This window comes from Convolutriloba macropyga, chromosome 13, assembly GCF_964194025.1.
Source record: "Convolutriloba macropyga chromosome 13, txConMacr16.3, whole genome shotgun sequence".
Classification (NCBI taxonomy): Eukaryota; Metazoa; Xenacoelomorpha; order Acoela; family Convolutidae; genus Convolutriloba; species Convolutriloba macropyga.
Window position 1 is genome coordinate 43,578,100 of NC_134480.1, and position 72,089 is coordinate 43,650,188.

A 72,089-nucleotide genomic window follows, 5' to 3' on the forward strand; every position below is an offset into this window, starting at 1 on the left:
TAATACATTGCGGCGGCTATGCCTAATCTTGATACATTGCGGCGGCTATACCTAATCTTAACACTTTGCGGCGGCTATACCTAATCTTAATAGATTGCGGCGGCTATACATAATCTTAATACATTGCGCTAGTTTTACCAATAAATATGTTGAAATTTACTGCGAAGGGAATTATCCGCTGCCTGTACAATTCCCCGCCTGTAAATTTCCCGTGCGCGCTGCCTGTACAATTCTCCGCCTGCACAATTCCCGTGCGCGCTGCCTTTACAATTCCCCGCCTGTACAATTCCCTGCGCGGAAAGGCTAATGACCGGCTCCGAAAATGGGGCCTGATCTGCTCACACTAAAATACTAATACCCTGTTCCCTATACTTAATCTTAATACGTTGCGGCGGCTATTCCTAATCTTAATACGTTGCGGCGGCTATTCCCTATCCTAATACGTTGCGACGGCTATTCCTAATCTTAATACGTTGCGGCGCTATTCCTGATCTTATTACGTTGCGGCGGCTGTTCCTAATCTAAATACGTTGCGGCGACTATTCCCAATCTTATTACGTTGCGGCGGCTATTGCCAATAATATTACGTTGCAGCGGCTATTCCTAATCTTAATACGTTGCAGTGGCTAATCTTGATACATGGCGGCGGCTATACCTAATCTTAATACGTTGCAGTGGCTATTCCCAATCTTAATACGTTGCGGCGGCCATTCCTAATCTTAATACGTGGCGGGGTCTATTCCCAATATTAATACGTTGCGGCGGCTATTCCTAATCTTAATACGTTGCGGCGGCTAATCTTAAAACGTGGTGGCACCTATTCTTAATACGTGGCGGCCGCTATAACCTATCTTAATACATGTACGCTATACCCTATCTTAATACATTAGAGTAGACGCGCTCTCAAAAATACTCCTATACCTTATCCTAAAACATGGGGTCTACACCCCCCCCGGGAGCCTTGCTCACCCTATTGCTACTGGCTCCCCATTTCTAATCTTTCTCTATTGTGATCACAGACCAATTCTATTTCTTTGTTCACAGCGAGGACAAATGTCGCAACGTTTCTACAAGCGTTCCCTGATATTTCTAGCCGAAAAATTTCCTTAGCAGTTGCTACATTTAATCAACTAAAACAAGAAGGGGAAGCTCTGAGGGAAGACGATTGTGATGATTCTTTCAAAGCTGATGCTGTACAAAATTTCTTCCCTAGAACTTGTTGCGATAAACATAAAAAGCACGATAAGCGTGAACCAGGTCTGTCCAAGGAAGAATTCAATGTACTGAAATCATTTGTCTCTGTAGCAAAACTTATTGTTGCTACGATGCCAAATCGGAGTACAAATTCAGCAGCAAAGGGCTAAACAAACAAACATTGGAAGAGACCGGAGATGGTCCTTTGGAAAAGTATCGGTCAGTGATGGAAGAAATCATCAATTTAACATCTACAAATAGAGGAATTCGAACAATCAACCACTGCGTCGCTATATATGAACAAACAAAGAAAGGACTCTCATATTTTTATCCTAAAGGAAAAGTGTTATCTGATGGAATTCATACTGTACCCCTGAACTTGTAAACTATTTAATTATTTTTCATTTTGTGAGTGCTCTCTGTTGTGTTTGAAAATTATTATAATGTACTTGATTAATACTGTGTCTGTCTTTTTGTACCATCATAATTCATTCTTTTAAAAATTTTTCAATTTTCTCAAATTTTAGCGGTGGCTATACCGAATCTTAAAACATTGCGGCGGCTATACCTAATCTTAATACATTGCGGCAGCTATACGTAATCTTAATACATTGCGGCGGCTATACCTAATCTTAATACATTGCGGCGGTTATACTTATCTTAATACATTGAGGCGGCTATACCTAATCTTATTATATTGCGGCGGCTATACCTAATAATATTACGTTGCGGCGGCTATTCCTAATCTTAATACGTTGCAGTGGCTAATCTTAATACATGGCGGTGGCTATACCTAATCTTAATACGTTGCGGCGGCTATTCCTAATCTTAATACGTTGCGGAGGCTATTCCCAATATTAATACGTTGCGGCGGCTATTCCTAATCTTGATACGCTGCGGCGGCTAATCTTAAAACGCGGCGGCACCTAATCCTAATACGTGGCAGCCGCTATAACCTATCTTAAAACATGTTTGCTATACCCTATCTTAATACATTAGAGTACACCCGCTCTCAAAAATACTCCTATACTTTATCCTAAAACATTACCCCCCCGGGAGCCTTGTTCACCCTATTACTACTGGCTTCTCGTTTCCAATCTTTCTCTATTGTGATCACAGACCAATTCTATTTCTTTGTTCACAGCGAGGACAAATGTCGCAACGTTTCTGCAAGTCTCAAGTTGTAGTAAATAAGTTCCAAAACCTGCAATTTATTCACACTGAAGGGGAAAACTAAGCGTTCCCTGATATTCTTAGCCGAAACATTTCCTTAGCAGATACTGCTTTTTATCAACTAAAACAAAGAGGGGAAGCTCTGAGGGAACACGATTATGATGATTCTTTCAAAGCTGATGCTGTACAAAATTTCTTCCCTAGAACTTGTTGCGATAAACATAAAAAGCACGATAAGCGTGAACCAGGTCTGTCCAAGGAAGAATTCAATGTACTGAAATGATTTGTCTCTGTAGCAAAACTTATTGCTGCTACGATGCCAAATCGGATAAGTACAAATTCAGCAGCAAAGGGCTAAACAAACAAACAAACATTGGAAGAGACCGGAGATGGTCCTTTGGAAAAGTATCGGCGAGTGATGTAGAATCATCAATATAACATCTACAAATAGAGGATTTCGAACAATCAACCACTGCGTCGCTACATATGAACAAACAAAGAAAGGACTTTCATATTTTTATCCTAAAGGAAAAGTGTTATCTGATGATATTCATACTGCACCCTTGAACTTGTAAACTATTTCATTATTTTTCATATTGTGAGCGCTCTCTGTTGTGTTTAAAATTATTATAATATACTTGATTAATACTGTGTCTGTCTTCTTGTACCTTCATAATTCATTCTTTTAAAAAATTTCAATTTTCCCAATTTTTAGCGGTGGCTATGCCTAATCTTAAAACATTGCGGCGGCTATACCTAATCTTAATACATTGCGATGGCTATACCTAATCTTAATACATTGCGTCGGCTCTACCTAATCTTAAGACATTGCGGCGGTTATACTTAATCTTAATACATTGCGGAGGCTATACCTGATCTTACTATATTGCGACGGCTATACCTAATCTTAATACATGGCGGCGGCTATGCCTAATCTTAATACATTGCGGCGGCTATACCTAATCTTAATAGATTGCGGCGGCAATACCCAATCTTAATACATTGCGCTAGTTTTACCAATAAATATGTTGAAATTTACTGCGAAGGGAATTATCCGCTGCCTGTACAATTCCCCGCCTGTACATCTCCCGTGCGCGCTGCCTGTAAAAATCCCCGCCTGCAATATTCCCGTGCGCGCTGCCTTTACAATTCCCCGCCTGTACAATTCCCTGCGCGGAAAGGCTAAAGACCGGCACCGAAAATGGGGCCTGATCTGCTCACACTATACTACTAAAACCCTGGTCCCTATCCTTAATCTTAATACGTTGCGGCGGCTATTCCTAATCTTAATACGTTGCGGCGGCTATTCCCAATCTTAATACGTTGCGACGGCTATTCCTAATCTTAATACGTTGCGGCGCTATTCCTGATCTTAATACGTTGCGGCGGCTGTTCTTAATCTAAATACGTTGCCGCGGCTATTCCCAATCTTATTACGTTGCGGGGACTATTCCCAATAATATTACGTTGCGGCGGCTATTCCTAATCTTAATACGTTGCGGCGGCTAATCTTAAAACGTGGCGCCACCTAATCTTAATACGTGGTGGCCGCTATAACCTATCCTAATACATGTACGCTATGCCCTATCTTAATACATTAGAGTAGACCCGCTCTCAAAAATACTCCTATACTTTATCCTAAAACATTACCCCCCCCCCCCGGGAGCCTTGCTCACCCTATTACTACTGGCTCCCCATTTCCAATCTTTATCTATTGTGATCACAGACCAATTCTATGTCTTTGTTCACAGCGAGGACAGATGTCACAACGTTTCTTCAGGTCTCAAGTTGTAATAACTAAGTTCCAAAACCTGCAATTTATTCACACTGAAGGCGAAAACTTAGCGTTCCCTGATATTCTTAGCCGAAACATTTCCTTAGCAGATGCTACATTTGATGAACTAAAACATGAAGTAATACCTAAAGATATAAAGTTTCATATTACCGGAAAATAAATTAACTACTCTGTATTGAATCAAGACGGTAAGGACGCAACAGCTAACGCCTGTTATCCAATCATTGCTCCAGTCAAAGCTGAAAGAAAGAAACTCATTAATATAAATGATGAAGTTGACTTTACAGTAGATGATGCACCAGACTACATAGATGAGCACTGTAAATTTATACACACTTTTTCTGATTGTTTTCGCAACCGCACACAAATTAATCAAATAAAGAAAATAACTTCAGAACTATCTAGTCAGTATGACAATCACTATTACTCTGAGATTGAAGAAATAGCTGAAATAAGTGATGATTGAGAAGGTTATGATGACCAAAACTGGTTAGACCTAGTAGGAGGTAATATTGAAACTCACTTATTGACCAATTAGAATGTGCTAAAACCGATTATATTAGACGTAAAAAAGTATAAGAAAATTATCGAAACAAAAATTTTTCAAAAAGTCTTAGAAAAAGATGCACACACATGAACATTAGGTTTAATAGCTAAAGTTACAGATTTTGGAAAAAACGGAAATCTTGACACTGATACTAGTCTTGAAGAAGAAGTAAACGACTCCGTGGTAGATAAATTTAAAAATTGGTTAAAAGTAGGCAGAGCTCCATGAGGTACTACATAATTAAGCAATTTAAAGCATTAGAAGCTTATAGAATTAATTCAACTTGTTATTCCTGGAGAATCAATATGATTTATTCTGTTATTCCGAACCTTGTGAAGACGGCTCATTTGATGTCAGGATATGCTCACCACTTTCACTATTTATTAAAACATTCGAGGTTGCACATACGCATGAGCAGAAAACACAACTTATATTGGAATTAAGCGATATTTCTATTGGCCCGGTATGTTTAAATGAAATGAAATGTTAATGTTAGATTGCTTAAGTTGCCAAACTATTAATTCAGCACGCAAAGACTTAAATGAAGCACCCTTAGAACCATGGGGACAATTAGAGGCTATACCCCACATACAATTCATAGTTATCAAAAAGCTCCACTACGACCACTTAGTAAAGGAAATAGATTTTCTCTTGTAATTATAGATGCTTTCTCTTGATTTATAATAGTAGACCCTTGCATGAATGTCAGTGCTCTTGAAACAAAAAATCAACTAGAGAAATAAATGACTACATTTGGTATTATGTAACCGGAACAATTAGTACATGATAACGGCAATGCTTTTATTAGTAATAAGTTCGTTCACTACACAAACGAAATGGGAATCACACAATGCCCCCGAACTGCATATTCACTGTAAGAAACGGCAAAGTAGAAGTACAAAAATGAACATTTGTCTAATTATCTAAGTCGTTTTATTAGTCAAAGTGGATCTAATTGGTCCGAGTACACTAGTAAGTTTGCATTTTGCACAATACCGCAGTAAACTATAATACATGATATACTCCTTTTGAAAGACTATTCGGAACAAAGCCACAAATATGCCTTTTCACTAAAACAAGGTTTACTACGAGATAATCAAAAGAAGTGCACATCAGATTATTGAAGTTATCTACCACCACACTCACATAGTGACAAAACTTGTAATAACAAAGAGATAGAGAAATGATTACAACACAGATTCGCTAACGAAAGGCTAAAGCGAGAGAATGCATTTAAAAGTATATACTCGAATACCTACACTAAATGTAAACAAACTACGAATAAAACCCACTAGTATAGTAATAGATTTAAACTCGGAAAGCTGGAAATCACTCTAAAAGACTATTAATGTCTAAAAAGCTACAAGAGCTACGCTCAGGACCTTATACAGTGCAACGAATGTTAACAACTACTACATATGGAAAGCAACATCTTAAAACAATTAAAAAGAAATAGAAATCATATAGTACCCTGTTACCCGAAAGAAGAAAAAATACAAGAGTTAGTTGAGATCTATGTAGTTCCAGATGATACCGATGATTATTATAACCTTTATAATAAACTTAATATAGCCAAATCTACGCTCAGAGTGGCAAAAAAACACATTGTTATTTCACAGTGGCCTTAGTTGAAACACAGCCTTCTGCTAATCCTAACGCTAAACTAGAGCCAACTTATAATGATGAGGCTACCCCAACAACAAAAGACTCAGGCTTAGGATCGCTACGAACACGAGTAAAAAATAATACACATATACAAGGCACAAGCTCTTCTAATTTTCTACCTCCACGCAAATAAACACCCCACCCTAAACAAAATGTGTATTCACCAACAGCAAGAATCTTATATCCCACAGCTTGAAAATTTTCCTACCCCACCTGATAATGCTAATACCCCCAGCACGCACAAAAATCATAAAATCAAAGTTAAAATATACAAAAATTGAAAAAGCGCAAACCAATAGTACAAGCGCAGAAAATAACAAAAGGAGTATACTATTTAGCGACAAATTAGAATTTTTTCTCTTTTCAATTGCTTATGATGCATTATGACGCTTTTCACTGTTCTGGCCAGCAAGCTCTCTGTCTCAAAGACCAGACACTCTTTGTAATTGAGTTGTATCAATTTCAAATACAACACTTGCAGAGTGGGCAGCCCTGTCTTCGGGTCTCACCACGCATCCCTCAATGTCCACAGTTGGTTCTCCCATTTCTCATGCTTGTTGCACCACTTTGTCATTTCTTCCTCCCCCCTCTTAGCATATAGTTTTTCGCACAACTAAAATAACAATTTTTTCTAACCAAAACAACTCAATCATTTTCTACGGACCCTACTTTTACTCACAATTAGTTTCCTGCAACCTCGATAAAGACCTAAATAAACTGCTAGTTAATTTGAGTAACGTTTACACTCACTTTTCTACAAAGAAGAGTTCGATGACTTCTATCGTGTGTTTAGAAACACACCGAGTGAACCTCGTTTCCCATGGGCTAAAGCTCCCACGTGCCCTCAGCATTTCCCACAATTCGTCATCAGATAACACGAGATAAATATATTTGAAACTACTTGAGGAGAGAAATACAAAATCTACTGGTCCTAAACCAGACGTATCTTCATAGATAAAATGAAGGAACTGAAAACGCCTCATTCGCTCCAGAATTCCCGAAACAGGTTCCAACTCCACTCCATTGGAACTACAGTTTCATCTGGCATTGTCCAGATCCTTTCTATTCTCAGCATCATCTCTAAGATAGTTCTTCGTATCCCAATTCATTATTATCGAGAACGATGGAAGCTAATATAAGAAGAATCAAAAGAATCTAGAAATAAAAAGTGGAAACAGAAATGAAAATTGAGGAAAGTAAAATCAGAAAAATGAAGGAATTAAAGAAAGTCTAAAGATTTGAATTGTTTAAAGATAATTTCAGGCAAAGGACCAACTGAGTTAAAGTAACGTTAAAGGAAAAAAGCAAACAGCCCACTCAACACAAATCATGCTTCAAAGAATGCAATTAATCACCATCGCAAGCTGTTACACACCCATAACTTCTATACATTTTCAACCCCTATACAAATTCAATAATTTCGCAGACCTTTTTTTTACAAAGCATCACTGAAAACACAAGTTATCCAAAGCAAACCTAAGTAGAAACGAGTCCCAAATCAGCAAATACCTTATCTAAATTAAATACCTTAGGTACAGAAATTTGTCGCTTGCAAGCTAATTAACCCACACTAAATCGCAATTCGCCATTAAGCTCACATTAGGCAAATTATGTAGTCAACAAATAGAGCTAACCTTGCAATCATAAGGTTCCACGGAATGTTCAAATTAAACATTGGAGCACTTATGAACAACTAACTAACCGGAATTTCAAATTCTTCTAGAACAAGCTATGTCACCTAAGTGCAGACCTTACACGGCTACCAAAAAGAGCTATAAACTGATGAGCTTATCCGCTCAACAACTCAGACCACGTATTTGCACAATCGCATGCTTGCTCTAAAAGTTCACAATTGTTTACAACACATAAATTAATGATATAACAGAGAAATTCCAAAAAATTTAAAATTTTAGTTTTGTTTGCGTTCCCCCTTTTATCTACAACACCAAGTTTGCTCTAGTTTTCGTATTTGCAAAATCAATATCTAATTGCAAGAGATCTGCATCAAGACATTATTAATTTTAGCTCTAATATGAAAGATATGAACAGATTTATGACGAAGAATCACGTTAAATTACTAAAAATATGTGGAATGTCTAAAAAGGCCCTGTTTATCAGCCATTGCTTCTAGCAAGATAAAAATTATTATATAACACCTGAATCTATTACGCAAAAACATTCTTGAACAAAAGTTTTAACTTTAAGGGAGATATTGTAACTTAAATGGTGCAAGGATAAAGAAAATTGCTATTTTGGTCACTAAAACTTCTAAAGTCCAAGAAATAAATTCACATACAACAAAAACTTGATTGATATATCACTCGTACCTGAATCTCAGTTTTTCAACCGACTTTGAAGGATTTCCCAGATTCACATGACAAGTACAAATTTTTAGACACATAATTTGATCATGGAAAAAATATAAATCACAAATTTCTGAGTTTTTGATTTTGCAAATTTTTCGTATTGTCTCATATGTCCAGTTTATCATTTTGCTATATGGCACTAGTCAAGGCTAGTGATTAGCCAGTTAGATTTGGCACACATATTTTGGTTTATTAACCCTGAGAACCACTATTTAAGAGCCTTAACAAAATTCAAAATCACTTTTCTCAGTTACTTTCTAAAATCAATTACACCTTTCGCTCTCAAACTCAGCGCAAACTTAACCATCCCTCTCTCGCTCTCTCTCGCTCTCTCTCTCTCTCTCTCTCTCTCTCTCTATCTCTCTCTCTCTCTCTCTCTCTCTCTCTCTCTCTTTCTCTCTATCTCCCAATTTCTATCTTTCAAATTCTACCCCTTTCAACTAATAACTTAGAAAACTTAGAAAAGTTTTCAAAACACTCCAAATTGTGACCGACGGCAAGTACTTCTCACAACACATCGTCATAACACAAATACCAGGTATCTCATTTCAAAACAAATTCGCAATCCAGTTAGCAACTATATAGGGAGTATATAACTCTTTAGACTGAACATCGTGCAAAACTGATATTTCGGAATTTATTAAATCAGAACCACCACAAATCATATTAAACACCTTCATCAACAGTTAACGTATTTTACAACACATTTATAACTTCATTCAACCAAAACGGTTTTCTTATTTCTCTTTCTATCAACTCAGATACACTTGTGAAAGTTTCTATGAAGCCAAATCAGATATTTAATTTCAATAGTGAACTGAACACCTTAACCAGTTGTCAAATTTCTAACGAAGCAAGAACTGTTGTATTCTTTGCTACTAATTCTAACGAAGATAATATTGCTATCATCTGGGGAAGGTATAACCCTCAACAACTTAAGTGTTTATTAATTCAAATTCATTCTCCAAGCTTAGTTAACTTAGACATTTTAAATGTCCCTTGTTTGGTGTGATAACCACCAACTGATCAAAGAATATTCCTCTAAATAACAATTGGATCATAGTGTCAAGAACCATTTTCTCAACCTCTTACAGTTCTTATAACATCCCGCATAAAATCCTGAAAAATAAAAACAAGCCAGCCACAATTGATCAATCGTATATTTCGAATAGAGAAAACATTGTTATTTTCCTCGTCAAAGACCAATTTGTTAAATTAGAAATAATTGTTTGTTGAACCCCTAATATAACCAAACATATTTAACGCTTTCATTTTCAACTGAACAATAGAGAGGAAAAAACCTCGATATCATCAGAGCTCCCTTTACTCTAGACCCTTGATCTATGTTACCACTTTCTCTCGAAACAAAGTTCTTACTGCTCTTGCATACGACCCGCTATCTTAAATTAGAATATTCCTTCTACAGAAAGTACTGAGAGTAGTAAATAGAACTTTAACACTTGACAAGTATTTTGACTCTAATCAACAGAAACTAGTTGCATTCTTTGTAACATCATAAAACAACGCGAAGTTTGTGATATTTTGGGTACCCTATAATACTGCTCACAAATTGCCGAGCTAAAATATTAGATTACATTCACTGATAATACTGATTTGAATTTGTTAGACGAACCTTATACTGTATTCTTTTTGTAAATAACTCAAAAAGTTACCAGCAATGGATAAAAACAGTAAGTTACAAAATGTTTCTTTCCATATTACTATGTTTAACCATGTTCTCACCTGTTATATCTGATATTCGTTTTGCAATTACTCAACGTATTGCAAAATTAGAGTTGTTTTTTGAATATAACGATTATCATCCACACTTCATAGATTGTGCCAAAAAACAACTGTTCACCTGAAGAAATTCCGTACCTCAAGTTACCACAGCCTCCTTAGAAGCTATCAATTTTGGAAAATATGAAGAAAAATCAACGATCATTCACAACTATTACTGAATATAGACCAGTTCTTCAAAGAAAAACTTACTGATAAGAAAACTCTTCCTTCAAAAGTAGAATACTTTTTGACCTACATAGGAAACCAGTTTCGTTCTGCTCAGTTTCTTAATTTTTTTTTGCTATAATACCTTTTGTTCTTCTCTCTGTTATAATTACTTGCTATGCAAAACATTTGACCTTTTTATATTTCTTGCAATACTATTCTTAACGTTTCTCACTGACGCCAGACCAATTGAAAAGATGAGTATCTTTGAAAATAAAGCTCCCAAACTTCATGTTAACCTCTTCGACTGCTCAAAAATGATCTCAAACCAGATGTATTCTCTCAACAAAGTAGCACCCTGCAAATTTTGACCTGATAAAATTAGCACTAATCAAGCGCGAGTCAGTCTCTACCAAAGAAATTGTATGGTTAAGTTAGAAGCAACTATGTGTAAAGCAACCCAACAACAGTTACGTTGGTTTTGCGGTTCTTTTGACTTCAGTGGCATAGATGCCAGACATAATATTGTTACTACTTCAGTTACGTTTGATGCTCAAAGATGCAAACATGCAAAGGAAAGAAAAGAAATAAAGCTCTCCCCTTTTTGCGATTCAGTAGAATTCGATTTTGACACATCTTTGTTCTCAAGTTTTAACTCAGGTGATTTTGGAATTGGCAGCAATGAATGTTACTCCCAAGTTTGGATTATACACTACCTCTATGAAACTTATATGCAAAATATTAGCCTAAATGTAAACTTTAGAGATGGCACAGTTAACAACTGGCAAAATATACCTCTACCTTGACCTTTATCAGCCGAGGCTACGTTTCTGCATCTACTGATCCAATCGCACACACTTGGGATGAACTCAATAATTGTCTTTTCACTACAATTCATACCTTTGACGCTCAAATAATTAAATCTAATGACAATTTTTATATGGTAAAGGATCCTAAACTTAACTCAGCTCTGTCAGATTTTGAATTACAAAACTTTATGTTCCAAATTTATAGTAAACCACAGTCTTTATGTAGTCACCCTAAAAAACTCAATCATCGCGACCAAGCGTTCTTAATTATCAACATTACACAACTAGTCCCCTGCAACACCGCCTACAAAAACAGAATCAAGCTGAGATACACGCTAAAACCCCAGCTTTTAGTGGACACCCGAACTACAACTCGAATTTGATCAACCAGTTACAGCCCAACATCAATAGATTCAAACTCTTTGGTTACTTGTAGCACAAGAAACCATATTTACTAACTAATCACACTCTCCTGCAGGGGCAAACCATACAAGTCTCGTTTGACAGTATTACGGCCAATCTCACTCCTCAGCTTGATACCTTTACTGATCAGGCACAGCTAAACTTTCTGACAGAAAGCCAACGATCTCAACAGCTCAATCAATGTATTACTGCGCTCCAACGGGAGATCGCAAATCTGAAGCATCAACTCCAAATCCTGCGCTCTTCACGTTGAGAACTCACGGAATAGAATAGATAATTTTGTTGTTGTTGATGTTCAGTACTTCCTTCATTACTTCTTCTTTCTCCGACGGTGAGGAATATTATTCGTTAAACACATTCGTTTTTACGCCTAATTATTAGATTCATTTGGATTATTTCTTTGGTTCTATTACTTACATCAATTAAACTACAAAAATAAGTCCGCATTTTTATCTTCATTGAAAAAATATAGTTATTGTTTTACCGTTAAATTTATCGCAATTTATAGTGAACTAGGAGTCCGTTCTGATATTTAAATTGCGGATTTTGTTCGTTTTCCCTTCTCTAATAAAGATAATATAATTATTCTTTTATCTTCACCGATTTACCTTGCTTATAACTTTTAGTTAACACAATTTTTTCATTATTAAATTTCTCCACCAATTTCTTTAACCTATTTAATGTCTTACAATCTTTCAGTAGACGTTAAGTATTTCAAAGCAATTTATAATCTCGCTGAATTTGTTCAATCGCAAGTTAATAAAATTTCGAAAACATTCTTAGTTGAAAATAAACTCTATATGCCGATTTCAGTTCATTGGACATTTGAGTTACAACAAATTATCTTATTTTTGCAAGATAATAATTCCATTGAAATTGTAGTTTTGATTTTACCAGATTCCTGAGTATGATCTAATCGAAAAACTAAATCTTATTCATACAGAAGAATTTTTTAATATCAACAGTTCAGATTGTCGACCGCTCACTTATTTCATCAAATCTTATTAGGCAAATTTTCTAGATGTAAGCTAATTACCTTTGTAGACTCTAATAAACTTTTCACCGATCTATACTTCTCTTTACAAGAAATCGAAATAATTATAGTCGCTAGAGATGATCAAAATGACGAAATTCTGATTCCGATTAACCTCCTAACTATTACTGATGTTAATATACTTTTCCAATATTTTGGCAATGACCAAATTATGAATCTAGAATACTTTCCATATGCTGTTTGAACATTTCCTTAACAGAATTTCTTCATCTCCAGCCATTATAAATATATATATATATATATATATATATATATATATATATATAAATATATATACACACATATATATATATATATATGTATGTATAAATATATTTATATATATATATATATATATATATATACATACATATATATATATATATATATATATATATATATATATATATATTTATATGGTAATGTTTTAATTCTCATATAGCTTTCTTCAAGAATTAATTTGTCTTCATTCTCCCCATTGCTATTGACACAAAAGTTGATTTAACCTTCTTATTCACATTGAACACTTATTTTGAAGGAGGCTTTAATATGGAATGGTTTAGAGATTATCGCCATTTTTCTGAACGTGTTGGATCTCCATGGATAAACTTATGTAAACAAAATATTTTCGACAATAAAGTTTACAAAACCTCTGACTTATTTTACTCCGAATTCCAATGCGAAGTTGTTCTATTCCTTGAAGACTTAGAACGAAAAGATATTGTTCTTTTTTTCGATTTAATGACAAAAAGCAAAATTAATCACATCATGAAGATAATTCAAAACGATCAACAAAGCCTAAACCTAAATTCTTTGAACTATAGTTTTACAGCTAACTTCGATCAAACAATTTTTAGCAGCACTCAGTTAAGTATGAATTACGAAACCGAAATTTTTTTTCGGGGAATTATTTCCATAACACTAACACTTACGGTGATGTGCGCCTTCATTTTAATTCCATTAGCTATTTACCTTGTTTGTCACTATAGACAATAAAAAATTACAAGAGTATAATTCTTCTCACATTATATCATTATCGAACTTCAGATGTATTAACAGCACAACTTTTATAGAAAATCTACAAACAGTCTACTACGACGGCCACCAAATAAATTGGACATAATATTTTGTACAGCTAAGTATCTCAGGTCATCGTCAACCCTTCTTCAAAAGAAAAGCTCATACAGAAGATGCTACGATTAATTTTAACCAAGTAATCAACCTCTAAAGCATTTAATGCTTAACTATTATAAAGTTAAGCTAAATTAATTAATCTTTTATGTAAAATTTGATGTTTTGAATTAATATCTAATGAACGGGATGGAATGTACTGAAGTGTGCTACACTCAGTAACACTGTTTGATAATCTTAGTGCTATTTTGAGAATTTATGTTATAGTGCGTGAAGCACCAACTTGAATTGGACAAAGTCCATATTAACATGTGAACAAATTGCTAAATAGTTTTGAATAAAATTCTATTTTAAGATCACCAACTCCAACTGAGACATCCATGACGTGATGTTGTCACACCACTTTGAGAACACCAACTTAACCTTGGTAACTCTGTCGACACAGTTATCTTTATCGAATAGGATACTAGAGAGCCACGTGTCCACAAGTATAAAAGGAGGTTGTACGCTCAACCACCAGCACAATTTGGTTCCCGATAACTTCTGATTTACATCATTCTACCGTGCTGCTCCCTTGCTTAAATCTTAGCTTACTTGAGATAGTTTTCAACTTAGATTTTTTAAAACGAGTTCTTAACTAAAATTTCTCTAGGTCAGAAAATTTTAATTTACCACAATTTTGGGAAATCAGGTGAGTACAGCTTAACTTCTATAAGTTAAAAAATTAAGATCTCTTAAAATTCTATCTAGGTTACAAGTTTAACATAGAAAATTTCAACCTGTGCTATGTAATGCAATCTCAGTCATAATAACTATTCTATCCCTTCATGCTCGTTTCATTTTTGATGCTGTTTAACATAACTTATTCGTTGTTATTTGACTTAGCCTTATTTAATACTTAACTTTATGCCAAGAGTAGAACTAGGGGTTAAACTCTCAAGTGAAACATGTGGTCCCGCGATTAACATCGCCGTTTAAGTATCTAATGTACGGACCAGAAGTATACTATATTAACCTATGCAAAAACAGAAATTTTTAAATTTTGAATTTAAAAAAGTTACATTTTTCTGGCTATTGCTGCTTGCCGGTAAAAACAAAAAGTTTTTACTTCAGAAATGAGTCAAAGAGCTAACTTTACAACAAAAATTAAAATTGTCAAATTAGCAAAACAAAATTAAGAACCTGAGATCATTATGGAGTAATATTAGAGAAAAATTGAGGTACCATCATAAAGCATTGATTTGTTCTACTGGTAGCTATTGGACTAAAATAGGCTCTTGATTTATAATAAGCAGTGATAAGGCTGCAAAAATAAGAAGAAACAATGACAATAAACGAGAAATTGTTTGAAGTTAACAAGAAACTTCCTTTTTCTGAGCCATAAAAATCAAGTCTAAGTCTGAAAACATAGTATATACTCAATAAATTTCATTTTAACGCAGTAGAATCTCTCCTTGAATGAAAATTTAATTGAGACGGTGGGGATGAGAACAAAAACAAATCGTTTTTCATATTTTCAGAAAAAAAACCGAATACTTTTTTCACTGCAAAAACCAAAAATGAGACAAAGTTTGTCCTTACTATATCGGTTAGGGCTGTTAAAAAGTTAGTTTTTTGCATATTAGATTTCTTGGCTTAGGAATAGCTGAAGAAACTATGCATTTTTAATAAGAATTGGTCAATTGATTTCGAAAGGCCGTCAAATGCTTTGTTCCAGAACAATTTTGTGAGAACCGGAGGCAAAAATAACCCTCATATGAAAAACCGGATCCGCATTAAAAACATTGGGTCAGCGATTTTTTGTCTGCACTACCTGTCAGTTTTGGCAAAAAGGCTAAGGAAGCCCATTTGGTGCCATTTAAAAACTGAGAAAAAAACTGATTTCGTAAAAGTTTAACCAAAATTTCACCAAAAATATGTTACTTCAAATAACTCGTAAAACGAATAAAGTTATCGTTAACAGTTTTTTTATACTTTGAGCAAATTCAAACAAATGCGAACAAAACGATGGAAGTTAGGCTAACGTTCACAAATTTTAAACTTCCTCATCACCTCAAAAAAAAACGAAAATCAATTTACCTTATTAATTCGTTGTTTCACTTTTGACAAGCCTTCCTTTACTTTCATAAAAATCCAGCTAAGATTTTCAATCATACATTAAGAGAACCAAAAATTTCCAAATCACAAATAGATGACAATAAATAAATATCACCTTTAAAAATATTGTTTATATATCTTTAAAAATGTTTTGATGTTTTTATTACCTGATTTGAGTGCCAAATAACAGAACCGAAAAATTAAATAGAAAAGTTTAGGAAGAGTCTCTATGTCTTGTTGGGTTAATGAAAATTCTGAAACTGCAAGAAAAGCCCTGAAATTTGATGATTATTCAAGCAAACCATAAATCGCAAATAATCTTAATTAATGTTGCATTGAAACTGAGATGCGTTGAAGCGTTGTAGGAAATCCACTGAAATCAGTTAAGTTTTCAAGTTTTTGTTGACAAAGTCTACGCCAGATCTTTTGTGTTATAGTGCTATCATTGAATCAATCATTGGTTCTTTCAATTCTTCCCAATTAATTTCAATTTAAATTAATATTAATAATTTTGCGAGAGAGGAGGTAAATTTTCAGTGCATGACCTATACAAAACAAAATGCTATTATTACACAATCAAAATCAATCGCAAGAAATTCAAAGATAAGTGCTAAAGCGCACAAAAATTCTGTGAATAGCAATGAAAATTGAGACCGTTTCGAGTATTGTCATATGGCGTTTTTGAAGTAAACAAATTGAGAAGAATTAAGAAAAAAATAAATCGAAAAGAATCGATTGCGCTAAATTGGGAAGAACTAATTGATTTGCTATAAGGTTGAGATACTTCGAAACTGTTGCTTATGATGAAGTCAGACTGATAAGATTATCAGAAAACAGGATGGATTACATAAGTGAGACGGGTAATAATTGAGTTATTTGATATTTGGGTTAAATGTTCCCAAGGGAAATTTCTGTATTGCTGATATCTAGTGCAGTACTCCTTTCGGACATTTATCATCCGAACATTGTCTCACGGCCAATCAGCTGGTTCTGATAGTCCACCTAAAACAAAATAGAACGATTAAGTGAACAGGTTCTTCAAGTTTCACCACTAGCCACCTTGTTATGTTCAAACTAAGTCCATAAATATGTCTATTAATTTCTTTAAATCATTATCTCTTAAACATTTTCCCACAGCGCAAATTTTGCAGCAGCCATTTGAGTCGTGCTGCTCTTTTAATGGTCAAAGCATCAACACGCTGGCCAAACAAACATTGGTATAATTCGGATTAAAAAGAAAATAGGAACCACAATTTTTTTTTCAATTATTACCCGTACCTTACATTCAGTCGGCATCAGAACTGAATCAGAACATTTTCAGAATAATGTTGCCATTCAGTACTGATTCAGAACGTTTTCAGGACAGTTTCTGTATTGATTCTGATACCTCTCTGAATCAGAGCAAAATTAAGAATCTATGTACTCTGAATTTGTCTGAATCAGAGGAAAATTCAGAATGCAATTCTGAATTAGCTCTGAATCAGAATGAAAATCAGAAACTTTTCACAACATGGCAGAAAAGCACAAAAAAATTCTCATCGGTTATTTAACCGTTCTTTTCTCTGATTTCTCTCTTTTTTATCTATTTTTTTTAAAAAATCAGACACAATACACTTATTTACACAAAAACTCATTTAATTACTCGAGACTTTTATTAACCACAGGACGCCTTTTTTCCCACGAAATTATATATAGTTAACTGCAAATTGATTTTGCTTAGCTGCGCAAGAAAACTTAGTTGCTATCAGTTGGATAAAAACCATAAGGAGAACACTTTGTGGTTTTTCGTGTGAAGTTCAGCAATTATCACCATTTTGACAAAACAATTTTTGTTTGATAATCAAACCAAAATCTTACGGATACCCGCAAAATTGTGCCATATGTCTCATAGAATTGTTTGCTTATACCTTAAAAAATTTTATTTGTTAAAACGGTTTGACGTGTAAACGTGCTTGTGTAATTTCATGTGTTCGTTTATGCAGAAGAAATAGTGTTAACGTACACGATTTGCTGCGTGATTTGCCAAAATTTTCAAGGGAAGTCGCATAAAAGTTTTTCGTTTGGCATCGCAGAAAAGTTTCTCGCTTGGCAACAAACATATGTCTCAGTTCAGTTCAGAGAGAAAAAGTGTTTGGTGTTTGGGAATACCTTTTGAAATCATTTCGAGTTGCCCCAAATCAGAAGTAGATTTCTGATGCACAAATTTTTTCGCTATTTTTGAACTAATTTTGGTAAAAGCCTACAAAATGTTGTGGAAGTTGTAAGTGCTGTGCAAAAAAATTGGAAACGTTTTTTTTTCTATTAAAAAAAGTGACGCTGTTTTTGAATCGCTAATAACACTTATATAGGCACCAAAAACTATTTTAGAACTCTGTTTTAAACCCTAAATATGTACGAACCGCATTTTCACGCAATTCACTCAAATTTGTTTTTTTTTTCAGACGGTTTATACTTTCGTAAGCTATTTCTGAAAAAACTGTAATGTTCAGTTTAAGCAAAAGCTTTTGTGGTGGCTTCCCCAAGCTTCAAATATGAAATTTTTTTCTAGTCAAAAACTCCAGGTGATCTTACGAGTGCTTCGATAATTCTGAAATCCTTATTTGGGTAAATTGAACCCAAATGTTTCTTTAAGTAAGTTCAAATAGACAGGCTCTGTTAAAATTTATGTCAAAATTTTAATTTTTGTATGTCAGAGATTTTTATGTATCACCTGATTTTACTTGAATTTTTACATAAAATTTGTTAATGATAATTCGAATTCTATAGAGTATTTTCTGTTTTTTTTTCAGTACTTGTCATATTTTTAACCCAATCTGTACCCATCAGGACATCTTTACCAACTTCTTCTATTTTTTCTCATATTTTTAAAAATTTGCTATTTTTTTATGTCACGAGCAATAAAATAACAAAATTCTAAAATCCTATAATATTTTTAAGTTTGATTTGCAATAATTGTACTCTTCAGATCTTCGAAATGGTTTTATGACTTGCCACGTGCATAAAACTATTTAAAAAAATCATGCATAAATTTATATTTTAACCTACAGCTCCTGATCATCTGATATATCATTCATTAAATCTGAAGTACTCCTTCGACACAACTTTAACACAAATGTGAAACATTTTAATTTTAAGTAAAAAGTTTTTGTGAAAATTTTTCTGTCAATTGAGAGAGATTCTCATTCATCAGTTCATATTTCTTAATTTTTTAATAATCTTTCTCTAATTTTTTTCCCTTTTTACTTTTTCTTCTTTTATAAAAAAAGATTTTGATTTTTTTTCTTTCAGTTCCAATGACTATTTTCTTTATGTGAAATAATTGCGCAGTCCTTTTGGAAACTGCTGTTTTTTTGCAGTCTGAGGGAACAGAAAACCGGAAAAAAATTCTTCGATAAATATCAGACATTGTAAAATATGAGATAACAATTTTAAGCTTATGGATTGTTCCATTATTGCTGTAAAATTTTATCCTTGCAACAAGCCACAAAAAGGATTGCAAGAACATGCTGGTGTAGTTTTTGTGTAAATTTTTTCAAGCAAGCCTTCAAATGAAAAGAATTCAATGATAAACAGAAAAACGTATTTTTCAGGCTGGTACTGAGAAAAAATGAGAAGGAACTTTTGTAGTTTGGAATTAACTGGGTTTACATTTATCTTTTTCCAATTTTGAGAATTTATTCCCCAAAAGACAATCGAATTTTGTCTTCTTTTGTTTGGGTTGTATACGAGAGCTCTGATACAGTGTGATACAGTGCTAGAGACTAAAGAAATATTTTCGCCATCAATCCAAATATCATGACCATTGGCGGTGGCCGTACACCAAGTCGAGGTCTCCGGCGCACTCAAGTATTCCCAGACCGGAGTTGATCGCTTCACCTGGAACGGATCTTGACACAGACACTTTCCTTCTAGGATGGTCTGTTCATACTCAATTTCGATATGGGAACTTTCGGGGTCATATTGGTATAAAACAATAAAAACGAGACAAAACTGTAATAATAGATAAAGAAAGTGCTAATTCATCTTAAATGTTTTTAAAATTATTTTATGGTTGTCTAATTCCAATTTTGAAGAAATATAATCCTATGAGGAAAGAGAGAATAACTATCATACTGGTTCTCTGCGAAAAAAAATGATCGACACAGATTTAAGCCCTCAATTTAAGAGCCAGTTTTTAATCCAATTTAATCAACACTAATTGCCATGAGAACAGTTGAATAAATGTTCGATGAAATTAATTTTTGGTTGCCCCAATAATACATAGAAAATATGAGATTTGCGAAACTTGATATTACTATCTTAAATGATGCAATAGTTCGAAACTGTTAGGAAAACCTCAGCCATCATTTGACAAATGGTGCATTGGTAGCAGAACAAGACAGTGAAGAACTCTTGAGAGCATCCATCCCACGGGATGTTGTACTGGTTCTTGATTCGTTTCCTCAACAGCACCATCAAAGCCAACCTGGTCACAACCGCCACGAATAAAATAACGATGAACACACCGAACATGATTCTCACTTCGTATTCGCTTAGGTTGCTGTACATCCCATACCTGATAATACAAAAAAAGTTTTCATCAGACCTTTTCATAATAATTATATGAGTACCTCGGTCGAGAAAATATCGCAAAAATATGTAAGATAAGCGGTGAAAAGTTAGTATTTTCACCGCAAATTTCGTACATAATTTTGCGGTGAAATGCGGTGAATGCGGTGAAATTATGTAAGCTCACCGCTAGAATAAGTGGTGATGTTACAAAAATGCACCTCAATTCACCGCTAAAACATTTAATTTCACCGCCATTACAATGTTTCGAACCCCTTACCTCCCGCATGGCATCCACTTCTTCTTCCACTGCACCATCTCTCACTAACTTCTAGTATTTTGTACTGAATATAAATCAAATTCAATCTACTTTCTGTAAAATATGCGCGGTGAATTTTCGTAAGATTTGCGATTTTTAGCGGTGAAATTAAATATTTTAGCGGTGAAATGTGGTGACTTTTTGAAAGTTCACCGCTTACTCTAGTGGTGAAATTACAAAAATTCATCGCTTAGGAAAAAAATTGTCGAAAAGATGTCAGATTAAGGGGTAGTTTTAGTGGGAAGGTAAATCTAACAATTCCTCCCTTACTCGCCATTAATTTCACCGCATTATTTGCTGATCTCACACAATTTTAACAATTTTTTCTAATCGGTGAATTTATGTAAGGTCACCACTAAGTTGAGCGGTGAATTTTTGTAATTTCACCGCATTCAACGCTTATCTTATATCATTTGGACACTTTTTTTCGAAGCGGTAAATATATATAATTTCACCGCTAATTTCGGCGGTGAATTTATCTAATTTCACCGCTACCAAGCGATAAAAGTTTTTTCACCGCATTCACCGCCTGATTTATGTAATTTCACCGCATTCACCGCTTATCTTACAAAAATTTTCGCATTCACCGCTCATCATACATAATTTTGCGTTGAATGGCGGTGACACCTCGACCCGGGTACCAATTAGAACCATTAAACTATAATATCAGTAATTGAAAAGAATACATTTTAGAGATGGTGTGTAAAACCTATATGCATAATTATGGAGATAGGTCTGGATATCAACGCACAAAAATCTGGTTATACCCAGTTTTACATGCAAAATTAACGTAAAAACATCGTTTAAGCACGAAAATCTGGGCATCGATTCCTTTGAAGTCACGATTAAAGCACAAAAATTTTTCAATTTTGATTTTGAATGGTTCGGTCCTGAAAACATTTTCGGATATTTTTTGTGAAGTTCTGCGTACACAACTTTAACTGAAATTGACAAAAAAGGAAACCCGATTTTCTCTCTTGCCTTGCTTAGTTTTCGCAAAGGTAAATACGAACTATCAATGTTTACTCAAGAAAATCGCAGAAATTTTGGGCAAAATAAAAAACTACATTTGAAATTCTATCGGTCGATGAAAACAGTCATCTTATAAGCAGGGTGGATGAATGGAGAGTTGAAGACAGCTTTTCATTAAGAAGAAATTTTTCAAAGGTTTCCATGTGACTGAGAACCTTGACAATTTCAAAAATTTTTAATGCGTTCTTTTTAGCTACATGATCCACACGAGATTCGAACTCAAATAAGTTAGAAAATGTACAAAACTGAGCTATCTGATATGATTAGTCTTTTAAAAAAACATCTTTGCAGCAAAGAAATTCAATTAATGGATCACAAGCATTCGCTGAGAATCTTTGAAAAATGCTTTCAAAGAAAGAAAGGCTCCTACTTAGAGATCAATTTAAAATGTAGTTTTTGGAGACAAATTCAATAATTCAATATACGCTCATTGTCTTTGTGCGCTGTGTACATGCTTTCAAAAAACGTGTTTTACACTTTCGTCAAACAACGTTATTACTTGAAATTATTGAAATACTAAAGTGCTTGAATGTCTTGTTCACGTTTACCAACAAATATCATTTAATTGGAAAAAGTAGACTCACTGATCGGTTAGTACTCTATCAAGATCTGAATTTTTAGATCTGGATAACACCGATAGTACTTGAAAAATTGTTGACGAATCTTAACTTTTTGCTGAATATTATGACTCAATTCTGTAATAGATTGCTTCCATGTTCATAGAACTTAAAGGCAGCCATCTCATTGTTTGTTATATGCTCGATTGTCTTGCAAAGTTCGCGTTTCTTGATATTCATGCTGAAGCCTTATAATATCTCTCCAAACGTAATGGCCCTTTTTTGGTTTCATTATTTTTCTATTCAGGGATATGAAGTGTCGTTTCATTGGTAGCAAAACTAAACAACAGCTTTAGAAGTGACCGATATTAGCGAAAACAAAGTCACTATTGGAGCCAAAGTTTTCTGCGATAGAAATCGTATAAATTAAAGGAAAAATTTGAGATAATTTAAGTAAAACACATATGATTCTAAGAGTTGGACGTACCTAATCTCAGGCTTTAGTGCTTCGATTGAATACATTTTACAAATTTCTAACAGTTGATCTTCCCAAAAGCTAGTGTTTGTTAGCGTTGATTTCATTTAATTTTAGCGTGAATATTAAAAAATTGCACCTCCTGGAGGTTGGTGGCAGAGCAAATCAGCGCTGAATCAGTTTAAAGCCATATTATTTTTTAGGATGGCCAGTACTCGGTTCATGTCACTATTTACACTGGCCAGTCTGATTTTTGAGTAAAACTTACTTCATATAAAACAATGTGTTCAGTTTAACTCCCGCCAACAAGGTTTGCTTAATATGCGATTCCTGTATACAACTATAGTATTTACTACTTATAAGCTACAAAAGTATGACATTGCTCTGCTCAGACTTAATTTTGGGGTATGGGTCATTTTCAGACTATACAGGTTAAGTTTAGCCTGGGCGAACTCTATGACCTCAATTTATTCATAATGAAGAAATACTGCACATAAAGAAACTTAAAATATTCTGGAGATACAATGCTTCTGAACTGAATTAAATGTTTACTCTTGAAATGTGCTGGTTCAGCGTTGAAAAGCTCTGCGACTCAAATCCAGGCTTTCACAAGCGTAGAACTTTTATAAATGTATTTCTTCCGAGCTCAGATTTTACATAAATGTATTGTTTCTAAGATCAAACATCTTGCAGAAAAAGAAACGCTGGAAATGAAGCGATGTCATTACAAAAATTTGCGTCGAGCGTTGGTCTTACGTAGTCTCATTTAATGAATTCAGCACTACTCTTAGGAAAAAATTCGTTTTATAGTAACCTAACATTTCGGGTCGCATTTAGCAAGGTACTGGTTGGCGTAGTACATTGTTCTGTTGTATTAGCTGAGAGTTAGAAGAAAATAGCATTACAAGAAAATTGCATTCTTTTCCTGATTTTTTTTTGGTTTTTGAATAGTTAAAATGTGTGAAAACCACTTTGCATCGGGGTTTCTAAATGGCATTTTTTTACAGCAATGCCTAATTTTAGTCATTGATTTTCCTTACCTTGTTTTTCAAGGCTGGTCCAATTTGGCTAACATTATTTTGGCCTCAGTCTTACATATATATGCAATTCACATTGTTGATTTTTATCGCGTAAATGGCTTATACTAGCACGTACAGAAGCGCTTAGTTTAACATATATTAGCGTATATTATATACGCTTTTGCACAAAAAATGCACCTCCAGGGTTGGTGGATGAGTTGATGGTTTCATTGTAGGTGCAGATGTACCCGAGAATTTTATCGGCTAGGGTATCAGCAGGCGCAATCAAATTTTCACCACCTATTAGTCATTTGAAAACCATTAAAGTCGAACTATGGCCTTTTCATTGGTCCACCATTAGTCTTTTCAGAGTTCAAAAACTTATTGTTCTTTTTGCCTCTGTACATACAGAGACAGAACCATAGCAAGACTAAAAACCTTTCAACCAGAGCATTCCAACTTCCGAAACAGTTGGAAAATTGCCAAAATATGCAATTCTGAACGTGCAATATTGCATATACGTGCAATTTTGCATTTAACGTTGTGTTAAGATACACCTAGTCTTAAGATTACTCTTTACTTAAGGGTTGCAATTCTTAAGATGAAGAGTTATGGCTGCTTGGGTATATTACCACATTGTCTGATTCAACGAAATCAGCTAGCTTAAGTGTGTTGGTCCTAGTCCCATTTGCAATGACAATATTTCGGTGTTATTTAGTTTCTTTTCCCGTCCAAAATTATGAGCTATCTTATTTAAAGAAATAATGCAGGTTTCTTAGGGAATTGTGGTTCTTCTGAAAAGTAAGAGATGAAGGAGCGTACATGCTGACTACGTTATATAATATTGCGAGTAAAATTTTAATGGCAAAAAAGTAGACTCATGAAAAGACCAATGATGGACCCATCAAAAGACTTTGTAACTCGACTTTGTTTGCCAACAATGTGACGAGTTTAAGTCCAGCCAAAATTTTGGGTCGAGCCAAAGTCTTTTGTTAAACTTTGGGTCCAGATAAAGTCTTTTGCGAAAAATCTGAGTCCAGCTAAAGTCCACAATGTCTTAAAGTCCAGCTTAAATCTTTTCATAGCTCAATTGAGTCGAGTATGGTCTTTTCATAGTACATTTTGGTCGATCATTGTCTTTTGAATGGTCTGTACCTAGACCTGGGCAATGGTAGTACATCACTCACGCGAAGACAGGAGCCACCATCGGGGCAATTGAGCCATATATGAGCAGGGTAGTCACCAAAATCGCAGCCAAGGTTTTCCTTTGATTTCCATAGCACCCAATGCCAGAGAGGGTGATCTCTTCACAACAATAAGTCGTACAACAAATACCCCCATTACCACAGAAATTACACACGTGTTGGTGCCAGTCTCTCATCTCACCTGTCTGAATTCAGAAATTTGGTTTTGCAATCAAGTTATTTAAAGTATTTAAAACTTTTACTTCTGACAGAGCGCTCTCAATGATAGTTTTATTGCGTCTGAAATCTGAGTCGGTTTCTTATGTCACATAGATATGGTTGAATGCCGGGCTGCAGTGACACTATACTGACTATGATTTCCTACATGTTACGAAGGAGATATCTACCCGTACCTAACTCTCAGCCGAATTCAGTACGGAGTCAGACTCTAATTCAGGTAACACTTTGCAATAGATGATTCCGATGATTTTCTCTGATTCAGAAAAATTCATAAATCACTTCACAGTTGCTTCGGAAATCCATCTGAATCAGTACTAAAACTTGAAAATTTTCTGAAGTTGTTCGGAATCAGTACTGATTGTCACCGAACTTTAGGTACGGATAGCAAGATGTCTGTTTCAACTCCTCAGTTATTTATAGCTTTCAGTTTTCTCTCGTCATTTGATGTGCTCAAGAACTATAACAAAAAGACAATAGAGAATTGATTTTCCTAATCTTTTACCCAGTATTACATCTCCTATTGATGTCTCAACTATACCTATCAACGTTTCTCTGTTGTTCTAGTGGAGCGATTATTTGTACTAATAATAATGAAAAGTTGTTAATTTTAGTCCAAAAAATTGTTAATTTGAATTAAAAAGTTTCATAATTTCATTTGAGGAGCGCATAGTTGATATAATGGTGCCTAGTAGAGGTACAAATAAAGACGAATACGATAAAGACCAGTGACGACTCTTGAATGCCGGATCATTTCTGTCAACGTGAGCATCAAGTTACTTTAGAACAATTAGTTTCCTGTCGGAAGACAAGAACAATGAAAAATGCGGTATCCAGCCATTTTGCCCAATTCCTTTTTATCCAATTCAAATAACCCAATCTGCCATCTTACCCACTGTCATTTAAACCAATGTAATAAAAAAGTCTTAGCTTTTCAGAGGTTCACTTTATTCTTAATATTGGAAGGGAGATTCCTTGATAAGTTTTGCCTCCCAGCAAAAAAGGCTGTTTTCCTATTGACATTAAGATGTTCATGTACCTCACGTTGCTAAAAAGACTATAACTATATGGATTTGTGGAATTGTGGAACCCCTGGTCTCCATCTTCAATGGATCTTCATTCCCAACAAGATATTTTTTTTCATCTGGACATATGCAAATTTGAACGCACGAAAGTCTGAACATAGGCCATTTTGAACGCAAAATAGTCTGATCATGAACGCACGGAATTTTTTTCGTGCGTTCATGATCAGACTATCTTGCGTTCAAAACGGCCTTTGTACAGGCTTTCGTGCGTTCAAAATTGCCTATGATCAGACTATCGTGCCTTCAAAATTGCTTATGTCCAGACTATCGTGCGTTCAAAATTGCTTATGTCCAGACTATCGTGCGTTCAAAACTGCTTATGTCCAGACTATCGTGCGTTCAAAGTTGCATATGTCCAGACTATCGTGCGTTAAAAATTGGATTTGTCCACATTATCGTGCGTTCATTTTTGTTCCAGGCCGTGTAATTTTGAACGCACGACGTCACCTGGTGCGTTTATTTCGGTCTGGACATATCGACTTTTGGTCTGGCACCTCAACCTGGGAATGCAATTAACCCAATCTTTCATTTTACACAGTGTCAATTTGCACAATGCAATTAACCCAATCTGCCATTTTCCTAGTGTCATTTTAACCAATGTCAACTACAATTTACCCAATCGTTAAAATTACTGGATCCACCCTTTATCAGACTGTATAATTAAATAGCTTATGGGACTTGATATGAAACTATTACAATAAAAAAACAGATGATTGCATGAAAAGATCGAAGGGCATTTGGTAAGTTGGCATCATGTAAATTGTCATTTAACGAATAATGCGAATCTGATAAGATATAGTTTAAAAAGCTACCCGGGTTTGGTTCCATTGAATCTCTAGTAAAAACGTAGTATTAACATAGTTAAAACGAACACGAGATATACGCATCGGGCATATCTTCCCGTGACGATTTGTGTATACATCTGCGGCGTAATCCTCGTCGATAGTTCAAAGAATATCCTGGTACCAATTAACGCTGGTCAAAGAATATTCATAGAAACATTTTAAATTTAATTATAATCTTTCTGTGTCAAAGAAATTTTACTTTTACTGTGAATTCCTATGATTCATCGATGGAACTGCAGGTTTTATGGTTTTTCCCCTTTAACGGGGTCCCAGTTTCAAAGAAATAAAGCTGAACCATCGATGAGAAGCTATGGGAACCTATCCGGATACTGGTTGGAACTTTCACTCACTTTAACAAATTTGAAAATTCTTGTTCCGGACCATATCACGTTGCAATATACTGCGGGTTTATTTAAGCAAAACTATTTTTATAGACTGACGTTTCCAGAAAAAGACAAAACTGTTTCAGCAGTAATACAGCCAAATCGCATATTAGGTTGCTGGGTCAAGTTTTGGTTGGCTGTCCGAGAAAAGAAAAGCTGATTTTTTTGTATCCTCAATGAAATCATTATCACTTGTGTTTCTGTCAGGATTGACTCTCAATGCATTGAAAGTCTTAACAAATGCGATCAAACCCATCCGAAGCCTCGACTTATGAAAAGACCTATAAAGTCTGAGGGGGGGGGGATTACATGTTCGAGGACCCAGTTCAAGTGGAGCTAAATTCTTTTCTTGGTGCCAGCCTAATTCTTTTTGACAAAAGTTAGTGCTTGTATCGGGTGAACTTGAGAGCTGTTTTTTTAGCTATACCTGAAAGAACGAGAACTTATGAGAATGTTATCCGAGCAACTGACTCAAACTTGAAAGAAAGAGAATTCTAACCGAGTCTACCTGGTACTCAAATATGATCTGCTGGGGCTCTTTAATTCAAGGAGAAATTCAACAGCCACTACGGAGAATTAGGAACATTACTAACCTGTTGACTGTTCACGCCACCTAAAACAAAATCCATACATGTCTCAGATAAGCAGCAACGTTATTTGCTGGTTCATCATATCCCCACCCGGGTCGAGGTTTTTGGGTAAATTTTTGTAAGAAATGCGGTGAATGCGGTGGATTTTTGTAAGAAATGCGGTGATTGCGGTGAATGCGGTGAAAAAAATTTTTTCACCCTATTTCAACGCATTTCTTACAAAAATTCACCGCAAAATTCACCGCATTTCTTACAAAAATTCACGGCATCGACTTTTGTGGCAAATTAATCTAAGAAAAGCGGTGAAAGCGGTGAATGCGGTGAAAAAAAATAATTCACCACATTTCACCGCATTTCTTTCAAAAATTCACCGCGAAATTCACCGCATTTCTTACAAAAATTCACCGCATATGATTTCCAAAGTTTACTCAGTCTGATTTGAATTCACAAGAAATTTAAAAGCTCAAAGTGGCAGTTGGCGCAGTTGACTAAGCAGTTGCAGGCATGCAGGAGGTCAAGGTTCAAACCCGTGTTGTGGCGATTCCTTTTTGTAAGAATACTGAGAACGCGGTGAAAAGAAATAATTCACCGCGATTCACCGCATTCACCGCAAAAAGATGTAAGAAATACGCGGTGAAAATTTTTTTTCACCGCATTTCTTACGAAAATTCACCGCCAAACCTCGACCCGGGAAGACATCTGAGAATTTTTATCGTGTAAGATCTTACAAATAACTTGCAATATTAGAAGTACTTAGAAGTACTTGAATTATTATGCGCCGCCTGAGTAAGACTTTGAAAGACAATTTATCAGATCTTACACGATAAAAGTTCACTTTTGTCAGATCCTACACAATAAAAATTCTGACTTATCAGAGCTAACAAGATAAAAATTCTGCCCAACAAAAAATTTTTATCGTGTAAGATCTTATGAGAATTTTATAAGATCTTGTATGTTAAACATTCGGAAAGCTATGACTCATCTTTTTGATCAGATTGTTGTCAGATCTTATACGAAAAATTTTTTTAAGTATGGCATGGTCTTCAAAATGAAGACATTTCAGATTTGCTTTCAAGCACTAGCCGAAAAGCTACAGCATACAACCATTAAGTGTCAGAGCAACAACAAGAAAAATATCTTATTTAGTTTTTGACTAATAATATAAGATCTGAAGCGTTGATTTTTTAATATAGGTTGAAAACTTTTTTGAGACCAAAACAAATTTAGACTGCTAAGTTGAGCCATAGTACCTAGTTGAGACTCGGAATAAAATTGTCGCTAAAGAGACTCCAAAACATTGTCCGAGTTGTCCGATTTTTTTTCCTTCATAGGGAATTAATTACGTTATGCGTATCAATTGCCCATATATTCTTTTTTAGTTTTTTTGCATTGACTGCTGGATAAAAATTGGCGCATCTGGGGTGATTTGGTCCAGAGAGGATGGCACAGAACAGTCCCAGTTCGAATTTTTGGCGAAAAAAACAATGTACGAATTACAGAGAATATAGGTGAAAAAATGAAAAACTTTTTTACAGCAAAGTGCCTTTTAGCGATGAATGCGTGAAAGCGGTAACTTTTATAAAGATTATTGAAAAAAATAGCAGTGAATTTTTTCTTCAGCACCCTTTAGTGGTTAAAAAATCTCACCACTACCAAGAGAATGACGTGAAAGAAAAAAATCACCGCTAAAAATTGCGGGGTTTACAAAAAATATTTCGCAAAATCTACAGAGATCTTACCAAAAGTCACCGCTTTCATCGCATTCATCTCTAATGATACCAACGCTTTCAGTTGAAATTTTCTTTTCAAATCTATTTGCCAAAATTCCGCCAACCGAAGATCAACTTCCAGTCAGCTGCCATATCAAAGAATTCGTTTTAACGCAGCTTTAGGCAAATTTTTTAAAACGTTTTTTTTTTTCACACGAACTTACTCTTTTTTACTTTTTTTTACTCTTTTTTTACTCCTTTTTTACATCTCATACCTTAACCAGCACTGGCGAAAACCGGCTGGTTTTCGCCAACGCTGATCTAGACTTCAGAGATGTTCCTCCTTCGCTATCTTATAATGAACCGCCAGTTTTCCAACAACAGAAAAATGGTTTTTTATCCTATTATAGACCCCATTTCACTGGTCATGTAACCTATAGCCCCACCCATCCAAAAACATGGTGAGGGATAAAGTTTCTTGGGGAGCTGTAATGAGAAAAAGACCAAAAAAGTGAACTTTAAAACAAAACTTTCCATTTTTTGCCGAAAAAGAGTATCGAAAGAGTTTTGTTAACCTCAACAATTAGATTTAAAAATGTTTTCTAAAAACGTCTTTGGTTCGATTAGAGGCTTCAATTTTTTCAAAAATATACGCTTTAATGCAACAAAAAACAGATGAAACTTTGACTTTGACGGTCTTCCTAAGCAAGCTCTTTCAATTGTTCGTAGTGTTTTAGACTTTTAACACACAGGGACACACTAGAAATGAGATTGCTTGCTTCTAAAAGTTTCTTGGTTTAATTAAAAGGCTTTTCTCAAAACATAATTTCTCTTACCTGAATATAATTTAAATTTTCAATTTTTTTCGAGAACAGCTACGTTAAAAAGACTTGGTGCTTTCTCTAATCCTACACATGATCAAAACACACCACCGTATAGATATCGAAATTGATGAATTCAATACACTCCTCATTTGAATTGTTCTATGAACCAGTTGGAAGTCACTGTTTTTGAAAAATTTTGCTAATTTTTGGGCAATAAAAGATTCAAAACTATAAAAACACTACGACACAATACTAAAAACCTATTTGAGTTCTAATATCATTTGACGCATCAGCTGTTATGAAATGCATTTTGGGGAATTAAAGAAGTTCTTTTCTACCAGTTTTCTATAACAAATAGAAGTCTTCCTTTTGTCTGGTGTTTGCTAATAATTTTACTGAAAAGAAAACTTAAGAAATTCAGCGCCTTCAATTTAAATCTTACATAGTCTCTTCAAAAAGTTGAATTGATAGGAAATTGTGCTGCCCTGGAAACATTGTACGTTTTGTAGTTTTTAGCGGTGATTTTTGTCAATGCTTCTAACGCAATCACAGCTCTTCCTACTTCTTTGTCGAAAGTTGATCTGCGGTGATGATATTTGATAACTTTAGAGGTGAATTTTTTCGGCAGCGAAGATCTGCGATTTTTAGTAGCGATTTTTTTTTTCGTTGCATTGAACGCATTCAACGCTTTAGATCCTTGCATTCACCGCATTCCTACTTTTTTTCTTTGCACTCACCGCAATTCTTACATTTTAAGCAATTTTTAGCTTTCGCACCTCGACCCCGGGTTGCGCGAGGGATAAAACTACTTCCCCAGAAATCAACGCTGCCTGGAGTTTGCCTATTTCTTGCGCTTTTTCGAATAAACGAACATGGAATACGATAAAGAGGTGACAAAGAAGTAGATCAAAAAGACGCTATAAATTTTTTATTAAACAGCAACATCTTTCATTAAACAGCCACCTTTTTGCATAAAATCCCAACCTTATCAATTTGCCTATCAATTAGCAAATTTGAGTTTGTTTTTACTCTAAAAAAATTCTCCTGCTCAAGTAGCAAACATTAATTCCAGAAATTGTTTGGTTGGCAGTTTTTCTAAAGTTTCTATAAATTGCTAAGGTTTTGAAAAAAGAGAAATGCTTAGCATTTCCACGCGAAAATTTGACGGCCCGGACGTGAGCCTCAGAGCGTTTCAGCGTTGATCTAGAACATTTCAAGAATAACATTGCATCTCACGAATATTTTAAGTTTCTTTATGTGCGGTGTTGATGTTCCATTATATTGAGTTCACAGAGTTCGCCCAGGCTAAACTTATCCAGTATAGTCTGAAAAGTACTCATAACCCAAAATTGAGTCTGAGCAGAATAATTTCATACATATGTAACTTTTAACTGGTAATTACTATAGTAGTATACACACTATTTACTTATAAGCTAGTTTGTAGGCAATTATCAGAAAGCCCCTTTAGCTCAGTGGTTACGTCATGCTACGCAAAATAAATGTTACAAGTACGCGCTCGCGAGTTCAAGACGCACATAAAACAAACCTTGTTGGCGGGAGTCAAGCTGAGAAATTTTTTTTCATGTAGGAAAGTTGACTCAAAAATCAAGAGTGGCCATTGTAAATTGGGACATGAACAGATTAGTGTCCATCCTAAAATACAGAATGTCTCTAGACTGATTCAGCGCTGATTTGCTCTGCCACCAACCTCCTGGTGTTTAATGTAAAAATTGCCGTTTAATTTATCATTTACCTATTTCAATTATCTATGGGCTATGACTATAACTAGACTATAACCACAATCGATAGTTTTTGGGCGATGACAGCCAACTCAGAGAACATTAATTTACTTCTGCTAACATATATGCTAACATATAGCCTTTTCAGACGTCTTTCCTGTAAAAGAAAGAAGAAAGACTTTTACCTCGTTGAATTGACTGCAAGTTTGTCGGTTGACTCACTACCACTTGTCTTGGATATCGGTAAACACGAACTCTCTCATCCTGCTGAAAACACGAGTGGGCTAAATTTAAACCGATTGAACTCTATTTTTGTGTTAACCCGTGTTTAGATCTCTATTTAAAAAAATACTCAAAAATTCCAGCAGGAGACCTTTACTGACTAAAATTACACAGTTCATAAAAGGTCTTTTTATGGGTCAACAAATAACATACCAAAAGACCAGAATAGGTCAAATTATCATTCAACCATGGTCGAGCAAAAATTTTATCATAAGTCTGGTTTCCCATTTCATGTTTTTTCAACAGTTTTTGTTGCATTCTGTTTTATTGCCGCCTCGAACAAATGCGTCAGTCTAGTCCAATATACATACTGACCAAAGTTGATTAATTGCCGCAAGATTTAAGAACTCTCTTGCATTCGTAAAAAAATTCTTTGTTTCACCAGCACTAAATTGTCAAATAATTGATTAAAAGAAAATAGGTAGAATAACTATAATGGTCTTCATCTCATTAGCAAAAAATGGAAGTATTTCCCGTTCTCCTTCCAAAAATCTTCAGAATAAATTCTGCGGAAAAACTTAGATTTGTTTGATTAGTCGTTCTTCGGATTAGCATGAGCTGAAGAAGTATGTTTGTTGATTACGTTATATCCATAAATTAGAAAAATTTTTGCAAGGAAACTTTACGAGTCGAAAAAAAAAGATTCGTGAAATGAATTTTCCTCGCTTCAATTTTTGGGACAGAGTAAAATCGAGCATGTTTTTTTGTCGAATTATAGTCAAGCATTAAACTTGGCTGAACTAGAGTTCAGCGGAAAAAAATGGGTCAAGATAAAAAACAGCAGGCCAAGTCCAGATGACCATAGTGTCGAGCTAATTTCATTCTCATTCATGATCCTTTGATACCGTTTTCATGCCCACGGTGTTTTCATAAGTTGCGGACTCATTGAGAGAAACGACGTATTTCAAAAACTTTATGAAGAAGAAAAATTTGGCATAATCAAAAATAAATATTAGATAGAACGCAATGTGATAAAATGGTACGTTACTTTGGAATTACTACAAATTGCTACTGTGGCCAAGTCCGACAAGAGCAGGAACGTCCTAGGCAGTTTTTTTCTGTGAATCCAAAGAAAAATCCTTTCCTCAATTACAATTGATCTAAAATGTTCAATTCACAAAACAATACCAAAAATTTTGGGCTAATTTTTTATTGCCTTTATCGAAACTCTAAGCACGTTTAAATTCATAATTAAAAATGGCGTCCATTTTAGACGAAGTAAGAGAAAAATTTAAATAGAATATACATTTAAAACGAGCTTTTCGATTGGTATCTATTAAGTGCCACCTCAACGATCTTTATTGTCTCGGTTGTCTCCCTGTGGTGGCTCCAGCTTGATAAAATTTGAATGGGAAGAGGGATGGTCATAGACAATTTTTATAGAGGCAGTCCAAAAAATTGTTATCTCAGTTGGCAGGCATTGATTATGCTCTTAGAAGCGTTTCGAGATTAAAAGCTTAGAAGTCGATGTTCAAAATTATCAAAAAAATGATGAGCCTGATTCTTCATAACAGTATTCCGTTTTCTGGAGATTGATACTGTTGCCAAGTCCGGCAAGTGCAGGAATGTCCTAGGCAAATTTTTTCCGCGAATCCAAAGAAAAATTCTTGCTTCAATTACAATTGATCTATAATGTTCAATTTACAAAAACAAAACAAAAAAAAATTGGGTTAATTTTCTATTGCTGTTATCAAAATTCTAAGTACATTTCATTTCATAACTAAAAATGGCGTCTATAAGAGACGAAATATGGAAAAAATTTAAAAAAACATTTAAAACGTGCTCCTCGATTAGCAACACTTAAGTGCCACCCCATCGATCTTTATTGTCTCGGTTGTCTCCTTGTAATGGCTCAAGATTGATAAAATATGAGCGGGAAGAGGGATGGTCATAGACAATTTTTATAGAAGCAGCCCAAAAAATTGTTATCTTGGTTCGCAGGCAATGATCATGCTCTTAGTACCGTTTCGAGATATTAAGGTTAGAAATCTATGTTCATAATTATTTTTAAAAAATGATGAGCCTGATTCTTCATAACATTATACCACGCCACCAAGTGTGGCATGAGCGTTTTAATGTAATTTTCTTCAATTAAATACTTTGATATTTTCCCATTGAATTAATTTATAGGAAACTGCTAACGCTGTTTTATCTGAACTTTCAATAAATCACAAGAAAATAGTTATATGTTATAACAAATTAAAGGAAAAAAATGAGCAAGCTTAAGCTTTAGGAACGAAAAAATTATGCCCGAAAACTGAAAAGCAATGGAAAATGGATCTCTCTGAATGTTTCTCTGGAACGACTTTAGGTGACTTTCTACAACCCATGTTCACCAAAAGCAGGTTAAAGAGCAAAACGAAAGAGACTATTTGACAAGCAATAGAAGCACTGACTGAGAACTGGAGAAGCTAGAGTCGAACACAAAAAAGTTCACAAGTAAATGGGAAGTAGAGAATCAAGTGGCAGACGAAAGAACAAGACGTAGGAGAGAGATGATGAGCACGAGCTTTAGCTTGGGGACTATAAAAGACGTCTTTGAGCTTTTTCATTAGACTAACAGCTCGTCCGAAAAGCTTCTGGCGTGTGACTTGTTAGCCTTCTTGCTTTCTCTCAAATGAGCTGACTTATTCTAATGAGGATTAGAAATTGTTAACCTAAGGGATGCAACCAGAGGTACTGATAAAACATTTACACTTATTGATCACTGTTTTGTTTCAAAAGATCAGATAATTGCCTACAATGTCACAACAACCCCTTTTAACTCCGACCATTTTCTTGTTATCTTCGAATCAAACCTCCCATTGAAATCTCAGAGTGACAACATAATAACGATGAGAAGTTTTCGATTTTTCTCACGCTCTAAATTTAACAGAGATCTTGCCCTCGCCGAATGGTTTCGAATGTACCAATGTGAGAATGGCAACGATATGTTTGATTCATTCATCGATATTTTTGAGAAAATTGTTGAAAAACACGCTCCAATTCAGAGTGTTAAAAAAAGGGGAGAAATTTCTAAGAATTCTAAGCCCTGGTTAACACAAGAATTGAAACATTTGATTGCCCAAAAACATTTTTTGTTCAATAAATGGAAAAGAAGTCCTGACAGTGAGACGTACAGTGAATTTAAGCGCATAAGAAACTTAGTTAATAGGAGACTAAGGGAGGCGCACAACAATTTTTGCATCAATTTCTTCCAAAAACTACCAACAAGTAAGGAACAATGGAAATTCATTAAACAAAAGGCCAGTCCGAGTGAAAGAGTTGTCAAGGTTGATGAAATCAGATTAGACAGTGGTGAAATTTCAAGGGAACCAAAAAACATTGTCAATTGTCTAAATAGAGCATTTGCTAATCTAGGAGTTTTCAAAGGTTCGAATATTGCTTGTAAATACCCTGATAAACTTAATATACCTGAATTCACATTCAGAACTGTGACTAAAAAAGAACTTTATTCAGTCATTGACTCGCTTGACGATAACAAAGCGGCAGGACCAGGTGAATTCTCAATTCGACTCATAAAGTCTGGCAAATTAGCTATAGGCGCACATCTACAGTTCGCCTTGAATCAGTGCATTAAGGAGAATGTTTTCCCAACAAAAATGAAACTAGCCTATGTAACACCAATTTTTAAAAAAGGTGATAAGCTAGATAGCACAAATTATCGACCAATTTCTGTAACTCCGAGTTTTGCAAAAATTTTTGAGCGCCTCCTCCTGACTCAGATAATGGAGTTCATTGATAAGCATAAAAATATAAACAAAGAGCAATTCGGATTTCAGAAAAAAAAAGTCTGCAACAGATGCAGTTCTAGAACTGGTTGAAACAGTTTCGGCTAATCTAGATAAAAGCAAAGAAACTGTGGCTATTTTTCTAGACCTTGCAAAAGCGTTTAATTCCATTTCTCATAACATTTTCCTGTTCCCAGGAAGCGAAAGAGTTATTGTTTTCATTTCTTGCCAACCGTAGACAAAAGGTAAAACTTAATGGCGTATTCTCTGATTGTGAAATTTTGAATCACGGTGTGCCACAAGGAACTGTTTTAGGACCACTCATTTTTCTTTTATATGTGAACGATTTCTCATCTAATATAAGCACAACGGAAAAGGTAATTCAATTCGCAGATGACACAAGTATTGTCTGTTGTGGACAGAAAGGTAGCTTTCATGGAAAAGTTACGGAAATTTTACAAAAAACAGAAGAATATGTAGAGATGAACAAACTAACTTTGAATACAAACAAAACCGAATTAATCTTTTTCTCGCGCGATAATTCTGATTTCGGATCTATTTTTTACAAAAACGAAGTTCTCACAACACAAAAAAGTTGCAAATATCTTGGTATTCAAATTGACAGGAATCTTAGTTTTGAGGAGCAGCTGAATAAAACCTTGAAAAAGATGGCTCATGCTATAAGATCAATTTACCTTATAAGACATCAAGTTCCCCTGAACGCGCGCATTCTTCTTCTAAAATCACTTGTGCTTTAGCACTTATCATTTTCGGCAATCTTTTTTCAAAATTTATCTGCAAAAAACCTAAAACGCCCTAACCGACAGATTAACTGGGGTATAAAGGTGTGTTTTCTACGCAAAAAGTATGACAAAGCGAGAGATCTGCTAATCCAGACAAAAACCCTACCAGCTGAGCTGATAATAGCGAAAACGTCGCTAATTAAATTTTATTATGATATCGCTAGGCCAGAAAATCCTGAAAATTTTCACGGGTATCTGAGTCTTCATCAAAATACTCGAACAAAACAATTCAAAGTTAGACAAAATGCCGAAACAAGCTTTGGAATGAATTCGATTGTTCGTCAATGCGTACAAAAATGGAATAAGTTACCACATTGGCTTCGATTGGCAAAAAATGGAAAAGTTTTTAAGAAAACGTTGAATGATTTCTTGCTCTCACAACATGAAAAAATTCCTTTGAATAGTAACGTAGGAGCTTTTAAAAGTTATTTTTATTTTTAGGAAGAAAACAATCGAAAGAAAATTTTAAAATGTGATTCTTTAAGAAGATTGTTGATGTTTATTATATTATTTTGTTTGAATGATTTGAATTATTTTTTGTTTCAGGTATATTTAACCGTATGGTTATAATTTTAATTTACTTGTTGCAAAAAAAAAAAAATATTCAACCAATTGACGACTGCGGATAAGTGCACCATAGCTTGAATAAGCTACGCAGAAGCTAGAATAGCTTGAAAAAAATTTGTCTTTCAAAAATAGGATAAAAGATTTTTAAAATTTTGTGCAATACTCGTTTTTGCAGCTTGAAAAACAAAATAAGCGCCGTTGCACTTTTTGACTTTGATCAGATAAGCGTGTTAGGGATTTGTTCATGCCAATTTTAATAAATAAAGCAAAGTCTAAGTCATTAAATAGCATTTGGAGTTGAAATCCATACTCTGCTGATAATCCCATTTTAGTTAAGCATAATCAGACTCCCGGGGCGCCAGTTAATCCGAACAATATGTTCAAAATTGTTTTTCTAAATCAGTTAGCACAATTTATCTAAAATGAAGCCCCCTCCCCTCCCCCCCCCCCCCCCCCCCCCTCATACATGCATAATTTTCTAGCTCAAGTGCGCGCACAGCCGCAGACAAGCTCCCCACATGCCCCAAGCGACACTTTCAAGCGGACCCTAGCTGACTAGAGCATAGAGTTTCAAGCAAACAATAACCCGTATAATTCAACCAAAAATGGTACCACGTTCAGAAAAAGAAAAAAATCGGGCTCCTGACGCAGGCGAAAAAGCCAATGCTACTATTAAACTCTACTAATTAAAAGCAAAGCTACTACCAAATAAATTGGGCTTTCTTTTTCGTTCTCCTTCAAGAATATATAATTTTCATTTTTTCGGAAAGGTTTCACAGATCTGTTTGATAGGTGGTTCTGGGGAATAGCAGGAGCTGAAAAAGCATGATCGATGACTACGTTTTAATCGAAAAAGTGTTTGCATTTAACATTTACGAGTCGAAAAACAATCTCCTATAAACTCCTCAAAAATTCCCCTTCTCCTTGTTTTGGACAAAGAAAAAATCGATCATTTTTCGAGTTATAGAAAAAATTGAGTTATAAACATGCAATGAACTTGTAGATAAGTTATCGACAAGCCGAATTACATTTAGCAGAAACAAAAATGGATCAAATTAAAATTGAGCTGCAAAAATTGGATTGAGGTAAAGTTCAGATGACGATAAGGACCAGCCAGTTTCTTTTCATTGGCTCTCGTGGTCCTCATATATCCATTTCATGGCCAAGGTGTTTTCATAAGTCGCAGGATCCGCCTGTGAGGAAAGAGACATCTCAAAAAATTTATGCAGGTAAAAATTCTGACAATTAAAAACAGATCCATGTGAGAAGGATAAAATTGTACGTTAACCTGGAAGCAATAAAAAGAAAATGCAACTAAAACACATCCTAAAGAGTTTCTCAGGTGATAGAAATGGGATGTTATGTCAAACAAGAGTAGGATTGTTCTAGGCAGTTTTTCTGAGAATCAAAAGACAAAATCTTGCTTCAATTTCAATTGATCTAAGACGTTCAGCTCATTAAACAAAACAAAAAATAGGGCTAAATTTTAATCGCTCTTATCAAAACCCTAATTGCACTTTATTTTATAAATGAAAAAGTTGGGTCTATATTAGACGAAGGATGAGAAGAAGCGAAAAAAAGTTAACATGTTCTGTGAAACTTGCTTTCCTATTAACATCATTTACGTACCGCCTTTACAATTTTTATTGTCTCCATCATGGCGAATTCTGATTGGGAACAGGGATGGCCATAGACAATTGTCAAAAAATCGGTGTCATTAAATTTCTACATAGTGTCCTAAAATTGTTATCTTAGTGCGCAGTAAATGATGTTAATCTTATTATCGACATTTTAAGGATCAGAATCTATGTACATAATTATCAAAAGAAAATGATAAGACCGATATTTTACAACAGTGCTCCCTGTCTTCAAAATTGGCGTTAGCGTTTAGATATAACTTTCTTCAACTAAACACTTTCAAATATTTCACCTTCAATTGTTTTAAAGGAAACTGCTAACGCAATTTTATCTGACGTTTCAATAAGTCACATGAAATAATTTATCTTTTATAACGGCCTGCTAAAGACGAATGGTTTTAAGGCGTAACTGGAAATAAGGCTGAAACTTAAGGCTTAAATTAAGCATGAAATTTGAGATGCAATGAAAAATCAACTTTCCTTTCGAAATTTTCTTAGAAACGATTTCAACTTTCTTTCCGAAATTTTTAGTAGCACGTACTGACCAACAGCGACTTTCCACAACAAAGATCTGACGAGCAAAACGAAAGCCTTTACTGAGCAAGAGACGCTACAGAGAAGCTAGAGACGACTGCAAGTTTTTTTGCAGATACATGAGAAGTAGATAATTGAGTGACAGACCCAAGAACAACAACAAAGTGTGAGCTCAAAAGCAGGAGATTTTGTTTGGAGAGTATAGGAGACGTCTTGAAGCCTGTTATATCTTTTATTACTGAATAAGTTAGGATTCGCGGTGCGAATGCGTTGTCTTACAAATTGAGTAGTAATTGCTAGTCAAATACACAATTACTTGTGTAGCGTGAATTATGTTTATTGGAAACGCGACGCGGATCCACTGCTAAGACTAACTTAGGATTATGAAGAGCAAAAGCAGAGTAACTTGAATTCAGATTGATTATTGAGATTATGATTATTAGTAATAAATCGATGTGAACAAAATATGAAATAATTTAGTAGACTATCGGGAATATTAGTATAGGCGAATAAATAGAAGTCATAACTTTTAGTTTATAAAACACATGATATAATTATATATATAGAGGGTAAATAATTTAGTACACATAGAGGTTTCGATATATATTTAGGTATCCATATGTATCACATTTCCCTCGTGACAAAAAAAATTTTAATGTATTTACAATTTTTTAGTATCTGCACAAAACATGAAATTGAATGAGACAAACATAATTGAACTTAAAATGTAGGAGTACTACTAATGTTAAATAATGGTGTAAATGTCAAGCAAATACGCGTCATAATTTAAGCGTGTGAAATGAATACATTGTACTGAATTATTTAAGTGCACAAACAGAAATGAATGGATTTGCAAGGCGAATACTGAAAGAATTAAAAGTTAACAAATGAAGATGAATTGTAATGAATTCAAAGTAAAATTAACATTATTTGTGGATTAGCAGAGCGGGAACAAGACTAAATAAATGAATGCAGTTTAAAATAGTTTTACTAAGTTTTTGAATTTAAATTTCATTTTCAGCATCCCACACCGACATTTCTCGTTCTTGCTCATATTCGAAATATCGAACTCTGGGATCCGGTGGTGACACTTGTCCCAATTGTAAGTCAGGTCTGGGAGGTGACGGGATTCGAGATTGTTCTGCCGTTTGTATGAGGGCTACCACCGAATCGGACTTCTTTGTTTGTTTCTTGCCTTTTTTATTCTTGCGCTTCTTTGGCTGAGTAGAACTTGTGGAAGCTAGAGAGCTTGTAGGGGAGATGTCAGCATCTGTGAAGCCGTAGAATTGGGGCCGATTGCGCTTGCGGCCTTTTGTTTGGTCGTCCTGTGTTTGTGCGGGGGGTACTTGTGGTGTAGGTGTAGGTGGGGCCGGTACAATTGATATAAGGGGCTGATTTTGAGTTGAGGCGTCTTCTTGTCTATCAGCTGTGGGAACAGTAAGGCGTCTTTTAAATTGTGGTTTATTCGGTTTGCGGACTGTTAATGCTCGCGAGACATTTGAATTTACAGAGGATACTACTGATGTAGTATCACGTTGGCGATGTCTGATCTTGATTTCGCCCCTCTTTTGCTTCTTAAGGTCGTTACTATGCTTCGCGATTTTGAACTCTGTGGTTTTTTCGTACGGGGCAGGGCGTCTTTGGGCGTATACCCACAAGTTGGTGGATCGTTCTGCTTTAGTCCCAAATTTTGCGAGATCGCTATCTCGGACTTTCACTGGAGTTCTGCCAGGCTCGTTAATTATCGTCGTTGTTGGTGACGATTTGGTGACGAAGGATCCGGGTTTCAGCACTTCGTACAGGCCCGCCAGTTGTCGTTTTGCTCTTTTCTTTTGCGGTAATTTGCGAGCCAGTTTGACGTTAAGGGACTGTTCGGTCCTGGGGATAGGGTCTGTGATTTGTGGGTGCGTTATAAAGCGGGACTCTTTAATGTCTGACTCCCGATAGCGTTGTCCTGCGTCTAGGGAGGCCTGGCACATCTTATGCTCTATCTCAGTGTCACTTCTGTTGGCACTTATCCATCCATTTTCGTCGAGCAAATCCTCCGGAGAAACTGTCTCAGCATCTAAATAGTGATTAACAATTTTTTCATAAGTTAGATTTTTACTTGATGGAAGTGTGCTAATATTCCGTAAGGGAGTATTTGCAGGGCGACCAAAATGAGCTTCAAAAGGTGTTATCTTTGTTGTTTTCTGTTTAGTTAATCGTATATCAGAGACTATTTGTTTTATTGCTTTAGCTGTAGAGAATGTATCTTTATTTTCGGCTTTCATGCAGGCTAAACGTCTTTTAATTGTTTGGATCATTCGCTCCACCAATCCAATAGCTCTATGATCACCAACCAGAGCGTCGAGAATGTCAATATTATTTTCGTTACAGTAATTTGTGACTTGTTTACCTACAAGACAAGTTGCTTGATCTAAGCGTATCGTTCGCGGGACTCCATGAGTATATGCATAATCACGAAGAAATTTTACTACGTTTACCCCATTAGCATTTTCGAATATTCTAACAGTTGGATATTTTGAATAACGGTCAATACATGTTAAGAAGTAAATATCTTTGTCTTTATCATTAATTATCGGACCCCCAAAATCAATCTGTATTTCTTCATTTGGTTCTTGACAAGCTTTGTGTGGATGCCATTTAGATTTTGGTATAATAGGTTTCAAATTCTTACCAATATCCGTACACGGGGCGCAATCGGATGTTTTTGCTAAAATTTCCCTATGCATGTAGGGCCACCATGCATATTGAGAGAGAGATATCATCCCCCAACTACCCGGGTGCGTCATATGAATGGATTCAAGCACCGCCTCCTTGATTGAAATCGGGATGGCCACACGTTGGTCAACACACAGACACCCAGGTTTTACGTGTAGATCCTTCCAGAAGGAGTGGATGTATGTGCTCACTTCTTTACAGCGGGCTTCGTCATCCTGCATTACACAATCGCGGATCTCTTTCAGCACCGCGTCTTTGCTTGTTAGTACCGCTAGGAAGGATTTGGTGAATAGTTGGTTTAAGTTGTTTTCGAATACCTCTTCCCGTGAAAGTTCAATGTCATAGTCCTCTGGTGATGATGATGCTTGGGTGTTGCTGGGTCCGGCTCTGGTAGATGAAATGGGGGTGGATTGGGTGCGAAATGTCACTCTTGGGGTTTGTGGTGAAGTTGATGGGTTGCTTTGTGATGCCTCTTTTGCTGACATGTTGATATGGAGTACTTGTTGTGTGGAACTAGCTATCAAATTGTAATTAGAGAATTAGAGTTTTGCGACGGGATTCGCGCTGCGGGTGTGGTATCAGATTGAAGCAGTTGATTTGCACGGCAATTAAAGTTAGAAATGAATTCAGAATTGTAATTGTTTACTTGTACTCGAGGAATGAATGAATTAATTGAGGCATTCGAATTATGCGCGCTAATTTTAGCAGGTTTGCAAGAGTGGACTCGCGTCGGATGTACTTGTTGCTTATAATTACTAGTTATGTGCCGCTTTTGGAAAGGAATTTTATTCGCGTTACTAAATAAAGATGTAATCGCGTCGCGAATACGGGAAATTGTTGCTACCATAAATTCCTCATCATATTGATTGACACTTTTAGCGTTTTGATTTGGTTGGCGCGAAATATAATCAACTAAGCCCATTCTGGTACCAGGAATATGTTCAATATTGAAATCAAATGGCAACAAGCGGTCAATCCATCGTGTTAATCTACTGTTGTAAGATTTATTAGAGCGGTGCAATTTTAAAACGGAAAGAAGTGCTTTATGATCGGTTAGAACTGTGAAGGTTTTCCCAAATAAATAATATTTAAAATATTCAATGGCCCAAACCACCCCAAGTAATTCGAGTTCATTTACACTATAACGTTCTTCATTGCTATTAAGAAAACGAGATGCGAAAGCTATTGTTTTCCACCCTTCGCAGTCTAATTGTTCGAGTGCAGCGCCTAAACCTTGGCGAGATGCATCACATTTGATGCGCGTTTCCAGTGTTGGATTAAAATGAGTATTTTCCGTAGCGTTTGCAATAACAGTTTTGATATGTTCAAAATGTGATTGGTGATTCTCATTCCAAATAAATTTTTCGTTTTTCTTTAATAAAGGTCGGAGGGGGTGACATATTTTGGCAAGATTAGGTATGAATTTGCTTAGGTGATGAACACTACCTAGAAATGACCGTAATTGTTTCAATGTTTTTGGGGCTTTAATTTCCGCAATTGCCGCTGTTTTAGATTCAATAGGTTTGACACCACTTTGTGAAAATGTAAAACCAAGCCAATTTATTTGATGTTTTGCGAAGTGACATTTACTTAAGTTAACTCTAAGATTGTCTGCGTCAAGTTTTTGGAGACATTTGTATACGTATTTGAGGTGCGATTCCTGGGTGCCTTTGCTGACTACGATTATGCCATCCAGAAAACAGTATGTGTTAGTCAGTCCAACCAATGTGTAATCCATTGCCTTTTGAAACTCGGCCGGCATATCTGTAAGGCCATAAAATCCCGTTTTAAAACGATACGTACCCGTTGCTTCGCCGCAAATGATGTTAAAATTACAGTGACGTGCCGTATCGGGATGTAACTTTAATTGGCTATAGGCATATTTTAGATCGATTGTTGAAAAATATACGTTATCTCCCAGATTTGAGTTATTAATATGTTGTGAAATTGAATCAATGAGACTATCTATGTTTGGCATTTGATACTTGTTTTTGTGGATTGCTTTGTTTAATGTTTTCGAATCAAGAGCTAACTTTACAGATTTGTCCTTTTTGACCGTAATTACAATGGGAGAAATGAAGTTTTTATCCGAACATTCTTGTAATTTTTCAATGTGTCCTTGTTCAGAAAGTTTCTTTAGTTCTGCGGATACTTTGTCCAATAAATTTATAGGGACGCGTCGGCCTTTTTGATGTGATGGGGTGTAATGTTTGTGGAATTTTGAACGAACTGTATGTACTTTAGACTTACCAATTCTGGAGATTAAGTCGGGGTAATCAATAGCAATCTGTTTTTTGATTGGGCAATATTCTTGATCTACCTGATTGATTGTTACTTGATTATTTGATTGATGTATTGAAATTCCAAGAGCTGGAAACAGATCTCTGCCCAATAGAGAACGATGTCCGTCCGCCACTACTTGAATTTCAATTGGATTCGCGTACCAATTGCTGCTTTGAATGGAAGTTTGGAGGATGCCCACCGTGTGAATAGGTTCATTTGAAAATGTTTTTAGTTGTTTAGGATTTGCTTCGCGTATCCACTTTGATTTTGGATCATGGGAAATGATTGAGTTCGCCAAGGATTCATTGATTATTGTACACACGCTGCCCGAATCCACCAAAACCTTTGTTGATGTATTGCCGATAGTTACAGGGAGGTTGGTTGCGTCCACCGAAGTTGTAGAATCCGATGAAGATATGACTGCTACACAGTTATCTTCATCTGAAGAATAGTTTGACTCCAAATCCGGATCAAAATTGGCCGAAATTTGATTGACATCTTCATTTTGATCGTCTTTTTCTACGTTATTGACTCGCGGTCTAGGTTTTGGGTACGAATTGGGATCTTTAGGTTTGCGACAAACCTTTGCGAAGTGGTTTTCAATACCGCAGTTTTTGCATCTTTTTCCTCGAGCGGGACATTTGTTGCGATGGTCGGAGGTCCAGTTAGATCCACAGAAATGACAGGTTGTAGGCTTTTTTCGTGCGGTAGTATTCATATTGGAGAATGGGGTAGCATTTGCGATACGTGTCCGTTGTACTTGGTTAACCGTTGACTGTGGTTCAGTTTTGCTTGCGTTCATTTTCAGTTGGTTGAGTGTACCCATCTCAATATTAATTGCTATTGCCAATGCCTTTTCGGGGTCTACTGTTTCCTTAAGAAGTTCCTTCTGAATGTCTTCATTTTGCATATTCGCGATAAAGACATCCCGGATGATAGTGTCCCCTTTATCTCCTAGGTCACAGTTTTCCGAAAGTTCTTTGAGATGTCCATAGAATTTCTCAATAGGCTCTCCCTTTTGTTGTTTTCTTGTGAGGAAGAGGTATCTATCGAAGGTTATGTTATGGATCCGAATAAAGGTTGTATTCAGAACGTCCCAAAGGTCCTTCGTTGAGATTGTTTCGAGGTTAATGGTTGAATTTTTTGAGTTGAATACACGGCGCCCCTCCATGCCTAAGCTCAAGTACTTCAGAGAGGATGCTTTTCGATCACATAACTTCCATGGTTTATCACCACAAAGTACGCCGATTGTCATGACTCGTTGACACTGGTTTTTCCACGCCGTTTTTGCCTGCTCATTACGGGTACGTCGGTCTCGTTCTGATTGCGCCGTCGGGTTGTCCACTGCATCCTCATATGCTGGTTCAGGAGGCAGGAGCACATGTTCAGGAGGGTCTACCAAGAGAAGGTCCACTTCAATTCCTTCTCTAGCGAGGATTGCGAGTTTCAATTGTATTCTCCAAAACTCCCAGCGAATTGGGGGTTCTAGTGTCGCCTTTTCCCAAAAGGGTTGAATTCCAAGTGGGGATTTGCCGCTGTCCTTTGTCGCTGACTGCGCCATGTTATATCTTTTATTACTGAATAAGTTAGGATTCGCGGTGCGAATGCGTTGTCTTACAAATTGAGTAGTAATTGCTAGTCAAATACACAATTACTTGTGTAGCGTGAATTATTTTTATTGGAAACGCGACGCGGATCCACTGCTAAGACTAACTTAGGATTATGAAGAGCAAAAGCAGAGTAACTTGAATTCAGATTGATTATTGAGATTATGATTATTAGTAATAAATCGATATGAACAAAATATGAAATAATTTAGTAGACTATCGGGAATATTAGTATAGGTGAATAAATAGAAGTCATAACTTTTAGTTTATAAAACACATGATATAATTATATATATAGAGGGTAAATAATTTAGTACACATAGAGGTTTCGATATATATTTAGGTATCCATATGTATCACAAAGCCTTAGCATTAGACTATTAGCTCGTCCGAAATGCTGCCTGCGAGATTACTTGGTGGCTTTTTGCTCTTTCCCAAATACTATAATTTAGTTAACCAATTGACTACTTCGGATCAGCATCCCAGAGAATGAATAAACTCTGTTTAAAATAGAAGAGCTTAAACCATTTTTTTAAAAACAAGATAGGATAAGAGATTTTGCTGCATTTATTAAAAATGCAAGATGAAGCAAAATCAACGAACCATTCGTCTCACAAAATTAAGAGAGACGAAAAATCAAAGTAACCAAGTCAAGCAAAGAGGAGAAAAACAGACAAAAGTAAAACTCGCAACTTTAAAGGGCAAATTAATTTAAAAAAATACACCACAAGGACACGACGATTTAAGCTATCAGACAAAAAAACAATTACCATTAGAAACGCTGGAAAACTGTAATAATTAATCCAGGCAGCAAAACTTTTTAGGAATCTTAATTGCCCAATGAAAAGCTACCACTGTAAATAGGAGGGTAAAAGTTGGAAAGGATCACAAAAATTTTAGACAATACAGACTATTGTTATTGACATCATGCCTTTGACAACTGAACGAGAGCATTGTAAATGGCCAAGTGGTATACTACCGTGAAGAAAAAAAATCTGTTCGGTGCTTAAAAATTTTTTTCAATCCTGGCAGACGCCCAACATCCTATTTTCACACTAAGAGAAAAGGCAACAACAAGTTTCAAATGGGACAACTCCACAGCTGCTGCCTTCGTACATGCCGAGCAACCGTCCGACTCAGTAGGGCTGACGTGAAGGTATATTATACAAACAGATTCAGATTAACAAAAAATATATTTCACAAAAATGACTAGTGGCTATCTATTTAGCAAGAAAATTGAAGTTAATAAAAACAAGCAATATATAAAACCTTCAAACCAAAAAGGGATCCCCAAGGGAGTATAGTAAGCCTATTTTTGGTTATTGTATGTAAGCAAAGCAACATTTATAGACAAATCACTTCCACATAATGCAGACGAAATCGCCCTATACCACACATGAAAATAACTACTCTCAGCTACAAATTAAACACTAAACACTGAGAGGAAAGTGATTGATCAATGGAAAGCACTATTCAACGAGGAGGGAAAAACCTTATGATCTATCTTCACAAGACAAATGCTGATTCAATATTGATGCTAGGGTGAGAGAATAGCAACGTTAGCAGAACGGCAAATTTTCTCGACATCAGTTAGTAGTTGATATGGACAAATCTTTTCAACCAAAAATTTATTAAAAGGCAAAAAAAGTGTTAACATGTTGAGGCATCTAAAATTGTAAAATATATAATCTTTTGATTATTATTCTGTGCCAATATAAACAAAAGGTTGGACCATCCACAATAAATGCTTGCAAATGTAACAACAATTGATCTGTAAAATATGCAAAAAGCTATATTTAATTTCAATTGGTTATATATAACTATGAAAAAAATTAAACTTTGCAAGCAATTTTCGCTTTATTATCAAAACTTCACTATTTGATTTCCCTCACGAAATTGAGAGTGTGCAGACCGAAGTTGAACGCACGAGGGGATTCCACATTTTCAAAAATAAATAGTCTGGTGACATTGAAAATTACCGAATGTCTGAAGACGGACGCGAGAAATTCCGGACAATAATTTTTATACCGTTTTAAAGTTCGCCAGCTATCAGATTATTGATGGAACCCTTTTTCCAGAATACTCTCTTAAGTGGCTATTCTCAAGGCAGAAAGCTGGAACTTAGTTAAGTTAATAATAAAAAGAAAAATATCGATCGCAAAAAGAATTGAACGCTGTCTTTGCGTTGTTTTTCAAATATACTTCTAGTGTTGAAGAAAGTGGCTGTAAATGAAAAGAATCAAATTCATTCCTTTCAGCCAAAATACATCAAATTTAGCCAAAAACTCTACTAACCATTCAGAATTTAAACAATTTTGAGGACATATATATATATATATATATATATATATATATATATATATATATATTATATATATATATATATATATATATATATATATATATATATATATATACATAAATGAATATATATTTATGTAAATATATATATATATATATATATATATATATATATATATATATAGAAAATGATAATATTATGCAAATTTCAAGTTGATAAGTTATTTGTAGTTATTGCAGTTTGTCCGGCTCTCAACGCATGAGGCTCTGGACTTGAACACAAGAAAGTCTAAATATGAGCGAATTAAATTTGATATTGGCACCAAACTGGCGATGGCGCAAAAATCTTAGGGAGGTAGGGAAGTCAAGACGTGAACGCAAGAAACGTCAATGAACGCACATAAGTCTAGAAGTGAAAGCACAAAAATCTGATGAACGCACGAAAGTCTGGACATGGACATTTTCCGTCTGAAGTGGTCTGGACATGCTGATTTTAGTCTGGCATCTCCACCCGGGGTTACTTTCAGTTTATTAGGTGTTTCAATATGGACAGAAGCAACAAGCAACGGTTTCAAAATTTTTGATAATTAAATTTAATTTAGAATGCTTCTAAGCCATGATGTCAAGGTTATAGGTTATTGTAGTGGCAAAAAATTAGCAGCAATCTAATTTTCCCCATTGCTCGGCTGTTTCGAGCCAAATCGCGTGGTTTGTACTCATGAAATGAAAATGATTTATTACGTTGAAAAAGGTCCACGAGCGTCATAAATTTCAAGTGCTTATTTTTGGCGTTTTCTAGCTGGAGGTCAGCGTTTTTCTAGCTAGAGGTCAAAATTGTCTAAGCATATAATCTCATGTAAGTTACATCAAAAATCTCAGAATAGTGTATTTGGTTAAAAAATGAGTTTTATATGATGATGCAATTTTAAAACGAACCCACACCAGTATCCTTTTCAGAGTTCAATTGAATTGAACCCAGAACGAGGTGCCTATCCCAAGCCAGCTCTGATCAGACCACCCAAACTAAAATCGGTTGTGATCAGTCAGACCTGAGTTGCCTACTGGGGTGCCAGAGCGACTTAAGTTGCTCACTGGGGGTGCCAGACCAATTTGAGTTGTTCACAAGGGGTGCCAGACCGACTTGGTTTGGCACTTGGAGTGATAGAACCACTTCGGTCATTTACAGAGTGTAACCTGATTGACACCTTTAACTGCTTAAGTGCCAGTAAGCATTGATTAGATGTATTATTTTCAGAAAAGTAGAGGCATTTTATGTTCATGTTTTCATGTTTTTTGGGTACTTCAGTAATTAAGAAAAATATTCCAAACACAGAAAATTATTCCGCTCAACAGCAATTGTCTAAATTTAGTTTTTAGCGTGGTCTTTGATCTTCATCAAGTAAAATTGGGTAGTGCTCCTCAAAGTCTCTTTGGGGTTGACTATCTCTTCTTTTTTCGTGGGACTGGCCTTATGTTGTTTGTACATGCTGGTTCTGAGCAGATTTTCCAGACTCTGGAAAGTTTTCTGTTTAGACCGTACAAACTCTGGCAAGAGCTCTGTTTATACGATCCATACCATACACCACAACTATCCAGACGAAAGATCACGCTATCAGACTATCCTGCCCCTGAGCGGGACTCTGATCAGAATGTCCAGCAGACCTTAGACAGTGCCCTGATCAGACCCTGCAGACTCTAGATGTGGTCCTGATGAGACTGCCCAGACCGTAGATAGTGCTGCCAGACTCTGTGTGTTGATAGAATCTGGTCGCGGTTCGCCCCCGGTGCGCGACCCAGTCGGTCCGACCAGGGCTGGCGTCGGTCGCGCAACTCATCTTGGGAATTCTATCGATTATATTAATCTGAAAATGTATATGAAATACTTACGTTTCCCTGGTTTGGGCCCGCATTTACGCTTGCTGCTTGTTGACCGATATTATCCATCGCAATGATTATTTCAATGTTTTGAGAAGAGTATAACGTAAACGCTGACTTCTTTTAATCAAGACAAGAATGGAAGCTATACCTGCTTCTTTTGCACTGAATGGGAAAACTGAAACCGTAATTGGTTTGGTTTTTTAAGTTGGGGGATGGGTTGAGTTTTTTTTCACAACGAAATTTAAAAGTGTGCCAATGCTTTATTCTGTCGACATGTTATGACAAAATTTGTGCGCTGCCGCGATCCATTTTCGTTGAGTATGTCGACATTCCGTTTTTGCATTTGTCTGCTTTTCAGCAAAAAAGAACAGGAAATTTTTTATGCATTCCGTTTGCTGATGGTTATTATCTTTAACACAATGGGCAGAAGAATTGTGTCGTAAATTGCGTGACGTAATTTGATCACATGTATGAAATTCCGGTTCTAATACATATTGTTTGAAACGTCGAAATTGAGTTGTGAATGTGATTGTGGCGACATCTCAGTTTATAGTTAGCATGGAAAAGACTGTTTTCACCGTCACTTTCGTGTGAAAATCTTTTCAGCATTTGTTCCATCGTTCTTGCCTAGTTAAGACGCAATTTCTCCCCAAGGAAACAAACTTTAAACACCTTGACAAGTCTTGCAGGATCACATTTATTTTGAATCGTCTTAAAATGCCTTCTCAAGAAGTTGACGAAAAACGTATTCTTGTGAAAAAATTATTCAATTGAAAATTAAAATTACTATTTGTAGCAACAAAGTTTATCTAAGCCAAAAGATATTTACGCACGCTTAACTAAATTTCGAGTAAACTGAAATGAAAATGAGTAAAATTAACTCACTTGAACAAAGTATACCATTTGTTATAGCGAAAGTGGGGCCAAAAGGTGTAATATGATGAAAATTTGGCCACCAGATGTATAACTAACCGTTTTGTTTCTGAATAGTTTTAATCAACTACGATGGCGCCAAATAATGACGGGCTTCACGTACTATTAATCGTGTGAAAAGGCTTGACCTCGTCTTGAAAAACGCGGAATTTAAATAACTCCAAAACTATACAAATAAACGAGAAAAAAAGTGGAGCCTCGAAATTGCCGCGTTGTGATCAGCATTGTTATTCTGATATGTTATTTTCAATCTTGCATTATTTTTTCTTGCTAGAGTTACAGTGCATTATAGATATCGATGCAAGGAGGCTCGTTAATATGCTTTCGCTCATGATTTTCCGATCCGACCTCATCTACATTTTTCAACTTAATTGTCAACCAAATGAGGAGATAATCAAAAATAGACGTTAAAAAATCGTAACCGACCCAATCTACTTATTGAAATTTTAATGCCATGCCTCATTACAGCGCTCACGAGATCAGCTATTAGGAAGACTACGAGAAAAAAAAACAAACAACAAAATAATCAAAAACAAAAATTTACACTAAAAATTCAATATGCACAAGGTAACAAATTCAAAAATGCAATCATATGAAACCTTAATTACACAAATTTACTTTCTCATAACTACTCAACAGATTAGACTTTTTTAAATGAGAACCGGTAAAAAGTCGACAGAAAAAGAAATAATCAGACAGAATTTAAAAACCAATCAACATTTTTTAAACCAAATAATTTATAATTTCAAACGTCTTAAAAATCATTAGCAGTGGAATGTATCTATATATATATATATATATATATATATATATATATATATATATATATAAGCAAGTTATGCTATGTCAGTTTGTGATATCTCACTAGCATGTGAAATCGAAAAGATGAATCTAATTATAATAAATGTAAGGGAACTACAAGGGATTATCTAGCAATTTAAAAAAAACATCGAAAGAAGTCTCAAGAAAAAATGTTCTTAAGAGCGATCATAATGGCAAAATTTGGAAAAAAAGCAGAGAAAAATTTAGCTGAGGGTTATATTTCTGTGTCTGATTTAAGACCGTTTCGTGACCGTTGTCCGAAATATCAAGCATGTAATTTTCCGTTTTTTTAGTTTTTCTCATGCCCAGTTATTTGCCAGGTCCTCAGACCTCAAAAACGTACTTTGCCAGCTGTTTTCACGCCCCATGTCTTAAATTAGAGATGTTTGGATACATGCAAAACTCCAATATCATAAGACATAATTGGATAAATGTAAACTCCCTTTTCATCAGACGAGTGTTTGATGCTAGCGTGAAAACTTGGGATAATAATTTTTCAGTTTCTTCCACGCTATACGTCGAAAATTTTTACAATATAAATAACTCATTTCCACGTCAACCTTCCCCCACGACTACAGTGTATAATCTCAACGGAACTCAATTCAAAACTTTAATTGTCACTAATTTTGAAAACTTACCTAATTTATTAGTTTCTGCTGGATAAATACTTTTCGTTCTTAATTGCTGATACTTGTTGTTGCCTAATTGTTTCAGACATATCTGAATGGATTGTGGGAGACAAGAAACTCCGAGCTTACCAGAGCACACGCGAGTATGGAAAATTCAATCTGATAGCAGCAACATGTGCTTTAAATGTTTAATTTTGGAGTCGATTTGTGCAAAAAACAGATTTGAAGTCCGGCAGCCTTGAGTCTTTCACGAAAAAACTCCCGCGTTGAGAAAGACTGAAGAAAACGATGTAAGAAACGTTGATTTTTGTCGGTTTTTGTCGGTTTCATCGGTTTTGCTTGCAAGAACAGTCGGTTTTGGACGATTTTTTGTCGGTGTCATTGGTTTTGATCGGTTTTGGTGAAGTAAAAGCGACAAAAACCGACGATTTCTTATGTTTGAATCCGAGGAAATTCTGAACGCGGGCAAACACATGGATGGAAAAAGCAACTACGAAGAGCAATTGAGTTTCTCCAGGCATAGAGAGAAAGAATCTGTCTATTAGACGTACCTAGACATTCCCACACGAGGTAAAAGCTATAAAATTCGAAAAGATCACAATTCTAATTTTGATGTATCATTAATCTGTAAATAATAGACATTTTCTCGGAAGTTGAAGTTTAGTAAATCGGGGAAGATCTAAATTCAGACTATGATATTCTGTCAAACCATTTAAATTGAGACTGTTCAATGGAGGTGGAATTTTAAATAGTTGATAGGGACCTCAAATTAGTCTTTGAGTCTCTATTAAACTAGATTAAAGAAGACATTGTCTTTAAGAACAGTTCTACGAAATGATTTGAGACCTTAAAATAAACTTTGATTTTCTATCACACTAGATTAAAGTAGGCAATATTGATTCAAGAGAAAATTATCGAATTAAATCGGATCTACGTTTTAGTGGGTGTCTAGGGTTAGAATCTGACAAAATTAAAAAAAAATTAAAAAATTGAAAATGGGACTTGTAACGAAAAGTTGTTTTGTCTAGTATTCGTAGGGTCATCATTGTTTCTCTCTTGATGATTTTTAGTCTACAAATTTGTGGTAGGCTAGGGATAGGTTATGGTTTACTATGGAAAACCCCTTGACCCGATGAAAATTTTTCCTTTCTGAAATTGAATTGAGCAATAAAAGAATAGAACCTAAAGGTAAAGTAACCCTTTCCTATTAACGCTAGAGTGGTCAGTCCCGATGATTAACAGTAAACAAAGAGGCAGTTTAGGATTAATATATGTTTCAATTTGGAAAACTCATTGTTCTAATGACATTTCTCGCTTTGTGAATATAAACATGAGATCAAAAACATGAGTTTTACTCATTTTTTTCTAGTTTAGCTAGAGTGATCATTTTTGATGAGTTACAGTCTACTGATATTCCAAGATTGCAATATGGTTCACTTTGAACAGCTCATTTGTGCGATAAGAGTTTTTTCGTTAAAGAAAAAAGAAAAGAACAGCAGAACTACCGGTTTTTCCTGTTGGTTTTCCAAATGATTGCGCAGGTTTGAATTGCTTTTGAACAGTGTTCAACATTATATATGAATTTTTGTCATATCATTTTTTGGAGAGAGCTCTCTGAGCCGATTGTTACAGTGTTTATGCACATTTATGCTATAGTTTTTTGTTTGTTACTCCGTCCCTGCGGGTCCCCAGTCAGATGAGAAGGGAAGAGGGGAAATCCACCAAATCACACCAAAAAAATCCCATTTCTTATTGTTGATTTAACTTGAAGTACTTTGCCTATTTTTATTTTCTAGCTACCGAAACGTTTTCGCTTATTTCAAGAATTTATCATAATTCCTGATTCAAAATGAAGTACAGCCAGACTGGTTCTGTGTGAATGAAATGAGCTTCAATGCAATGTGTCCAAATGGCAGATAAACGTTGATTTTATTTTGACCTTAATTGAATAGAAACGGGCCTGGCGGCAGATGGTTTTAAAAACTGTTAACTTTCGCCTGTTTCGCCATTTTCAATTTGAAAAATGTAATTCGTCATTTTAACGTTAATAATTTGGTTGTAAAATCTTGATGTAAAACGGATTCCTGGTCGAAATTTTCATCTGCCCTCATTTAGGACGAAGACCATTTTCGAATGCACAGAGGGGGTAAGGTGCACTCAAACATGCACATCCGAGGAACTACTTTGAACGAGCAATAAACACAACAAGTATTTACAGTCGAGGCAAAGTCTGCGCCACAGACGAGCCAAAGTCTGCTCCATACACACATTGTTTCTTCAATAAAAATGAACCACGTTCCACAATAAACAAATTCACGTTTTGCCCCACAGACGAGATAACAAACGTCCTCATAGGCGAGTGAAGTTCTACACCATACACTTTTCAAAGCTTTTTTTGCACAATACGTCTCCGCCAAGCAAACCGCAGGTACAAAAAACATTTGAAAGGGGGAAAATTTTGCATTTGAGTGTCGAGACTATTTTTTTATTATTTCATGAGCTCTCTTTACTGTCTAAGACTACAAGGAAAACTGTCAGAGATTTTCTGTTGCAGCTCTAGAAAAAACCGAGGCTCTTTTTTATACGACAGTTTTTTAAATCCTTAAATGGAATCCCAGTTAAGCCAAGATCCGTAATAAATCATAATAGCACAAAGAAACAAAGCACAGTTATTTTACAGCACATCAGAGAAGGTCCCTATAGGGGCACGAGAAAGGGAGGGAAAAGAAACAAAAAATCAATTTTTTCAAAAATCGTTTTTCAACAAACTTTAAACAAAGGAGCCAAACCAAAAATAAGTCTTGTTCTATAAAAATAATCATGTATATGAGATGCTAAAGAATTGGTATTGGCAAAATTCAACTTTTTCTTGACCCAGAAGCTGTCGTTTTTTTAAAAAATACAAGACGAGTTAGAGAAACATTTGACAAAATTGCAAAATTGGACGTTTTATATAACGAATAGTTATATTCACCTTATCATTGCCAATCGTAGCGTAACACACGCTAGTGTTATCCCATTCAAACACCAGCAGCCAATATTAAAGAAGTATTAAGAATAATTGAAAAAGATGTTTTAAAAAGGTTTCGTTCGCTTATTGTATTCATATAGGTAAAGAAAACAACAAATAACACACTTTATTTAAAGTAAGCTACACCAAAAAGTCATGTTGCTTGAGACTTTAAAAACATGAAAGACCTCCGAGTCCAGTTTTGATGGATTTGAACAACTCCTTACAATTTGAAAAACACCTATTTTTTGTTGTTCGAGTAATCCGCAAATTTCCGTAAGAAAACCTATTTTTTTCTAGGCAAGCTATATTGTTTTTTTATGATTCAGATACCATACACACTGTAAATCTCCAACGATAAATTTGGGCGGATGCTGACAACTCCCTGATATTTTGAAAAATACCAAATTTCAAAATTCATTCGTTTATTATATTCAAATGGAGAACTAAAACCGAAAAAAACACCATTTTTTTTCAAAGCAAGCTCCAGCAAAAAAACTTGATGATTGAGATTCTATACACACTGGAGGCCTCAAATGCCAAGTTTGGTTTGCTTTGAACGACTCAACTCGTTGACCCGATGAAAACACTTATTTTTTTACTATTCAAGCTATACGATTTTTTTTATTGAGACTGTATTGACACTGAAGATCTCACATGACAAACTTGGTTGGATTCGAAAAACTCCTTGACCATTTGAATAATAACTATATTTAATTTTTGTCATTCACTGATTGTATTCAAATAGAGAAAAGAAACAGCTGAAATATCAACTTTTTTCCTAGGCAAGCTACCCCAAAAAACTCTTGTTAATTGATAATCTAAACACACTGGAGACATCCCATGCCAATTTTGATTTGATTCGAACGAACCCTTTACCCGATAAAAAAAGAAACTTGACCCGTTAATAGAAGATAATTTTGAATGAATTCTCTCCGGTAGTTTTATAAACGAACCCATCATTTATCCTATTTCTGACCCGGATCATAGTAACATAGTAAATCAGCGCTGAATCATAGTATTTCTCAGTCTGTTTTTTACTATGAACAGATTATGATCTTGTCACTTTTTACACTGTTCAGACAAAAAATCATAGTAAAAAATCCGGCTCTCTGAAAAAACTCTGAACAGTACAAATTCCAATTCTGGATTTGCTCTGGGCAATCTAAACAACATACTATGAATACTCTGAATCAACTTTTTCTCGGAATAAAAATGAAAAGGTCTGACAACAATGAATTGACCATAAATTGTATCACTATCTTTTTTATTAATGTTTATAATTATCAAATTATTATTATTTCAGCAGTTTGTCCGAGTTTCGGCAGTTCGTCATTTCTAGCCCATTTTTATATTATTTACGTTATCATTATTAGGTCAACTTATAACATCAAGGTTAACCTAATGACCATTTAGGCAATATCACTTCAATTCATAAGATAATAGTTCTTGCGGCTGGTATGTGGGTAACAAAGAGTCCAACAGCACAGTCCTATATATATATATATATATATATATATATATATATATATATATATATATATATATATATATATTATTGCTTGATGGAGTGACCAAGAAAACGGGACCACATTCTATTTCCGCGCAATCATAGACGAAATATCAATTTTTGTCGAATTTTGACAGCAAAAAGATTTTAAATATTACTGCGTCTAAACCGTCTGCCTCGTTTTTGTAAGTAAACAAGTCTAAATGCTGTTTTTTGTTGCGATGTCAGCTCTAAGCAAAACTTTTAACTGCCGAAAGTTGAAAAATTATTATGCGACCTCAATTTCCATTTGCTTAAAGTCACTCCTTTTAAGAGCGGTTCTTCGAGATTGTCGTCAATATCCAAAATCTGAAACGCAGAGAAAAATTGACCATCTATTGGCCGCCAAAAAGCTGCAGATGTTTGGTTTAATTATTCACTTAGTAGAAGCCTGAGCTCAATAAATCAGAGTTCTTAAATCTCATTCTGTGAGAAATGTGGGGATTGGTATTTAAAGCGATTCTTTTTCTGTTAGAGGTAACACTCATTGTAAGCGAGCTTGGTAAGTAAACTTTGACACCAAACCTTGCGCTTCGGATGATAAGACTATCAAAAAATATAATCACAATTTGGAGCATTGTTCACTTAATTACAGACACTTGATGTCCGCATTTTTTTTAATCTTTGCAAGAATGCTCTCTTTCTAAAATAGCTCAGTTTCGTGTTTTAAAAGTGACAGTTTTAAAATTCCCAGGTTAAGGCCTCGACGTCACGAAAAGACTAAATATGACAAATGTGGCGGTCAATTTCGACTTGAACTACATTTTCCACGATTATACTTTGTCGCACCATTTTTTTTTAACATGCCGAGCTTAGTTTATATCATAAGTGAAGCCAAATCTTCTAACAACTCAACAAAAACCCTTGCAATAACAATGACTGACTCGAATTTAACTCTTTTCATGCATTAAAAAGAATTCTCTCAATTTCTTTTCCCACAATTTAATCAGAAAAACACTAAAACTGTCAAATGACTCCAGTAGGAGAGAATTTTCTATGTTCTTCCGCTTAATTAAAATTCTTTAAAAAATGCATTTTGTGTTTCCCCTTCCAGAGATCAGAAGACTGGAGTAATGCTTTCAAAATTTCGTTCGGCGGAAAATCGTTCCAAAATACCAAAAACATACATTTATAAAATATACAAGAAATCGGACTTGAATTGTATGCTACAAATGAATTTTGACATCTTATAAATATAATAACTTCGATGGGTTTGTCTTATCGAGTTAAACAGTGATGGTTTCAAGGAAACATCAAGAAATTTAGTAGTTTCATTAAAGTTTCAAAGAACGAAAGAAAACTTACCTGACGAACTTTGTTGTTATGTCGATAAGTAATGGCCACCAAAATAAGCTCGATTCTAATTTTATTTTGGTGCTACCATTATCTTATTGACCTATTAATCAGATGTTAGAAGTTAATTCTCCCACCCAGAGAAACCTGATTCTAACATCCACTGGCCTGCAACTAATGAACTCGATTGTATCTAGGCCACATATGATTCTCATGAATTGTTGATAAAAAAAGAAAATCATCTCCGGGATTCGGAACTAAGATTTAATCACATGTCAATCAATTAAAATAATTTTAGCTAATCTAAATTTTCTCTGTATATTTTTGCATAGATAACTGCTATAAACACGAGCAAAAATTTCAGTTCCAGATTTAATTTCAAATTCAATTTACAGAAATTTTTGACCCTTGTTATCGACCACGACATAAGCCCTAGGACAAAAAGTATAGAGAGCAAAAGCCGAAGACGGCCTATATTACACGCCAGTTTCGAGGACAATTACCATATTTGCAGCCAAAGTTGACAAAAAGTAATCGAGCAGTGCCAATTTTGTTTTTGTCAAATATTTTTGCAAAAGATGGTTTAATTAAATTAAAGTTTTTCCAAGACAATTGGTCATAAATGAAGACCTAAACTAAAACTCAATTCTATAAACCGTAAATCTAACAGAAACTGCATACGGAAAATTTTGTCAGGAAAAAAGTGTACAAACACGTGTAAAAAGTCGAGAAAGTGTTGAAATTCACTCAATGCTGTGAAAAAGATGAATAGATGCCGTGATTAGTGCCGGAAAATTACATCGCTAAAACCGCATAACTTCATAATTTAGGGAAACTCACTGCTTATAATAGATGTGAATCTGATTTAATACAAAACAAAATGAAGGATGTTTAGTGACTTGTAGCGATGTTGTAGATTATAACACGGCTCTTCAAGAGATCATATGCCTGACTTGTGTATTGCGGTGTATTTTTCTCTGGAATAATAAAGTCATAGCTAATCTTAGCAGAATTCACCGCTATAACCAAATTTGCAGATAAAATGATTCGGTCGTTATCCAGTTTATTTTTTTCACGGCCAACCTTGCCTTTTTTGAAACAAAACCTCAACCCTGATAGTGTTATTTGCAGTTTCTACCAGTGGAGGCGTTGGAAATAAAAGTTTCACACTTGCAGTTGTAAAACTTCGGCAACTGAACGGTTTGGGTTTACAGAAGATCAACTACCTGTAAAGTTCTTGTGCGATTTGCTGATCTAATTGACGAATCTTATTAAACTACTGGCTATTGAATGAGTTCGTTAGCTTACATTTGTTAGCGGTGATGTTTGTTTTTCACTACTCCGAAACAGCTGTTTTAGACGCTTTCATCGGAAAATGGCGCAAAAATTACAGCTAAAAGCAACTAATCTTGCAAAAAAAAACTGAAAATAAAATTTGCAAAATAAATTTTAGTGAATATATTTTTTTGAAAAGAGGAGAAAAATAGTAGCATGGGAAAGGAATGGAAGTGGCAAAAAATATCACTGCAAAAGATGCCGACAGATTTTCCAAACCCGATGACGTCCCCAATATATTACTAATTTCCTTGTTTAACTGCAGCCTACCTTATAGTATGACTCCAAATACCAGAACTTCGGAAAACAAAACAACAAACAAATTCATTTAGAGGCCTAATCAACCAATAGCTAGTTTTGATGTAAACTTTTGATAAATAACAGAAATGACCGACATCAAGATTGAAAACTTCATTTGTCAGCCGAATCCGTGACTTTTTTCCGCGGAATTATCCTTCTTTCTCACGGTCTGATTGAGAGTACAATTGATGTTCAGATCTTGAAGGCAATTAAAATTTTAGCAATTACCCGTCTCTTTTTTTACCTTTCTATTTTGAGCGCCTATTTTGAGCCTCAACATGTCTGGAAGTAAAAGGAGATACATTTTCAAAGTTACAGCTTGCCGTTTTATTTCAATCTGGAGAAAAAATGTTACCGAAAATTTACGCAAGGGACTTCCACTATTAGCAACAGCAGCAACAAGATTTTCAAAATTTACAGCTCTCACTTGCGGAACCTCAAAAACATTGTCAAAAACAACATCAATTGTGCAACAAAAAAATCACATTTTTCTGTGTTCTACAGTTTCTTCGCAAATTCAAAATCATCAACTTAGTAGTGAATCTTTGAAAAGAGTGGAATCAATTTCGAGTGTTTTTTTTCTGGGGGTTTTTTGTCAGAATAAACTAACTGGGAAACTTAAGATTAGTTCTGATTTACTATTTGTTCGTCTTGTATATGATAAAAAATTCACTTTTGAAAATGTAATAATTCACAATGTTAAATTTGTTGGAGAGAAGAGCAAAGCGATTCAAGTGAAAAAACATTCTAGTTTAAAATTTGTATATCGTCAAACATTAAATCACCAATGAAAACACAAGAATTCGCAGAATTCTGAAGTTTGACTTTGTATCGGTTGGTTTTCAAGTAATTGGTGAAACTGTGCTTTTTTCAATTTTTTTTATAGAAGACAAAGTTAGTCCCAGAGGCTCAAAAAACAGTTAGTTTTTTTACATTTGGGGAGACAGTTGGTTCTAGTACCTTCAGAGTTTGAAGCGTTCATTATTATGAAACTGTTTGATCTCATTATCGAAGTAAATTTGCCTGCTTCGACTACACCTCGAATCGTCCATCAGTTTGTTAGAATGTGGTTTTTCGAACGGTGTCAAGCAGTATCGGCGAAATTTCACCAGCTTTATCTCAAATAAAATAAGTTTGAATGTTGGTCTGTAAAGCCGCTAAAAAGTTTACCTCGGTAGATATGGAACGACTTCCTGATTTATAACGTCATGAGAAACTTTTTGGGTGCCAGTCAGAACGAATCCCGTTATTAAATGATTGGGATAGTCTGACAGACTTATTCCGTTCCCATTGTCAATATAGGCTAAATGTGATATATTTGTTAAGTGAATGCTCCTGTTATCAGTTTTAGATAATGGGCTATCACCAACTGCTAATCCGTTGCAAAAATTATCTACCTTTTTCGAGTCGAATTTTTGAAATTAAAATGGCTTAGACTGTTATTGCTCAAAAAAAGCTTCGTTTCTAATGAAACAAATTACAATGCTTCGGGTTGGCTCTCGAGCAAAAAAAATCCTTTTGCTTCCAACTACGAAGACCAGTTGAAACAAAATTCGTTTCTGTCTAGGATTTCAAAGTACAAATAGGTAGCAGGGCTAGTAGGCAGACACGACCTTTTCATTAAGTGTCATCTTGGGAAAGTACAAATTAGCTTTTGCAATTTTCACTTTGTAATGGCTGCAGCATCATGCGAAAGGATGACAAAATTGTCAATAGACGTTCTGAATGCAATAAGAAGTGCAACACCACTGAGCATATGGTTGACACATGAGAAATCTCTACCGCTAGTTTACCATAAAAAGTGCATTCAGCTGACTCTCTGAATCTGACCGAGTGTTTTCTGCTAGAAAATTCCGCCGCTGCTTTTTTTGCTGGTGGATCTTTTTGGTAAGAGTAGCCTTCACATACAATCGAAGTGTTTTCTGCATCTTTGTTATGGGAGAACTCATTTTCTGTTAAACTTTTTGTGCAAATAATTTATATTATCGTTAGAAATTTTTAATCCGTTGGCTAACATTTTGCAGTCAGAGAAATGTGAATGCGGGAAATTATTTCAAAAGTATGGAGCAAAGTTTGCTGCATTTTCAACAGCAGCTGTAAACTCGTATTTGAGATCAGCTTCTGAACACTGTACATTATTACATTTGATTTCCAAAACGTTTTTTTTTGTAAATGAAGAAAGTTGTTAGGGCCACCAGTTACCTCGATCTGTAACATGGGTTCATCATAACTATACACATTTCCGAGTTTGCGACAAAAAATTTCATCGAAAATCACCAAGAGGTCATAGGATCCGACAAGATAATGGTTGCATCGTTGGGTAAGAGGTTAGCAATCATATTAAACTTGAAGAATTCAGAGCGACTTCTTTTCGGAATTTTGTGTTCTGAAATGAGCAATTTTTGTTTTGTTAATGTTTTTCATGGTGATTTCCTACAGCGACTTCTAATCGCTTTTCTACACCAGCGAAGTCTTGATCCTCCTGTTTGTTTCTAACAGCTATGCTTTTTGTATTTTTAGCGCTTAGTTGCGTGCTTTTTAATGCTGACAACGTCTAAGAACTCTGGATTACTTTGCCTCAGCAGTTCCTTCCCAGTAGGTCTTGTAGTAGAAGTAGGAAAACGTCATGCTTAGGGTAATGCGACTCCTTCGATTCTAGCAGCTAATGCTTCAAAACCGATGCCTCTTTGCCTGTGGTGGCCAGAAAAATTTGGTAAGAATTTTGATTGATTGGCGTAAAAAGAGTTCAAATGAGTTGGTTTTTTTTGAAATGAGGGTTTACATTGATTTTACTGGTTACCGAAAAGACAATCAATTCTCCCGTTTCCGTGCGAAGCTCAATCGATTTTGATCGTAAAATGTCTGATAGGATTTTTGTGTAATCTAATTTGGAAAAAACACTTCGACGAGTTGGTTCAAGCTCACAGACTCAACAATTTTTCAGAAGATGTTTCGAATCAAATAATCGAAGCAAATGAGCTTTGGCTTCCTCAATGCACTGGTACGCAATGATACTCGTATATTTGAAAATCAATGCTTCCCTGAGCAAAGTTTAACCGGAAGATCTCTATAGTATGATGTGGTTACATCACTCTTAATTAGTCTGTTTGACGTGTCGCTTTTCCTTTTGTGCCCTATGTGTCTCCATTACCATCTGGAATGCCACAAAAAAACAATTATGCTCGGCCTTTTCCTACACCAGAGAAGTTCTTTCAATTTTCCCCAGCAAAATTTTAAATTTTGCCGTCTTGTTGATATCTCTGAATGATGTCTCTCGTTTGGTAGTGCAACAGTTTAATTGACGTTTGTTAGCATTTCAACCATTGAGTTATAAGTTCCCGTCGATAGACAACTACTTCCTGTTATCTGGACGAGAGATTACATTGGCTCTGGAAGCCAGTTTCTGGATGCATTCGTTCGCATTTAATCTATAAATTAAAACGTCTCCATTCACAATATGGTCAAATTTTGTGGAGAGAGAGCCAATACCCAGTCGCCAGCAAGTTGAATTTGAATATTAAAAAAGTCTCGAAATGAACTAAAAAATGGTAGAATAAAAACCTTACATTGAACCGGACAAGGTAACAAGCATAGTAAACTCATTGATAAAACGGCTTTAAATCTTTCTTCTCTACACGAACAACCTGTAACTCTGGGAATAGTTTTACTTTCAATTTTTGCACAACTTGCATCAATATATGAATGCGTAGGTAGATTGAAAATTGGTTGGTTTCTAATGCAAACGCTTTTTCGGTGAAAGATTGTTTGCATTCTTTCCTAAAAGGTTCCTTTTGACTCAAATCTACAAAGTGAAATTTGGATTTCTAAAAGTTTTTTGTTTCAGCGCTCAAAGAAATATTTCGGCGAAAATCCCTTTTAGTGATTTTATTTGGATTCAGTTTGGTTACTCGGTTTACCCGCAATTTTATTGTTAGTACAAATTCATCCAGTTTATCTATGTTTGAGTTTGTCCACTATTTCTGAACTTCTAGATTGTGTTTTTCTGTCATTGAATGTTACTCTCTAAGAATGCAGATTCTTTTTTGCTAAAAGTGCTATCAAGTGAACGCCTCGTTTGTTGCATAAGGTTATGGAGGCTCCAAGAAAATCTGTACCACCATCAACCACACTTTTGTGGTTGCTTGTTTTTTCATCATTTTTTTAAAAGCCTAGTCAGTTTTCGTTGCATTTTTTAAGGGCTGCTTGTTTTTAAGGGCTGCACACGAAAGTATGTGCATAGACAGTCGATTGCAACCAGCATAAATCTTACTTTCCTTGTTTTTAAGGGCTGCACACGAAAGTAGGTGAATAGACAGTCGATTGCAACCAATATAAATTTTACTTTCCTGTTGTATTTTGCTAGTTTGTCCACAGAGCTAAGCTACCGGAATAAGTTTCATTTAGTTCTTTTACAATTTCAATGATTCTAGGGAATCGTAAACGAAATGAGCAATATTTTGCAGAAAATAGCTTGGTTTCCAATTTATAAATTTACCAAAGTTTGCTTTGAGTTTTCAATGGCGTCAGGTTTATAAACGATGCAGATCCCTTCAAATACAGTTTCTCCAACGTTTTTTCGCACAGTTGGTCTACCGAAGTAAGACCATTTTTGCTGTCTGCTCTCGTCTTCTGCCGTCTTTTTTCTTTTGCCCGTTTTTCTCTTCTCTGTTTGTTTTATATGTTGATAACTGCTTCCTGATTTTCCTCAAGAGTTTGCAAAACGTCATTTACTGTTTTTTTTTCAACTGTTTGGAATATGTATTTGATCTCGAATAAGATGGAAAATTTATAGGAAGTAATGCTCTTGGATAATTTTTAATATCGATTTTTTTGTTGACTGCTGTGTTTTATACAAAAAACTTGATGATTTAAGTCAAGTGGTTGGTTATCAATATGAATGATTCCACCTAAACCAATTTGGATACAGTCAGGAATTCTATTATCTTGATGAGAATAATCTGTGCTCTTTCGACCTTCTTTTTCTTACTCCCACATCCCTTATTTCTGATTAAAAATTTAAAGTTGTGCTTTTTTTGACAATAGGTTTGATTCCATTGTCATCACTCAGGGCTCCTCTTTTTTCTTTTGATCTGTTTCGATTGCGATATAATTGCGTGGCTTTCTGTTTATAGTAGGGACTATCAAAAATTTAACTTTTTGCTGGTTCTGATAACACGAACATTCGTTTTGGAATTAAAATGAATTCTAAAGTATGCATTATAGCTTTCTTAGAAAAAGGTAACACAAAAGAGCAAAACCTTTAAACAGAGCTCTGTTTTTAGCAAAACCTATCCTTTTTTTGAACTTCTTTGTTTGTAAAAAAGTTTTTCAAATGAACTTTCAAGGCCTTGTATTAAAGATTTCATGTCGGAAACGTTACCGTTGACAACATTAAACAAACACTCACAAAGAAATTTAATAAAACTGTTTTAGGCCCATTTGATCAGTTGTATTGATATTATGTCCGTTTCCTATATAATTCGCCAGAGCATACAAAATTTTTCTCCCTGAGTGCTCAAGTTTGTTATACCAGGTTTAGCTGGGGAAGGTAAAAAATGAATGGTCCTGTTGGAAAATAAATGGAGCAGTAACGTATAACGTCTGATGTTTTTGAATTCAGGTCGATCAATAAATGACCAAAGGGTTGTTTGGTCGCTAGCGCGTAGCTGTCTTTCAAAAATCGAAATTTTTTCAGCTTGGGACTTTTTAAATCAATCTTTTAAATGTGACAGGGTAACTTATATATTACACGAATATTTGCGTGACATCCAGCTATAGCCAATGTGAAGAACTCTTTGTCAGTGAAAAAAAATTCTTGTTGAATAGTCAAACACCAGCAGACAGTTTTTGAGCTCCAATATCAAATCGAAGCGTGGTTAACAGTATGTTTGTTTTTTTTTCCTTCTAGTGTCTTAAATTTGGTTCTTTCATTTTAGTTGAAGTAAATCGAGAGGAGCTTTGGAGATAAAGTGTTTTCCAGCAAAATTTTGAATATCAAATCTGTTTTCCCACAACAAGACAGAACGCAAAACGGCAAAAAACCACCGGTAGTTGTTGAAATGATTTTGTTCACAATTTTGGTTTGCGATGAGCTTATCCAACTTTACAACAAAAAAGATGAAACAAAAATGTAGATTCCTCTGAATCAAGCCAGAAAAACACTAGATTTGCGAGAGAAACAATTATGAGAAAAACTATCATTAAGATTTGTGTAAAACGTACAACTTTCGATCCTGGTATCCCTGAATTACCAAACTTCCATATTAGTCTTCTATGGTTATTATCATTAAACATAAGTCAAGTGCTGCCCCGCTCGTATCTAACTGATCCTCTGATTTGCTCATTTCAAAATATTTTTCTAAAAAAATGAGTTGAGTGATGTTATTTCATTGCATAATTTTCATAAGGTACAAATTGTGAGCTTTGATTATCACTTATAAAAGTAAGCGAGTAAGAGTGTAGTTGGCAATTACTTAGCCTGTTTTGCCACTGAAAACAATTTACATTACGTTTTTCTTTTCAACTTGTTGTGTTATTTCAAATAGAATTCTCTAATCGATCAATGACATCAGAACGAGTACTGCGCGCTTGCTCAGAGTAAAGGGGTTAATTTCAGTTTTCGATTTTTCCCTTCCATAGACATTGTACAATTAAAAGTACTCCAAAAAGGAAAGGTATATTTGAAGGCATCTTGTTCAAGACATTTTGCTGTTTGCTCAGTAGAGTTCGACCAGGACTTTCAAATGGTTTCACTTAGACGAATATAACGGCAAATTGATTACGCTTCACAACTGTAAACCATTTGAATTTGGTGACAAATTCAATTGAAGTAGAGACGCTGCTGCTTTCTCGGACTGTCGATTCATTCATAAGCCACAGGCTAAAAATTTGTCTTTTGTCCGCCACAGTGCCTACTTCTTTGTCGGTTAGGACTGCGTTAAACAAAAATGTAAAGTACAAACTGGTGCCTTGCGATCAATTTTCTGTTTTTGGACTTAAATTTTTTTGATTGATAACGTCTTTCTTGCGAAGTTTCTGAAGAGAAGTTTCTGAAGAAGGCAAATCGACTGCTCTGCTATCAAAAATTTCTTGCAAATATCAATATTGGTGATCTACACTCTCCCAATGTAAAACACTATAGTTTGACACCCAACTGTATGATCGTCTCTCACTCGAAGAGAGCATAATAGATGAAGTTTGGGTTAAAGTTGACACAGTATCGCAATAATTTTTTGTTGAAACTGCTCGTTCTTTAATAGTACAACCAGAGTTTTTATGTCAAAAACTTCACAATCAAGAAGGACTCTTGTGACTTCAACATTCCAACAAACTAAAGATGTTGCTTTTAAAAGACAAAAATAGTCGCGTCACCTGACCATGCTTCTTGTTTGGTAATGGACAGGGCAGGACATACGAATAACGGGATCTTCTGCACTACATTCAAAGACAAAACCTGAAGCGTCGTGAAATATAGCATGCAACAACAAAATATTGTAAGATTTGAAATACTTATCCAGAGAAGAATTATCAATCTCAATCCGTCCTCCATAGGGTCTCGTTTTCATCGCAATATCCGAATCATGATCAGGATCCAAGTACAGGCATCTTGCCAAGAAAAAACTTTTTGCCGTATTGAAAACAATCTTTTTCCGATTCCTTGTAAATTTCGTGAATAGCTTTCAAATCAAACGTCGCTACTGTTGTCATGACTCAAAAATGAGTTTCAAGGCGGTATAACAGTCGCCTAATCCCCTTAATGCATTTTCGTCTAGGATAACCCGATATTATCCTATTATCCCATGTTTAAGTATCGTAGGACAACCCTCTCATTAGACAGTATTTACTTACTACTCAGGGGACTCTGCGTTGAAATTTTTCAAGATTCCAGAGAAAGAAAAACATTAAATCAGCATTGGATTAGAGCAATAATTTACTACATTTTAATGAAACTTGTATTAGCTTTTCTAATAATTCCGGATTGGAATATCCAATATCCAATATGATGTAAGAATGGGGCTTTCTTTTAGGAAAATGCAGCCCAAAGCCCTTACGTTCTTTTGGCTGCATTGGTTTTCCAACGGAAGTAAAATGGTGTAAGAGTGAGGGGGTAAAATTCAAATTAAACCCTCACTCTTACATTTTTTGATCTGTCATGGGGGGGGGGGTAAAATTATGTAGGAGTTCGGGGTAATTTCTCTAATACCCCCGAACTCTGACATCATTTTTTCCACCTTGACAGTCCAAAAAGATGTAAGAGTGGGGTTTTAATTTTTATTTTACACCGTCACTCTAACACGATTTTACCCCCGTTGGAAGCCTAATGCACCCCAAAAAAGAGTTTCGAGCTGCATTTTCCTTAAAAATTCTCTAATTGCAGCCCCACTCTTACATCGTTTTACCCCCCACTGAACAAATTACCCCCTAACACTTACACCCTCTTACCCTCTTGGCAGCTCAACTCTTAAATCATTTTAACCCCACAATCTTGCATATTTTTAGCCCCATACATGAAGACTGCCAGTCTTGAACCCACAGCCTTGTACCATCAGCTGTTTCTCCTTAACCTTCAGACCATCAATGCTGGTCCAATTCTTAACGATCTATATAAATGAATAATACTCGTTAGAATTGGCCCCTCTCAACAATTTACCCCCTCACTCTTTCATCATTTTATCCCCTCTGAACAAATTACCCAAATTACCCCCTCACTCTCACACCATTTTAACTTTTTCCTACTTCCTCCTATTGCAGCCCATTGCAGCCCACCCTTACATAGCAATTTTAGTAAGGGGGGAATTCATCAAAAGTCCTCCCATTTCAGCCCATTGGGGACCACTCTTACATGGCAATTTTAGTCAGGGGGGGGGGGGGCAATTCCTCAAAAGTCCTCCCATTGCAGCCCAACTCTTACATCATTTTACTCTCCCTCCGAACAAAATACCCCACACTCTTACAACAAAATGGGAGGATTTTAGGGAGGACATTCGCCCCGATGTCCTATAAGAGTCGCGTTGGATCCACTTTCCACAACCCCAGGGTGTCTGGTCTGAGTGCACCTAAATTCGGACATGGAGTTCATCTAACGAATTCGGTTGTTTGATTTAGAACCATGTCCTGCGGGGTTCGAAGCTTGGCCTGGTACCCACAATGCGAAGTGCTACGCTGTTATTGCGACTTACTTCAGACACTTGGAGGATGCCTCCAGAGCGTGTCAGAAAAAGTAAGTGGAAAACACTTTCGGAAAGCTTCAGTGCTTTCCAGCGAATTATTATGTAGCATTTTTTTTTGCGTTGAATTTTTGGATCTATTCTGTTTTGCTGCCCCCCCCCACCACCCTACCCCCACTGTTTTTACGGCCCCAGTTGCAAATTGTATGTTGTTATATAGCACGTTACTATGTAAGAAATAGCACGGACTCTGGGGGGCGTGAAAAATATAATCTCACTAAGCTTTGGAGCTGGTCGATAAAAAATCGAAAAAATATGTAAGATAAGCAGTGAAAAATTGGTTTCTTCACCGCAAATTTTGTTCATAGTTTTGCGGAGAAATGCGGTGATTGCGGTGAACTTATTTAAGTTTACCTCTAGAGTAAGTGGTGAACTTACAAAAAATCACCACGTTTCGCCGCTTGTAACCAAGTAACCGTCCTTGCACGCATTCGAACCCCTCACCTCATGCATGTCAGGCACTTCTTCCACTGCGCTACTTCTCACTAAAATCTTGCATATTTGTTTTGTATATAAATCAAATTCAGTCTACTTTTTTTTAAAATATACGCATTGAGCTTTTATAAGATTAGCGGTGAAATTACAAAATTTAGCGGTGAAATGCGGTGAAATGTGGTTTTTTTTTAGTTCAACGCTTACTCTAGTGGCGAAACTACATAAATTCAGCGCCTAAAAAAATCAAAAAAATTTATGACTCTTCGTGGGTAAATTTTCCTTACGTCTTTTAACAAACGTATCCTCACCTCATTGAACAAAAGACGAATCTCGAATCGAAGCGTTTTCTAAGCTGTGAATTTATATCAATTCACCACTAAGTTAAGCGGTGAATTTGAGTAATTTTATCGAAATCAACGTTTATCTCAATAAACTTGGACACCTTTTTTCAAAGCAATGAATTTATGTAATTTCACCGCTACCAGGTAATTAAGGTTTTTTTTTCACTGTAATCACCGCCTGAGTTATGTAATTTCAACGCATTCAACTCTTCTTCCGCAAAATTTTGCGTTTAATGGCATTGACAAGTCGACCGGTTGGGGGGATCTGAACTTGTTATCAAATTTGACAGCGCACTTCTTATACTTTTTTTGGGGTGAATGCGGTGAATCGTGCTGAACTACTTATTTTCATCGTGTTCTCGGTTCTCACACAAAAAACCTGCCTACAGAGTTTTGTAAATCTCACCGCCTGCATGATTTCAACTTCCTATTTCAATGCGCCAACGCTCACTAACTTCTGTCATATTTCTTGTGAGTTTAAATAACATTAAAAAAATATAGAAAAACAAAGGCGGTGAATTTTGTATGAAATGCGGTGAATTTAGTGGCGAAATTTTTTTACTGAATGCCGCGAAAATTGATGAATTAATTTTTTTCACCGCTTTCGCCGCCTCCACCGCACTCTTTATATTAGTTTGCAACAAAAATCCATGCGGTGAATTTCGTAAGAAATTCGGTGAATTTTTGTAACAAATGTGGTGAAATGCTGTGAAATATTTCTTTCGCCGCATTCGCTGCAATCAACGCTTTTTTACAACTATTCACCCACTAACCTCGACCCGGGAATATGCTGATGTGAGCTGAAAACAAAGCACGGTATTCGTTCAACGTTAAACGGTTACTCCTAGACGTGTTCATACCAGTTGATTAAGGTTTTTTTCACTGTATTCACCGACTGATTTATGTAGTTTAATCGCATTCAACTCTTATTTTGCATAATTTTTGGTTGAATAGCATTGACAACTCGACGATGATGGGGGTTTGATCAGAATTTGTTTTTAATTCTCACCGCGTACTCCTTAAATATTTTTGCGGTGAATGCGGTGAATCGTGGTGGATTATTTTTTTTTTACCGTTTTCTCGGTTCTCACAGAAAAGAAACCTGCCTGCAGAGTTATGAACATCTCGCCGCCTGCATGACT

General features: G+C 35.4%; 1 protein-coding gene across 2 annotated transcripts; it reads right to left on the reverse strand.

Moving 5' to 3' along the window:
- Window positions 1–16,897: 16,897 nt before the first annotated feature.
- LOC142351799 (uncharacterized) lies at window positions 16,898–51,400 on the reverse strand. 2 transcript variants are annotated; one of them, XM_075403979.1, is made up of 6 exons: window positions 51,083–51,400; window positions 32,912–32,990; window positions 28,458–28,477; window positions 25,318–25,520; window positions 20,516–20,735; window positions 16,898–17,182 (listed from the first exon to the last, which is right to left on the reverse strand). In XM_075403979.1, exons 1-6 carry the CDS (start codon window positions 51,137–51,139, stop codon window positions 17,135–17,137), a joined length of 627 nt encoding a protein of 208 aa, XP_075260094.1. In that variant the 5' UTR covers window positions 51,140–51,400; the 3' UTR covers window positions 16,898–17,134. The 2 variants fall into 2 exon arrangements, with proteins under 2 accessions (XP_075260094.1, XP_075260093.1); XM_075403978.1 differs by having other exon boundaries at window positions 32,912–32,993.
- Between the last annotated feature and the right edge of the window lie 20,689 nt (window positions 51,401–72,089).

Bases quoted from the DNA above. Each gene is read 5' to 3' on its own strand.
- LOC142351799 (XM_075403978.1), bottom strand. From the start codon at position 51,139: ATGGATAATATCGGTCAACAAGCAGCAAGCGTAAATGCGGGCCCAAAC. The intron at 20,736-25,317 runs GTGAGTGATGTA...TTGTATTATCAG, and splicing joins ATGGTGGCTCCTGTCTTCGC to GTATGGGATGTACAGCAACC. The intron at 17,183-20,515 runs GTTTTCCTAACA...ATTTTGTTTTAG, and splicing joins TTTGTCAAATGATGGCTGAG to GTGGACTATCAGAACCAGCT.